The sequence below is a fragment of the Lactuca saligna genome, chromosome 6 (assembly GCF_052625555.1).
Source record: "Lactuca saligna cultivar CGN05327 chromosome 6, ASM5262555v1, whole genome shotgun sequence".
NCBI classification, from domain to species: Eukaryota; Viridiplantae; Streptophyta; class Magnoliopsida; order Asterales; family Asteraceae; genus Lactuca; species Lactuca saligna.
Window position 1 is genome coordinate 27962340 of NC_136422.1, and position 72089 is coordinate 28034428.

At 35.2% G+C, this 72089-nt stretch overlaps 5 protein-coding genes across 6 annotated transcripts in view; 4 read left to right on the forward strand and 1 right to left on the reverse strand.

Annotated features, from left to right (window-relative positions):
* The window catches only part of ACR10 (ACT-like superfamily protein), a 3474-nt gene extending 387 nt beyond the window's left edge, over nucleotides 1-3087 (forward strand). The window contains exons 1-6 of the mRNA XM_078960196.1: nucleotides 1-37; nucleotides 547-765; nucleotides 850-955; nucleotides 1048-1387; nucleotides 2107-2391; nucleotides 2469-3087. The exon at nucleotides 1-37 is cut by the window's left edge and continues 387 nt beyond it. Of these exons, the coding sequence (XP_078816322.1) occupies nucleotides 1-37; nucleotides 547-765; nucleotides 850-955; nucleotides 1048-1387; nucleotides 2107-2391; nucleotides 2469-2606 (1125 nt within the window). The 3' untranslated portion in view covers nucleotides 2607-3087. The remainder of the gene's footprint in view (nucleotides 38-546; nucleotides 766-849; nucleotides 956-1047; nucleotides 1388-2106; nucleotides 2392-2468) is intronic.
* Nucleotides 3088-27741: 24654 nt separating this feature from the next.
* LOC145001897 (uncharacterized) lies at nucleotides 27742-30154 on the reverse strand. Its single transcript, XM_078961229.1, has 4 exons — nucleotides 29491-30154; nucleotides 29155-29273; nucleotides 28228-28290; nucleotides 27742-27992 (listed from the first exon to the last, which is right to left on the reverse strand). Coding segments are annotated over exons 1-4 (321 nt in total). The 5' UTR covers nucleotides 29629-30154; the 3' UTR covers nucleotides 27742-27991.
* A 1238-nt stretch (nucleotides 30155-31392) lies between these two features.
* On the forward strand, nucleotides 31393-33515 carry LOC145000632 (serine/threonine protein phosphatase 2A 57 kDa regulatory subunit B' beta isoform-like). The gene is made up of 2 exons (XM_078959893.1): nucleotides 31393-32920; nucleotides 33003-33515. The coding sequence occupies exons 1-2, from the start codon at nucleotides 31814-31816 to the stop codon at nucleotides 33309-33311; spliced, it is 1416 nt and encodes a 471-aa protein (XP_078816019.1). The 5' UTR covers nucleotides 31393-31813; the 3' UTR covers nucleotides 33312-33515.
* Nucleotides 33516-42889: 9374 nt separating this feature from the next.
* LOC145003482 (uncharacterized) lies at nucleotides 42890-44804 on the forward strand. The gene is made up of 4 exons (XM_078962608.1): nucleotides 42890-43270; nucleotides 43585-43695; nucleotides 44174-44242; nucleotides 44532-44804. Exons 1-4 carry the CDS (start codon nucleotides 43121-43123, stop codon nucleotides 44583-44585), a joined length of 384 nt encoding a protein of 127 aa, XP_078818734.1. The 5' UTR covers nucleotides 42890-43120; the 3' UTR covers nucleotides 44586-44804.
* An 875-nt stretch (nucleotides 44805-45679) lies between these two features.
* LOC145001938 (transcription factor MYB27-like) lies at nucleotides 45680-46926 on the forward strand. Of its 2 annotated transcripts, none has more exons than XM_078961266.1 (4): nucleotides 45680-45923; nucleotides 46007-46136; nucleotides 46218-46315; nucleotides 46464-46926. In XM_078961266.1, exons 1-4 carry the CDS (start codon nucleotides 45800-45802, stop codon nucleotides 46826-46828), a joined length of 717 nt encoding a protein of 238 aa, XP_078817392.1. In that variant the 5' UTR covers nucleotides 45680-45799; the 3' UTR covers nucleotides 46829-46926. The 2 variants fall into 2 exon arrangements, with proteins under 2 accessions (XP_078817392.1, XP_078817393.1); XM_078961267.1 differs by having other exon boundaries at nucleotides 46467-46926.
* The last annotated feature ends 25163 nt before the right edge of the window (nucleotides 46927-72089 follow it).

Here is a 72089-nt window from a genome sequence, read left to right on the forward strand (position 1 = left end):
ATCATCCTCTTCTTCGGGTTGAGCATCGTTCGTGGAGGTACTCACAAATTTTCCAACTTTTTTCTGCTTGCTACTTGAATTGTTTCGTGTTTATATTTTGGGCGCTTTGATTGTTATTCGATTTCTTTTGAAAGTTCCCTAAATCAAACAAACTTGATCGATGAGTTTTTTACAGACATTTGTTCAATTCCTACTCCATTCGTCATCGTCACACAAGTTTCAAGCTTCTAGCTTGATTTCGCCGTCGCCGGCGCTTTAAAACTCCGGATTGTTAAATTTCTGCTTGATAAATGATAACTACCATAGTTTTTGATCTCTAGATCCGTTTTCACGTAAACCTTTTATTCGATTCCATTTTTTATTCCTTCAATTGGATATTCCTTTTGATCAATATTAAAATATATATCAGATTCCTTAAATGCTTTCATCATTTCACGTCAATGATGATCATCATCACATCATGCATGATCAATGGTTCTAAAGAACATAACTTTGAATCAAACAAACTCCTAATTATTAGATTTCTGTGTTCGATGTGATAAACAGATGTATCAACCGACGGAAAATGGTGTTACATAGTGTTTTGGGTGGTCGGAAAACCAAGCACACGGTGGAGTTTATTGAAGAAGAGACTACTTGAAGCTTGCCCCTCTTGTTCTTCAGCCAACACTCTGATATACTATCCACCGGAATTGCTTCCACCAAAGCCTCCAGATGTCTTCCTCCTCAAGTTTTGCTGCCATGATCGTCAAGGACTCTTACATGGTACTTCATACTTGATTATCATGATTTGATCCTTCATATTTGTCGATCTTTTTGATTGTTATATGGAATTCATATTTGAAACAGATGTGACACACGTTCTTTCCGAGCTTGAATTGATCATTCAAAGAGTCAAAGTATCCACCACCCCAGATGGGATGGTGATGGACTTGTTCTTCATCACTGACACCAGGTTCATAAAGATTTAACCTTTTTCCACTTTCAAGAATCTAAAATTGAAAGAAATTACTCGATTTTGAGACTTATTACAAGTTGTGTTTTCAGGGGAGTTTTACATACATCAAAGCGAAAGCAGGATACATACGATCATATAAAAGCTGTGGTAGGGGACACGATGGTGAGCTGTGATATAGAAATGGTGGGACCCGAAATCACTGCGTGTTCTCAGGGCCCACCATTTTTGATTCCCCCTTCAATCACAGAAGATACCTTCAGCTTGGAGATGCTGGATCAATGCCAACGTGTCTCCCAACATTCCAACAGTGTTTCAGTAAACATTGATAACTCTCTTAGCCCTGCTCATACGCTAATCCAAATTGTTTGTCGTGATCACAAAGGACTACTCTATGATATAATGAGAACTTTGAAAGATTACAACATCCAGGTGAGTAATCATTGAGGTCTAATCTGTCATAAGATTGAAGGGTATTTTAGACATTTGAGTAATAATCAATCTTTGGATGTTTTGGCTTGTGGGTCTCAAAGATTTCATCATAATTTTTGTTGGGTATTGTAAAGATTCGATCTTTTTGTGACAGATTTTCATAAGATTGAAGGGTATATTAGACTTTTGACTAATAATCAATTTTTAGATGTTTTTTTTCTCGTGGGTCCGAAAGATTTCATTCAGATTCTTTTTGGAACTGTAAAGATGTGGTTTTTTTTAGCAATGGGTGATCATCATAAGATTGAAGGGTATTTTAGACATTTGACTAATAATCGATCTTTAGATGTTTTTTTTTCTCGTGGGTCCAAAAGTTTTCATCCAAATTTTTGTCGGAACCATAAAGATGTGATTTTTTAGCAACGGATGATCATCATAAGATTGAAGGGTATTTTAGACATTTGACGAGTAATCGATCTTTAATGTTTTTGCTCATGGGTCTGAAAGGTTTCTTCCAAAATCTTGTTGGGAATTGTAAAGATGTGATCTTTCTGTTGCAAATTTCATATGGGTAATTGTCATAAAGAATTAAAGATTGAAGGGTATTTTAGACATTTACCTAATAATCGATCTTTAAATGTTTTTGACTCATGGGTCGGAAATATTTCATCCAAAAGTTTGATGGGATTTGTAAAAATTTAATCTTTTTTGTGTGGCAGATTTCATATGGGCGATTTACAACAAAAGGGAACAAAGACTGTGAGATTGATTTATTTGTTGTACAATCTGATGGAAAGAAAATAATAGACCCAAGCAAACAAAATGCATTATGTTCACGCATTCGAATGGAGTTATTTCGGCCTCTTAGGGTGGCTTTGGTCAACCGTGGTCCTGATACCGAGCTTCTTGTTGCAAACCCCGTGGAGTTATGCGGGAAAGGGCGACCCCTTGTATTTTACGATATTACCCTTGCTCTCAAGATGCTCAATATCGACATTTTCTCGGTATTTCCTTTTCTACCCCTTGCATAATCCCATTGTGTAACAAGTTTTCTTAAATGATTTTGGTAATTTTGTTGCAGGCTGAAATTAGTAGGCACATGATCGGGGGTAGGGAATGGGAAGTTTACCGTGTTTTGCTCGATGAAGAGGAGGGATCCTGTGTGCCAAGGAGCAGGATTGAGGAAGCTGTTTGGAGTATGTTGATGGGTTGGGAATGATGTCATGATGATGATGGTGATGGTGATGGTGATGTCATGATGATGGTACAACTCTTTGAACTTGGAAGAGGTGCATAAGTAGGATGTAGTTTTTGTCATGACTTTTTCGGGAAGTTGACGAAAAGCAAATAGCCACGAGTAGGAGGGGTAAAAATGACATTTCACGGGTGTATAGTATATGAATCATGATGTAGTTTCAAAAAGGAGATGCCATAAGGGGTCTTTCAATGCTCACATAATAGCTTTTGTATATATTAAGTTACAAGAGAGAACGAATATGTTGAAGATGTGAAGCTACTTTGGGTCATGCATGAGTTGCAACAAGAAAATGCATGAAGGTGGATTGTTAATTCTGAAGGTTAATAGAGAAGAAAGGGGTTTGTAGATAATAAATAATGTAGCAAGGTTTATGGAATATGTATTTTTAGGTTGATGTTTGTTGAAGAGATGCTTTTATCAACTTGTTAAGTATGTTCTCACATGTCTCCTTTCTTGAAATCTTTTGTCATTTTCATTAAAGATTTTACAATTGACTACATGCCCAATTATCAACAGGTAACCTGGTCCAACATCTTTCCTTTTTATTAAAAAAAGATTATACACGTTTCTTGACTTATAAAGCAACAGAATTTACAAAAGGTTAGTAAGTTTGAACTCCAATAATTACAAGTATAATAGTTCGATAACAGTGGCGGAGCTAGATGGGACGTTGGGGTACTGCAATACCCCTAAAAAAATATTTTATATATATAAAAAATATTATTTATAAATATTTTTCATGTTATTGTACTCCCAACTAAAGAGATTATAACATGTTTTTTAATGTCCGATATTAGATAACTACATATAATATATATTGACAATGTTTGTCCCACTTACACACATCAAGTGTATGTGTGTGTGTGTATATATATATATATATATATATATATATATATATATATATATATATATATATATATATATATATATATATATATATATGAGAGAGAGAGGTCCGCACATATGTACCACTTACAATGTAGAACGTACCATGTGTCATTGTCGGACTCGGGCCCATGTAAGGAATTTGTATGATGCGGTCCCAATTATATTTATTGGAGATAAATCATGTCCGTAGTTAGTTTATTTGATTACCTAAGTTATTTTCAATTTACCTTGCAGCTCCTGTAATTGTGCGTTGTATTTTTATATTTATACGTGATAAAAAATCAATAATATTCAAGAGGAAAGATTTATCCTACTCTTACATGGTATTAGCCTAATACATTCCTGTAACCACCCAGTTTTCAAAAGAAAATTTTCATTTTTGATTAACCAATATACTTTCCACAAACCATGAAATCTCAAATACAATTGTTTTCAAAATTCATATCAAGTACAATTTTATTTCAAATCATCAGTGTTCCGTAAAAACGCCTATGAGAGAGTGCATGTTGCGCCATCAAGCTTTGCCCTTGCACTTGGGTTCAGATGTACTTGAAACAAATCCACAAATTGTACGCTAATGCTTAGTTAGTTCCTCAGAGCATACCCCACACACAATCCACATAACATATATCACTTTAGCCATAAAAGCTACACAATCACATAAGCCATGCATATAACATATAAGAAAGCCATGGAAACCCTTCAGGGTCTTACATCTAGTGCCGCTGGAACCCTCACATGGTCTTTCTGCCATGAGAACCCCCATATGGTCTTTCTGCCATGGGAACCTCCACATGGTCTTCCTACCAAGAAAATATCATACAACTAATCATGCAAATATACTAGGATGCCCTGGAAACCCTCCAAGGTCTTATACCAAATGCCACGGGAACCCCCCAGGGTCTTTCATACAAATATCATACTAACATAACGCATAATCAATCGACAAACCACGTATTATAAAATGGGCCGGCCTTGGTGCCTTAGACCCATTGGTATGGTGAAAAGACTCACCTCTCGAATGTTGAACTGATAAGCTAAGATCAGGTATATCCCACACACTTCTCCTCCTCAACTGCATATAACCAACATGTGATTAACTTGTCACAATCCCATAAATACTCTCAAAGTCAACCCTGGTCAAAGTCAAGGTCAACAGTCTATGTTGGCCTCAACTCGTCAAGTGCATTCAACAACTCGTCAAGTTACCCGAGTAACTCTTCAACTCGCCGAGTCACCTATGTAACTCATCGAGTTCTTTAATGTCCAGAAGACCGAAAACCCATGCAGACCGAAAACTCTAATCCCTTACCGAAATCACCCTGGATCTCGAAAACGGGAAAACCCTACTCGACTCGTCGAGTCAGCTAAAGGACTCGACGAGTTCCTTCAGCCACTTTCATGTTCAGCCCTTTTTAGTGGGATCTAAGGTCCTAAACTTCAGATCCAACCTCCCCTAATGCAGATACCATGTAAAGTTGCAAACTTTACGTGTATGCAAGGCCCTCCAAGGCTATAACATCAAAACTAAGCTTCCTACAAGGTTTTAGTGCATGGAAAGGGGCTAAGCTAGATAAAGTGAGCAACTTTATGACATTGGGGACCTAGAGAGGTCTAGATATGGGACCATATCCTTGTGATAAGTATAAATCTAAGTTTGACTCCAATTTGCACCAAAAATGGCCATTACTTCCAAGAAAAAGGGATCTAAACAACTAGAGATCAAGGTCACGACTTTATACCTCAAGATGATGCCCAAGACAGTGTAAATGTCGGATCTATTGTTCCTCTCCTTTATCCTTCCTCTTCAAGCTCGAAAATCCTTCACAAAGGCACACGTTTCACTCTCTAAAGCTCACACACACTCAAGGAAGCTCAACTATACGACTAGGGTTTCTTTCTGGGTTGCAAGGATGACGAAGGAGGCTACAAATGAGCCATAAATCTTTTAAATAGGATGCAAACCGCTGAAATTTAGGGTTTCTTTCTACAACGGCTACTCATCGAGTCAGGGTATTCCGACTCGTTCAGTAGCATCCAAATCCTGCATCCTCGTAACAGTCTCTACTCGACAAGTTGGAGCACCCTAACTTGCTGAGTCCATGCACAGAACCCTAAAAATTAGATAAATTAAATAATACTTGGAACACGTGTTACAGTTCCTAAAACCAAAAATCCTAAATTCTTCCTATCTTTTTTTCCGATTGATCCCCTTCCTTACACGATGTCTTCTTTTGATTCTTTCTCCCTCAACACCCTCATTCACATGCTTACAATAAAGTTAACCTCCTCTAACTATCTTCTCCAAAGGAATCAAGTTACTCTATTGCTGCTTCATAAAAAATGGATGAGCCATGTTGATGGCTTTACTGCTGCCCCTTCACCCACAATCCAAACGGATAGCAAAGAGACCACAAATCCAACCTATGTTGCTTGGATTCTTTCTTACACGATGTCTTCTTTTGATTCTTTCTCCCTCATTTACATGCTTAGAATCAAGTTAACCTCTTCTAACTATTTTTTCTAGAAGAATCAAGTTACTCCACTGCTGCTTCATCAAAAAAGGATGAGCCATGTTGATGGCTCTGCTGCTGCCCCTCCACCTACAATCCAAACAGATAGGAAAGAGACCACAAATCCAATCTATGTTGCTTGGATTGAATTGGACCAAAAGGTCCTTCTTATTCTTCAATCTTCTCTGTCTAAAGAAGCAATGGCAGAAGTCTTAGGTTGCTCGTCCTCTCGTGAAGTCTGGAAAGCTCTGGAGGCAGATTATAGCGATGACTCAGTGGAACGCTCTCAAAACCTTAAAGACTCTCCGCATAAATTAAAAAAGGGTGCCCTATCTGTTTCTGAATTTGCTAAGCAGTTTAAGTCTATTTGTGATAATCTTGCAGCAATTAGGCAATCGATCACTGATATTGACAAGAGCCACTAGTTCTTGTGTGGGTTAGGGCCATCTTTTGAAACTTTCTATACTGTCTAACGAGCCACTACTCTACGACCTTCCTTTCATGACCTTGTTGCTCGGGACGAATGTCACGAGTTATTTGTCTCTTCTCTCCATGAACCATCCCATCGATCTCATGTTGCCTTCACTGCTTATTCCTCTCGTGGAAGAGGCAGGTCTGGACGATCCTCTTATCAGGGAAATTCTTCTTCTAGGGGCCATGGACGTCGACCACCATACTGTTAATTATGTCACCATGATGGTCATTATGCTAATTCATGTCCATACTTGAGCAGATTTTCTCAAAAGTCCTCTTACTCCACTGCAAATCTTGCTCAAACATGTAATGTTGATTGTAATATAAATGACTCCACTCTAGACTAGTGTGTGGATACCGACGCAACAGATCACATGGCCCCATCTTTAACCAATTTTGACTCATCTACTCCTTATCATAGAAAGGAAAAAGTTGTGTTTGAAAATGGTAACGTGCTCCCAATTTCTTTCATTGGTACATTATCTCTTATACCACACTTGAAATGACGCGGTGGTCTTATAGTTCCACACATCAGAAAGAAGCTACCATCTGTGAGCAAGTTGACTAATGGTTACCCGGTTGACTTCCTATTTTCTCGGGCTTCTTTTGCTATACAGGACACAATCAACAGAAGAAATATCACAACACGAATGTATAAGGATGGTCTCTACATTTTCAATCCAGTCTCTCAAGCTTTGGCGACATCAGTGATTTCTCCTACAAAAGCTTCTTTTGAATTATGGCATAAAAGACTTAGTCATGTTGCTTATGATATTATTTTTCTTCTTAATAAGCATAGATATTTACATGTTACTTCTATTTTACCAAGTCCTAATCCATGTTCTTCTTGTGAACTTTCAAAGAAACACCGCTTATCTTTTCAACTAAAAAGATCCTTACATGTTCTTGATTTGATCCATTGTGATTTATGGGGACCAGCACCCGTCACTTCTATTAATGGATATTGCTACTATGCTTTGTATATTGATGAATACTCGTGATTCTCTTGGTTTTACCCTCTCAAAACCAAAATTGATTTCTATGATATGTTAGAAAATTTTCTAACATTCACGTAAACATAGTTTTCTTGCAAACTAAAGGCTTTTCAAAGTGTTGGTGGGGGGGGGGGGGGGGGGGGGAATTTCTAAATAATCGAGTACGTAAACTGTTTCTTGATAATGGTACTCACCATTAAATGTTTTGTCCCCTCACTTCACATTGAAATGGACAAGTAGAAAGAAAACATCGTCATTTAATCAAAACGGGACTTGAAATGTTATTTGGTGTCAATGTTCCTGCAACTTTTTGGGTAGATGCATTCTTTTCTACAACTTATGTCATTAGTTTCCTACCCACAAAGTTATTACAAAACAAATACCCTTTTGAAATTCTATTTAATGTAACACCCAACTACAAAAATTTCAAAGCCTTTGGATGTCGGATCTTTCCTTATCTACGACCCTATGCAAAGCACAAACCTGCACCATGAAGCATTGAATGTGTCTTTTTTTTTGGCTATTGTACTCAATACAAAGGGTAAAAATGCTTGGATCCTATCATATCCCGAGTTTTCATTACAAGGTATGCAATCTTTGATGAAAGTTCTTTTCCATTCTCAAGCAAGAAAACTACCCCAAATCTTCTCACCTTATTTCTGAGTTCTTGTTCAGATAATACATCGCCTCTCTTACTCTCCAAGACTACACCAGTACCCTTATCTACATCGTTCGCGCCTCAAAAAACCACACCTTGTTCTTCTCGTTTACAAGAAGAGCATTCACACACCACCACTCTAAACAACGATGCTCCCAAACCTAATAACACCCCACTACATAACCACCACACACCGCCGCCACATCCAGACGCATCTTCGTCACCAACCAATCCACCACACCCGTCGCCATCTCCCGCTCATTGTTAACCTTCCCTACATCCTATGAATACTAAAGGAAAATGGGCACCATCAACCCTTGATAACTTTTTGATTTTCTTGTTACATCTCAAACACCTATTCGCGATACATTATTTGTTGCCAAAGATCCCAAGGGCTTCAAATCGGCAGCTAAACTTAATCATTGTGTCATGCTATAACTGAGGAAATACAATCACTGCGCCACAATAACACCTGGAATCTTGTTCCACTCCCATCCAATGCAAATATGGTCGGGTCTAAGTGGGTGTTTCAAACAAAATACCATGCCGATGACACCATTGATCGGTATAAATCATGTCTTGTTGCACAAGGTTTCACCCAAATTCCCTGGTTTGATTTTTCTCATACCTTCAGCCCTCTTGTTAAAGCAACCACAGTTCACATTTTTCTTTTTCAAGCGGTCACAAATCGGTGGAACCTTCATCAACTACATGTTAAAAACTCATTCTTGAACAATTATATACGTGAAACGGTATACTGTAACCCCCGTAGATCAGGGCTAGTCAATTTAGAGACAATAAGCGTCAAAAAATGACTTTTTGATAGAAGATTATTTAGGATGAATAAACCTAACTAAGTTGTAGTATATGTTACAAGGTTTCCGTGTATATAAAGAACGCCAAAATCCGAGTTATAACGAAGAAGTTATGACTTGTTAAAGTTTCGCGACAGAACCGGCACAACGCTGAATGACGTAAAAAGTGAATTTACGTTAGAGTGATATTTAGCCTTAGCGATCTAAACGAGAATCGAAGATCTCGTTGTTAGTAGCGAAACGACGAAAAGTTAGGCAAGAACGGACGTCGGACGAAGAAATTATGAATTTATAACGAAATTTTCTATCCCGACTTATTAAAAATAAATAATAAAAATAAAAGTCAAAATTAGCCGACGGAGTCTAAACGAAAGTCGAAGAGCATAGTCTCACCTACGCGTAGATATAAAGAACGTCGAAAACGGAGTTCGTATGAAGAAGATATGAATTTTCGAAGTTTATTAATTAATTAATAATTAAATTTAATTATTAAATCCCGGTATTATCCGAAGGCGAGTCATCGGACTCATCCGAAGTACGCCCTGTGTACAGTGAAGCATGACGACCTTCGCACTCGAGTTCTTCGGATGACGCATGCAGTGACGAATTCGGATGCGTACGCCCCCGCGTACTCCGAGGCTCCAGCCTCCTATAAATAGGATGCGAGGGCAGTCGGTTCTTTCGTTCATTTTCTCTCTTCTCTCTCCCGTTTTACATCGATTTGCGTGCCAGAAATACCCCAAAGCCCCGGTATTATTCTCGAGCCCCGAAGCCAGTCCCGAGATCCCGAAGATCCCAAGAAGTGCGGTTCCCGAGCCGAAGCTCTGCCCGCGAGAAGTCTGATTTTTGTGGAGATCTTCCAGATATACCGAAGAATACTACTTCTGCAAGTCGTAGTGTCGTCCGATCATCTTCTGATCAAGTGAGTGTATACTACCTTTCATAAACACGATAATAATACAAGTATGGTTTGAGTGTATTAAGTTTATTGTTGTTTATATGTGTGAGTGTGTAGTTACTTTCTTCTAACACATAAATATGACGTATTTGCTATGAAATATGTGCTATGTGTTTATATGTTATTTGTCTATTTGAGATGGGCATGGAAATTCGAGTTTTATACAGGTGTTAAATGATTTAAACTGTGTAAGTATTTATATCTACAAAATTGTTGGGTAGAACATAGGTAGATGGAATAGTTGGTGACTATGGAGTTAGCGCCTATTGTATAAACCTTGGCGACGATGTGACTTCGTGCCTATTTGATGAACCTTGGCGACTACGGAGTTAGCGCGTGTTGAGTAAGCCTTGGCGACTATGGAGTTAGCGTCAGATAACTATGGATTTAGTACTTGATAAATAAGCTTTGGCAGCAATGGAATTCGTGCCAAATTCCTTACGAATAAATGAATGAAGGATAGTTGGTTCTTAGGGTAAAACCTTAAGAAAATAATGGGGATGGGTAATTGGGTTGATTGTTTGCTGATTACATATAATAATTATATTATTGTGGGTTGAAAACCCTATATGCTCACCAGGCTCCCAAACCTGACCCACTCAGTTTTCTTTTCATTACAGGTAATGGCACAAGGGTATAAGTTGGTGGACTTGACAAGAGATTTTGGATTATAGATCAGTAGTTGAATAACTATTGTAAGGTCTATTTTATATTGTTTATGCTTTTGGTCTGTAACGAACATGACATCCCGAGTTTTTATTATTTAACGAAAATACATTCTTTTCGAGAAATGTTTTGATAAATGGTTATCATATTTTATTTTGGGAACAAATTCCGCAACCGTTTTCTTTAAACGATCACTCTGATTTATAAAAAAAAGCATAAACAAATCGGTCTTTTCTAGCCGTGAAATTGGGGATGTCACATATACATTGAACAACCTCCAGGCCATGTTGATCCACGTCATCCCAATCATGTGTTTCATCTGAAAAAAGCTCCTTATGACTTTCACCAAGCCCCCCGAGCTTGGTTTGAACGACTAAGTTCATTTTTGGTCGCACAAGGATTCAAATGTAGCCAAGTCGATACGTCTCTCTTTGTCTTTCATTGTGGCACTTGCCTTTTATATCTATTAGTATACATAAATGACATTATTCTAATTGGAAATCATGATACCTCCATTACTCATTTCATAAGTCGCTTGAAGAATGAATTTGTCATCAAGGATCAAGGCAAATTAAGCTATTTTCCTGGACTTGAGGTCTCCTATCTTCCAATGGTTTGTTTCTAAACCAAAGCAAGTATGCTCATGATATTCTAATTTAGGAAGGCCTTCTTGATTCTAAACTTGTTGGAACGTCACTTGCCAAAAATGATGTTTTTCCACAAACGATACTCCTTTTCATGACTAAACCCTCTACTGATCCTTTGTTGGAGCTCTTCAGTATTTGACTATCACAGGCCAGACATCTCATACATTGTTGATCAAGCAAGTCAGTTCCTCCACTCATAAAAACATGAGTACTTTACCTTAGTCAAAAGGATAATGCGATACATCAAGGGCACTCTGAATCAAGTTCTTCAATTTTCGTGTCCTACTAAATCTATGCTCATTGGTTACTCAGATATAGATTGGGCGTGTTGTATTGAAACCAGGCGTTCCACTTATGGCTACTCGATCTTCTTTGGTGGAAATATCGTGTCTTGGAGAGCGAAAAAAACAACCTACCATTTCAAGATCCAGTTGTGAATCTGAATACTGGGCCATGGCAAACATTGTTGTCGAGCTCATATGGATTTCTCATCTCTTACGTAACTTAAATGCATTGCCAACTGAACACCCAATATCACTTTGTAACAACTTAAGCACCATTTTCCTAAGTCAAAACCCGATAGCATACAAGAGAGCTAAACATATCGATATTGATCACTATTTCGTTCGAGAACTTGTATTGTCAGAAAACCTGCATACAAAATTTGTTCCTACCAAGCTTCAGGTGACTAACATTTCCATCAAACTATTAACGAGACCGCTCTTCGAAAAGTTTCGAGATCAATTGAGAGTACATCCACCACCCGTACACTTGAGGGAAGAGGGGGGGGGGGGGGTCTTGGAGATAAATCCTATCTATAGTTAGTTTTATTTGATTACCTAAGTTAGTTTTAATTTACCTTGTATACCTCCTTTAATTGTGTTGTATTCTTGTATTTATACATGATCATAAATCAATAATATTCAAGAGGAAAGATTTATCCTACTCTCACAATATAAGTTGGGCCCATTTTTGCTATTGGGTTGGGTGCATAAAAAAACCGGTTTAAGAAACGAATTGGGTGTTTCAAAACCAAATTGGTTTAGGTAGAAACCGATAAGGGTATATATGGGGAGGATTGGTTTGATTTGTAGCTAAAATCGAACCATAACCATTATAAATGGTTAGTGCATTCATTGGGTATTAGTTGATATTGGTTTTAGTTAACGATTTTTGTTGGTTAATGGTTACGGTTAATTATAATGGTCGAAAATGAGATAAAAATAAAAAAAGACTTTTCTATAAAAACTAAACAACATAAAGTACATTGTTATAAAAAAAAGTAACAATTCAATGTTTATAACCTTATTAATATGATAGAAGATTAGAAGATTAGGTATCACATTTAATTCTAAATAATTACCTTTTAAAATTTCAATTCCAAATATAATTACATACCATATATTTCATATTATATTATATTAAAAAAATTTATTAATATTATTGGTTCGATTATGTTTTTAGTGGTTTGATTGTTTGATGAAAACCATAACCGAACCATATGTATTTGGCTCATCAAAAATAGAAACCGCACCACATCTTTTAGTAATGGTTTGGTTAAAATGGTTCAATTATCTCGATTAATTTGGTTGTGGTTCGGTTTTCGGTTAATATGTTCACACATAGAAACAAGTTTCATATAAATTGAATCAGTTTAGGGATCCAATAGGCGGTTTGAATATGTTTGAGTATTTTACTAGTGGAACCGGTTTAGACAGGGGCAGAGCCAGAATTATAGGATGATGGGGGTTTATGATAATAAAAATATTAAAATATTTTTTATATATGAATAATATAATAGAGTCTATATAATTGAATAGGAAGTTGATAAAGAAAAATCATCTAAATGAGAACAACATCAATAGCATAAAATTGGACATCGTTCTCCTGAATCACGAATCAAAGAATCTAATTTTACTTCTCTTAAATTTGACATATCATTTTTGTAGGTTCATAATTAATTGGTTCTTTTATATATACTATATATAATATTCCTTTAAATTGAGTATTATAAACATATATATAAAAAAACCAATTAATTTAAGAAAATGTGAAATTATCAACCATAATAAATTATTAATTATAAGTTATAAAAAGTAAACTATGTAATAAAATTAAAATCTATCTTCTTATTAACTAGTGAAATGAAATCATGTAGTAGAATAATCATAAATAAGTTTTTAATTGAAACCTCGTTAATTAAAAATAAAATAAAAAAACTTAGTGAATATGTGAGTCAATTGGCAATACAAGAGTTATTAATGAACACGAATTAGTAATTCATCTGAACCTAAAATAAATGGGATTAGATAATGAGATTTTTTGATAATATAAACCTCAATTTTTGTCATCATTGCCATAACCCACTTTTTTTTTTTTTTTTTTTTTTTTCTATAATCATATAACAATTGAACTTTTAGAAATGATTGGATGTGGTTGTATAACCGTGAGCTAAATGATTACTCATGTCTATTATATATCTATATTATAATTGATATTTTAAAAGAGATCGGAGGGGGTTGAGCATCCGGCAGCCCTCCTGTTGACTCTGCTCCTATCTCGACATCTCCCTCCAACCCTCAACCACCTCTTCTCCACAAACCCTATCCCGAGTTACAGAAAGTTGCTGTCGGCAAAGAAGTCTTACCAAAAAAAAACTACTGCGCCTGCAATGCCCAACCACTACTTCCTTTAGGTTCTAAGTATGTATTATAAACATTTTTTTAATATCATTACTACGTGATGTAATTTGAGCCACACATTATTATTTATTAAAAAAAATCAATGGTTTTTTTTGACAGCCTATGATTATAAAATGTTAAGTTATCAACCATAATCAAATTATTAATTATAAGTTATAGAAAAAGTAAAATATATAATAAAATTAGAATCTATTTTCTTATTAACTAGTAAAATGAAATCATGTAGTAGAATAATCATAAATAACTATTTAACTGAAACATCGTCTATTAAAAATAAAATAAAAATACCTACCGAATATATGAGTTAATTGGCAATTACAAGAGTTATTCATGAACACAAATCAGTAATTTATCTGAACCTAAAACAAATGGGGTTATGAGTCAGTTAGATAATTTTTTGTTAATATAAACCTCAATTTTTATCATGATTGTCACAGCCTAGTTTTTTTTTTAATATATATATATATATATATATATATATATATATATATATATATATATATAACAGTTAAACTTTTAAAAATGATTGGGAGGGCTGTAATAACCGTGGACTAAATGATTACTCATGCCTATTATATATCTATATATAATTGATATTTTAAAAGAGATCGGAGGGGGCTGAGCATCCGACAACCCTCCTGATGACTTCGTCCTTGGGTTTAGATGAAATCGATTTTCAAACCTATAAAAACAAATTTTCATATGGTTAAAAAGTATGTTTTCATTGATTATTTCTTTAATTTGTTGTTTGTACAAGGTTTTAAAGGTTTCCCAATAGCGATTTTCGTCCCTTGTACTATCCCAATGGTCGGAAAAAACTTTTCCAAAAGTAAAATTTGAAAAACCCAAATTTGAAACCCTTAAACGGTCCCAAATACCCGGAAAATACCTTAGTTCATGGGAAAGCCAGGTTGTTTACTTATTTGCCCTTTTATGATCAACCAAAATTCCAAAGCAAGATTGGTAAAATACAAAATACTAGCAGTATGGATATGTTTGCTGGTTCCATCCAAACCGGTTCCTATAGGTATGGATATGTTTGCTCGGAAAACGGTTTTACCTCACAACCGTTGTGACTTGTTGATTTGAAACGAACCAGTTTGGCAAAAAAATAAAACAATTTGTGCACCTCTTGGTTCACCACTAATTAGGGTTCGAGCCATACAACTACTACTAAGGAGGAAAAATCAGCAATAGGAATCATGTTTGGAAACAAGGTTCGTTTTAAGTTTGTTTCGAAATAAAATCATACTGGGGGGTTGGTTGAGTGTGCTCGGACCTCTCATAAGTGCAATATGTAATATGATCTAGTGATGACTTCAAAAAAAAAAAAAAAAAGTTGCTTCGAGTTAGAATCACAAATGCTTTAACCGTTGGTGGACCCACGGCCCACTTTAAGTTATATGATATATTGAGGTTAGTTAAAAACTTAAAATCATTTATATTAATTGTTGGCAGGCATTCGACCCAAGGCCCAATAGAAAGTTGATTTCATGCTTTTAAGTTTTAACTACTTTGTATGTAAACTTTTTTAAAACAATGTATTATTTTCTTATTAAACTAAGTTTCAGAAATAATATTTGTTATTTCAGATAAGTCAAAATCATTTGTGTTAATTGCTTACATTTTGCAAAGAAAGGTTCGATGGTGTTTTTTTTTTTCAACTTTATAACTGAATATTCGAAATGTGATTATTTACGTAAATTTTTCTGAAATTTTGTAAGTATTTATGTGCGTTTTTTTATAAAGAGAAAATTATAAAATTAGTCCTTATGTTTTACCAAAATATACGGTTTCGAGCCAATTTTTTTTCACAATGGTTCAAAATTGAAAATACCATAGATTTGATCCCTCAAAATTTTGAAGGCACTTGAAAAGAATATTTTACCCTCCTATTTTTCTTTTTTTTTTCTTTTATTTATTTAAATACTTTTATAATTAAAAAAATAAATAAAATAAATAAAACCCTAACAACCTACCCACCGTCCATTTCTATTTTAATATACCAAATACCTCTCTCTCTCTCTCTCTCTCTCTCTCTCTTCTTGGGTGCTAGACCACCACCATCGCCAACAATTACCGTCCATCTCTCACCAGATCTGCCTATGTTTAGATCCACCGTCATCTACCTCTGTCTAGATCCATTATCGTCCTCCTTTGTTACTCCCTTCAGATCCACCACTTTCATCCACCTCCTCCGTCAACTAAATATATAAAAATCATGAACACACTCTTTCTCTTTCAGTAGATGATGATGGTGGGTTAGCTCTTCGATGTACGATCTCGAATAGAGGTGAAAAGTTAGGTTCAAATTAGAGTGGGTGTTTCTTCTCTGGCGAAGTCGGTGTCGGATAATGTTGGGGTTCTGACATTCAACCACTGTTTTCATCAAGTATCAATGTAAGAGTTTTAGATCCAGATCCAGTAATGGCTTGTCAACGTTTAAGAGGTGGCGGTGGTTCCAGATCTGTCAACGACGATGACACTCCTCCTTGATGGCGCCAACGAAGGTTGTTGGAGTAGCTGATAACTTTGGTGGTTTCCGTCGATAGCAGTGGTTCAGGGTGAGAATGATGGTTGTTTCTGAAAGTAGGGTGGCCAACAGTTGCAAGTGGTCGGCGGTAGTCCGAGGTGGTTGTGGTCCAACAGGAAAGAAGAGAAGAGAGAGAGAAAGAAAGATAGAGAGAAGGGGGAGAGAAAGAGAGAGAGAGAGAGAGAATATGACGTTAGTATATTAAAAGAGAAATGTGTGGGTGAGATAGATATTAGGGGTTTTATTTATTTATTTATTTAATAATAAAAATATTTAAGTAAATAAAAGAAAATGAAAAAGAAAATCAAGAGGGTAAAATTGTCCTTTCAAATGCATTCAAAATTTTTAGGGACCAAAAAGGCATGGTATTTTTAACTTTGGACCATCCGTGTGTGGATAAAAATCGTTAGAAATTGCACTTTTGGTAAACACCAGGGACAACTTTTGCAATTTACTCTTTATAAAAGACTTTTTTAATTTGATTTTTTTCATTTTAGACTAAAAAAATATTTATTTTTTCAAAAAAAGACTCGATATTTACCTATTCCTTGTTACTTCAGCGACAAAACCGGTTACTAACATGTAAATTTGGATTATTCAATAAAAACCCATATATTTTGCATTTTTACCGTTTGAACACTATTTTTTCTTAAATAAACTCAACTTTAACATATTCTTTGTTATTTCATTAATGGAATCGATTACTGACATATAACCTTATATCCCATAACTCAAGTGCATCCTAAATATCAACCACCTAAAAGAGTAAACGATTCTAAAACTCTTTGTCATGTTTATGCTTCTGCTTCTTCTTCTTCTTCTTGTACAACGCATTTGGTCCTCAGAAGTAACCTCTTCTTCAAAGCTATTTTCACACGATCTAATGGTATGTTTATTTTAATAGTGTATTGGGACATTTTTGCAAGTAAGATGCTATTGTTTTACCTTTAGGCCCATTTTGTTTAATGTATTTATCAACATTGTACAAAGTGGCTAGATAAATTTATTTTCATGTCTTTTCATTACTTATCAACATTTTACAATGACTACAAAATTTACCTAGGGTTACCATGAGGCCTAAGTGACCAAAGGCACTGTTAGCACCGAAAGACAAATCAAATAGATTGGTTGTTCCATATTGTAACACTCCAAAAATCAAAAAAATTTAAAATTTTCAAAATCAAACTTAACCAATATTGTTTACAAAAGAGTCATTGTTTCAAAAGCATTAGTTTAAAAACAGAGTTTTTCCAAGATCCAGTGACATAAAACAACAAGTTATGCATGATCACGCCTTTGCTTTTCCCACGGTCCTCTAAAGTACCTGAAATCATAAACTAAAATTGTAAGTTAAAACTTAGTGAGTTCTCCCAAAGTACCAACACATACATACATATAAAAACATATATTGGGTCCACAGGTTGAAAAAAAGACTGGATTACCTCTAAGCCCACAAAATGAGTCTGGCATGCCTATCGGATCCTCAACTCATATCTGGATTACTCCTGATCCCACAACATAAGTCTGGCTTGCCCTCGGAGCCCACAACTTATGTCTGGATTGCTCCCAGGTTTGTTATTGTGACATAAACAATTTCATGGCCAGAAAAGACCAATTTTTTTTATGCTTTATTTGAAAATCAGAGTATCTTTTTTTTTTTGAAGAATAATATTGTAGATTTTGTTCCCAGAAAACATGATAATGATATTATCAAAGCATTTCCAAAGAAATGTATTTTATTTATATCAAAACGTTGGGATGTCATCATTAATATAGAAACATAACCATAAACAGACCCTACATTAATTTACACTAATGATCTACATCTCATTGAATCCCTCAGCAAAATGTATCTTTAATATCGCTCCCTGTGATACAATAAACTGAGTGGGTCAGGTTGGGAGACCTAGTGAGTACATAGGGTTTTCAACCTACAATAATATAGTTAATTTGTTTCTCCATATTTTTTTTTATGTCAAACAATAAACCCGATTACCCACACCCATTTTCTTTATTTATTCTTCCCTAAAGATTTATTGTAAGGGTCATCTCCTACATCACATTTACCTCTCGTTGCCTTACATCGCATTTCCTTATATGTGTGTACCTAAGGACTTTTCCTAAGGATCATCGCCTACATCGCATAGACAATACTGATTCGGGGATTACTCCCCCAATACGTGTCCAGTAAGGGTTAGAGTATCATTGCATGAATATGTAATTACTACATCACCTGAACTCATAATTCATCACCTACACGTTATGAGTCTGCCAGTGTTTCCACATGACTTGTTTAGATTACTTTGTGGTCTCTATCTATACTCTGGTAGATGACTACAATGCAACATCGCAGTTCAAGGTTATGGCATCTCCTAATCATCTCTTATCTCGCATCACCTATTCATCATCGCATATCTATCATCACCTTTCTATCATCATTTATCTCTTATCACCTATTGTTACGCAATATATATTTATAAGTATATAATACTTATATGATTAAATCAGTTAAACATCATCTGACACTATCTTATCTAACACATAATATTATCAACATAAATAATAAGCACATAAACATGTATTATCCAGATACTTCATATCTATGTCTAAGATGAAAGTAACTATGTGTTGGATTAGATGTCTAAGCCTATAACTATTATTAGTATATACTCGACCCGAGAGTAGCATGCTCCATTTGGGTTGCATGGCATCAGAACAATTGGATAGACAAGTTAGAAAAAGTTATTTATGATTTATATTAATATATTATAAGTTCTAATATATTAATATGAAATCATATTATTTAATTAGTATTGATCAAGAATTAATTTGGAATTAATTTTGTGATCAAAAGAGACTAATTAAATATATGGGGATTGATTATGTAAATCATTCATTCTTATATATGTGGGCTTATGATCCATTATCCTTCATGTTGGGCTTAACCCATGTTGTAACGACCCGTTCCCGGTACGTTAATTCATTGGTAATAGTTGTAAGTTTTCAAGAGGGACTCGGCGAGTTCTAGCCTGACTCGCCGAGTAGGGTCGCGACTTCGAGCACGCGTGAGCCGGGGACTCGGCGAGTCCATATCCCTGACTCGGCGAGTCCATCCGTCTGGGTGAAACCCTAAATTCCTGGGGTTGCCCACTATTTAAACCACCTTATAGCCCCCATTCTCGCCTCCCTCACCCTGAGAACACTGTGAGAAAGAACCCTAATCCTCCCTTGTGTGAGCTAAGTGTTTTGTGCCATTTTGTGAAGGTTTGAAGAAGGAGAAGAAGAAAGGAGCAAGGAGAAGAGGTGTAGTGCAAAGATCCAAGGGCAAATCTGAGTTATTTGAGGTATTTTCGGATTTCCCCTCTTGTTATATGCTTTAAACCTCCATTAAAGCTCTTCTAAGATCTAGTTGATGCTTGTTCCAAGCCTTATGTTTGCATGAATACCTTAATAGGCCGAGATATCTTTAGATCTGAATGATTGGGTGTTGTAGAGCCTAGATCTACTGCCTTTTTGGAGTTACTTTGCATATTAACCATAGATCTACCCATTTTATGCATCTTTTAGCCTTATTTCCCTTATTCATGAGGTTGTACACGTAAAGTTGGAAACTTTACGTGGTAAATCAGCTTATTGGACCCAGATCTATCAATTGTATGTGTTGGATTCAAACAAAATCGAGTAAAAATCAGTTGCATGGTGGCAACTCGGCGAGTCGGGAAGAACGACTCGGCGAGTTGGGTCGCGAGTTCCCGATTCCTTCATTTTTACCAGTGTCGAGTGAACCCAGTGAGCTAGAGAGTGGACTCAGCGAGTTGAGGGTAAACTCAGTGATGGAGGGACTCGGCGAGTTGTTCATCAACTCGGCGAGTCCAAGGCAATCTCCTTAAGATCAAGAACAACTTGTCGAGTTTGTTCATCCGGCTCGGCGAGTCGGATGAAGATTGTCTGAGTTCTTGGATCAAGAGGGTACTCGTCGAGTCGATGCCAGACTCGACGAGTAGCAGCGAGTAAGAGTGAAAAGTGAGAGTAGGACTCGGCGAGTTGGGTGGCCCAACTCGGCGAGTCAGCCCAAAAGAGAGTTGACTTTGACCGAGGGTAAAAGAGTCATTCTACCCCAAGCGCAGTGTTTAGTATTTGATTGAGTGTGTTTATGGACTTGTAGCCGAGGAGATTCAGGAGCAGCAGCCGTTAGCTTCCCGAGCCACACACTCAGCAGCCAGCTTACGAGGTGAGTTTCCTTCCAGTAGGAACGGGTCTAAGGCCACAATGCTGGCCCGTTCAGTTAGCAGTGGTTTCCGGATTTAGGTCCGATGCAGTAGCTAGTATGTTCGATGCCTTCGTGGCTCGAACAGGATTTGTGTGCTATGTTTTATGCGTTAAGTATTATGTGTTCCGGGCTACGGCCCGATGTAGTATGCCGTATATGTGTTTATGCTAGTTGATATGTTATGCTATGCCATGTTCAGTCAGTCAGTTCCGGACTTCGGTCCGATGCAGTTAGTTCCAGACATTGGTCCGATGCAGTCGGTTCCGTACTTCGGTCCGATGCAGTTAGTTCCGGACATTGGTCCGATGCAGTTAGTTCCGGACTTCGGTCCGATGCAGGGGACAAGGTCCCAGTCAGTTCCGGACTTCGGTCCGATGCAGTTAGTTCCGGACTTCGGTCCGATGCAGGGGACAAGGTCCCGGTCAGTTCCGGACTTCGGTCCGATGCAGTTTCCGGGCTTCGGCCCGATGCAGTGGGCAAGGCCCAATATGTGTTTATATGTTATTGTATGGTATGTGGTAGTTTGGGGGAGCTCACTAAGCTTCGTGCTTACAGTTTCAGTTTTGGTTTCAGGTACTTCCGCAAGCAAAGGGAAGAGCTCGGGGTGACGGCATCGCACACACCACAGCTTTAGCTTTTAGCCTGGGATTGATTTAGTTTGTTTTGATTTGCCATAGTATGATACAGTTTCCGCACAGTGTTTTCTATTATGTTGGAATACATCACGTATGGTTTTATTATATGACACTCTGATTATGGTTTTGATTATATCGAAAAACGAAATTTTTGGGTTGTATTTTTAGGTCGTTTCACATGTGGTAACCCATGAATATTCCATGGAGGTTAAAACCAATGGATCATGAAGGAAATGGAAATTCATGCACATTAGGGATCACATGGTGTAACCCTAATGAGCCACACTATATAAAGGATCCAATGGTTCATGAAATGGCACTAGTGGATACACAAAGAGAGGGCAAGGGTCGATTTTCATAGGGAGAACCAAAGTAACCTTCTTCTCAAGTTATTACATTTGTTGGTGGTGTTGTGTGATTCCATTTGAGGCTTCCACACTATTGGGGCTAAGCTCTTAAAGGTTCAAGACTTCAAGCTCCATCAAAAGGTATGTCATCTAACTAGACTTTTGTAGTATAGTTGCTCCATAATATGCAAGTTAGGATGATGCTTTGGAATTTTTTATATTTGCATGTATAATAGTGAAAACATAGATCCAAGTCACATAGGGTTGCATGCACACCATAGTAGTGTTAGAATTCTCAAAACCCATAAGTGGTATCAGAGCCTAGGCTTGGTTTTTAATTATACTTGTTGCAATGCTGTAAAAATCAAACTTCTGGCTTTCTGGACTGTGGACTCGCCGATTCCACTAGGGGACTCGCCGAGTCCAAGAGTAAATTCACCCAACTCGCCGAGTTTGTTCCTGCACTCGACGAGTTGGAGCTCCTGAGTGTAGATTTTCGATGTTTTAGGCTGGAATTGGACTAGGATCATTACCTTAAGCTATTTTTGAACTTATAAAAATGTTTTTTTATGTGGTAATGATCGTTCTAATCCAATTCAAAATATAATTGTCAAAAGTTTCATGTTTTGTATTAGTTTAATGGTTAGGCTAATTACATGAAAATTGTTTGATTTGAATTGTCTTGTTCATATGAGTTTAATCTAGATCATAGTTTTTCTTGACATGTTTGTTTGTTTATTAGATAATCTAAATGGCCTTTAATGGATTCCAAAAGTTTTTAAATTGTTCAAAACTTGCCCTCAAGTTTTGGAATTTGTAAAGTTACACTTTTGAATACTTTAGTTCTAAACCCTAGAATTTTAAATAGTTTAAAGTTCAACCCTTATACTATTATATATATATATATATATATATATATATATATATATATATATATATATATATATATATATATATATATATATATATATGAGTAAAAATCAATCTTACCGTTAGTAGGCCTCATTCACGAAGTCGGTCTATAAAGGGGTATAAGGTTACTACCTATAAAATGGCAGTTTAATGGGTGTCCACTGTCACCCACCACTTCCTTGACTGATGGAGGGCCGTTAGCCGAATGGGTAGGATAGGACTCTAATTCTCCTTTCATTAAAAGTATAATGATAAATATAAAGTAACTAAACACTTATAAATTCCCAATCTTAGTTACTTTAGGAAAATGTGAATTTGGTGCTAATCCATGAAATTACACTTTGTACCTTACCAAGTCATTAGTGGAGCGTGTGTGGTTAACTGGCACACTAAAATGGACTAGTAAGAGTGGAAAAGGGTAACTTAATGTTTATCATAGATTGGTGGAGCGTGTGTGGTTAACCGACACATCTATTAGGTGATAAAGTTAAGGTACCAAGTTAATTTGCATGGTTATTCACACCTTGTTTGTGATCCTTGACATCTCAATCACAAACTTGAGAGGGAACAATCGAGATTTAAACATGCCATTGAAAAGTTCAATGAATCTCAAAATATCTAGGAGTTTCAATCCAATTAAAACCTAATACCTATTTCGTTTTCATGGTGGAAATTGGTGAATCGTCATTCGCCTACCTTCAAATATTTTATAGCTTGGATTACGGCATCCCTCTTCCAAGTTATAAAATATTGTGTTGGGTCCTAGCCATAATATTTCATATTAGGTGTTATATTAAGGACTTAAATCAACTAACTTGAATTTATCCCATTGTAGATGTCTATATCAGACAACTAAGATCTTCCCAAATCCATTGGAACAAGCTTTCCTAATGAAGATGATGTCCCATGGTTCGATTATGGAAATCATAATTCTCTTCCTCCACCCCCTCCAATTATTCTTCCTGACCCACAAGCTCAAAGACTTGAAAAGTGCAGGATCACTCAAGTCCTATTGGATAGAAAACACAAAGATGGAAGGTCAGTATGAGCACATGTCTTAGAGATGAAGGCACATATTGATAGGCTGAGAATGTTGGGTGTCATTTTCCCAAGGAAGTTGGCTATTGATTGGGTTCTTCATTCACTTCCCGAGTTATATAGTGAGTTCAATAAAGACTACTATGTGACAGATCACGACATGACCCTAATAGATCTTACCAATTTGCTAATTGATGCTGAATCAGCAATGATTTGGCGCAAATGGTCAAACAAATCTGATTGGAAGATCTGCCTCTTAGGCTAACATGGACATCCCATAAATGATTCCTTATTGTAACGGAAAGGAATCTACCATGGTCAAAAGGTTTGATCATAAGAGAAAGGCCAGTACTGAGATTGTTCCAAGTAAGCCTATGTGTTTCTATTGCCAGAAAAAGGGAAATTGGAATCGAAGCTGCCCTGACTACCTGAGAACTTTAGTCAGAATGGATTGTTTTGCTTCAGGTAAGTCCACTATCTAACTCTGTTAAGTTCCTAATTGTTGATTCTTAATATATGATGTGACTAGGTTGTATTTTGATGTTTGGCAAGATCTAGCAAACGGGAAGGAAGCTTAAAAGAAAAGTATGTTGAATCTGATCGTGAAGATGGATTTCAATCGCATGGTTTGAAGATCGGATTTTTGAGCTACTGCTTGGTAGTTATGATAGATTGCTAGTAAATATGTAATAGCATAGTTTTTCACTTGTAATTGCATTGTATGGAAAAGTTTTTTTTTTCGCATTTTATAAATAAATAAAATTTTGTTTTTGTTTTATATCTCCTTGCAATGGCATTTATGAAAAATTGATGCTTGTATGTTTCTAGCAATATTGAAAATATGGATTTGATTCTTTCATTTGTGGTAGTGTCTAAATTTACCAAATAAGGAAAGATTCTCATCACCCAAGTTTCAATTGGACAGAAAATTAGAATCATGCAAGTTGTATTGTATGATGAATGATAATTTTCATCTTTGGAAAATTAAGACTAATTCCTTGTTCACATGTATATGTGAGTCAAGTGAAGGATTAAGGGATCGAGTACACATTCTTGTGCACTGGTTAAGTCCACCACAAAGATCGATAAGACTATTCGTCATGATTTACTAAAGTTTAGTAAATATGGTTATACTTACAAGTTTAAGTATAATTTAGAAACATTGGAAAAGTTTCAATGTATGACAGAATAAATGAAAATAATCAAATTAGACAGAAAGATAAAAGTTTCTCAAATCTACAAAGATGGGAGAGTACATTAGTATCATGTTTTATGATCATCTTAATGATTATAAAACCATATCACAATTGATCCTCTAAGGACATCTTAGTGCATTCTTATGGCTAAGAAGAGGAGTCATGGATTATTGAAGTGGTTAAATCAAGAAGATGAGACATACTTCGTTCCAAAACAATTGTTAGAGTCATAGATTGTAACTTGAGTGACATATCTTAAAGAAGGTTTATAACACTTTTCAAATGTAGAGTAAAATGTTTTTTACTCTTGTACATTTGAAATTGGTAAGTTGTGATGTTTTGGATAAAACAAAGACCAACTAAGGCCAATTGTGTAAAGTTTTTGTCTTGATAAGAATCCGCACTAACTATTGAATATTTGTTCTCAAGTAATGGTATTTGACAAAGAGTAACTTATATGTCAAGAGATCAGTGATACTATTAAAGATCCTGAAAGAGTTTCAAGAACTAATCAAGAACAAAACCTGTAGTTTATCACTAGCACACGATTTAAGGTTTGTAACCTATTGTGCTGACATAATTCTTGTTTCTGTGCCTATTCCAGTAAAATTGACTATGTATGCGAGTTCTATGAGTTCTCAATTGTATGCGTAACAACTTGGAAGCAATGGTAGACACTTGTGCTACCATGTGGCAAGAAATTAAGATTGAACAATTTCAGTCCATATGAGTTTGGATTTGTCACTAACCTTGTCTTGTGATTATGGTTTTGACAATTTCACATGGATAGAAACATATACACCATAAAATCTAAGTGTCATAAGGTTTCTCTTCGATTCATGAAAATGATGGTGAGGAAACGCTTTCACTAAGAAGATTTTAAGGAGATAGCAATTGTGATGTTTGCATTCTCAAATTCGATCATGATTACGACATCCCTCCTCATGGTTTGAATTATGAGAATGGAAAAAGGTCTAAACATTATGATTACGACATCCCTCTTCATAATTGTTTAGACACATATGTGAACTATCTAAGGAAAGGAGTATTATTTTGAGAAGCTTAGATAAAGTTTTATCGAAGCATCTTGTATTAGAAATCTAAACTTTGGTAATGAAAGTCAATGAAGCATCGATTTCTAAAAGTCCAGCTGATTTCTAAGTACGTGTCAGAGCTAGTGGGAGCATAAGTGTTATGATGGTAAGATAATAATTATTATGCTAGTGAGAGCATAATTAATTATTGTAAATATTGCAAGTTAGCAATGTTAATTATAGAAAACAAAATTTTCAATTCGTGAAGTTGCAGGGGTTGAAAAAGTTGTTTTGCTATAATTAAGGGAGAACAAATTATACTTCATTTAAAATCTAAAAGCTTAGATTGTAAGATTTTAATCAAATTTAGTCAAGATTACATTACTTGTGTTCTAAAATTCGATTATGATTACGGTATCCCTTTTCATAATTCGAATTATGAGAACATGGAAAATTATAAGAAATATTGTATAGCAAAAGACCGGTCAAGTATCATGTCTTGATGTGAGACATCATCAATCGTGTCTTGTATGCTTCAGATATAGGATCAATTGCATGTGCTTTAATATTTATCCGTTCTCAATCTTCGAAATGCCTAGGACATTAAGAGGGAAAAAGGAATAGAAACGGATATGACTGAAATGATTAAGCAATTATCGAGGACAATCTAAGGTTTACCTTATATTGGTTTCTCATAGGCAGTTGGAAGTACGGTGTAAAATTTTGGAGGGGGATCATATTGACATATTCTGAAAAGATGTATGTATTTAATATTTAACTTAATGAGGTAATTAATGTTGTTTATATTTGAAAACATGTATTTATTTAGAGGAATTAAATATCCTTCTACATTTTATTCCTACTTATCTTCCTACCCTATAAAATGTTGACATGTGACATATTTAATAACACATTTAATGAAATTGATAATATTTTAATCCACTTATCACCATTTAATGTGGTTAAGAAGATAGTATGAATAAATTGTAGGAGGATATTTAATTTCTCATGTATTTATATATGTATAAACGACAAATTGAAGAAATAACAGATGAAAACACTATTTGGTTAACATATGAAAATAGATTTTTTATAGGTTTGAAAACCAGTTTTTCAAATCGGTTCCAAACCGCTTTCATCAAAAATCCTAAAACTGGTCCAAATCGGTGGATAGATTTTAAACCAAGCACGTTTCATTTTCAAATCGGTTTTGGATTCTAAACCATTTTGAATCATGAACCATTTATTTTGTGCACCTCTATTCCTCTATTCATATAGATAGGCTACATGCCAAACGGTTATTTTTTCTCTTGGTGGTATCAGTTATGTAATAGGTTATGTGAATTTTTATAGTACAATTCCCATTGATACATATTTAGGTATACATATTTTTAGGATTAACCACATATAAACATTAATACACAATTTTAATGATTAATGCAATTTTAATACAAATATATATATATATATATATATATATATATATATATATATATATATATATATTATCATTATGAAATTACACATGCACATTGTGTACAATGGTTCGAAAGTAAACTCTCATTTTGGAATTCAATTTCAAAACTAAAAAAAAAAAAGAAAAAAAAAATTGTCATTTCAGAATTTTATAAAAAACAAAATTGCATTTAGCATTTAGGAGTTGTTTGTATTCCTATCATTGGTTATACATAAAGCATTAAAAGTTTGTAATGTTATAGCATTGTACTTTTAAAACACAATGCTTAAAAATGATGTATTGTAAGAATATGAAAACATGAAAACTAACACAGATGCACATACACACACATAAGCTAAAAAAGATATGTACCATTACTTGATGAAACTGCATAGGCATATTGTGTGCAACGATCCAAAAATACACTGTCATTTTGGAAATTAATTTCAAAACTAAAACTAACAAAAAAATGTCATTCCATGGGAAACAGCATGCAAGAGTTCCTTCATGTACATTTGACTTTCAAGCATTGTGGCTGGACTTTTCTTGCCAAGTGCAAAATAGGCATCAGGTTTTCTTTCACAATATAAATATTATATTCCGATTTCTGTAATTGAAGTTATAAATAAAATTAGTAACGATAAAAAAACTGCCATGGGATAGTAAATGATTCACAAAATGGTAAAAATCAAAATACATATATAATACCTCATTTGCTAGTGTAAAAGAGTTTAAAAATAAAAAAAAATTGTGGAATGATAAAAATTGCAATTTTTTTGTCATTGTCAATTTCCTGCACTATAATCGGGAACTTAAAGCTCCAATTAATGGAAAACAATTACCAATCATATATTGGCATGTTGTTTCTTCTTTGGGTTGAAAATACTTCAAGCTTCCTTTCGTGGCTGTATAAATAATAACAATAGATTAGATCACACATATATACATATTAGATCACACACACATATAAGATGACACATAGATTCTTATGAGATCATACATACATAGACACATATGAATCATATCACACAAACATAAAAAATAGATCTCTCAGAGTCTACTTTTATATTTCATGACATTAATTTAATTTTCAAATAATAAAAAATAAAGGTCACATGATAAATTTTTTAAGCTCTTTTAGTCACAATCGTGGATTCAAATCCCTAAAAATCACAAATGGTACGATCTTAAACGCCATTTTCATATTTATATCAGCATAACGCCACATAAATATTAAAAAAATCATGTAAGTGATAAAGTCATAATAAAGAAAAAATAAAAATTATAATTATTTGGGAAGAGGGAAAGGGAAAACAAAATCCCATATCAACTTCCTGTAGAAAAATTGTAAAACTTGTAATAACTTACTAAACCCAAATCCCATATCCATTTCCAACTTGAAACCAAGTATGCTAAAACATCAATACCAATTAAATACAAGAAAAAACACATTACATAAACATCATAAGGATATCTCCTAATTTGAAGACAAATATTCACTAATTTTTATAAGAACGCCACTATTCACTGCATAAATATAAAAGATATGATATCATTTACAATGAACCAATAATTAAAAGAGGTTTTATACCCGTTATTAGCTAAGAAATATAAAGATAAAAGATATGTTAGCATTTACTATGAACCAACAATTTAAAAGAGGTTTTATACCGGTTATTAGCTAATAAATGAATATGATATCCGATAATCAAAAGAGTTTTTATATCCGATATTAGAGACTACATTTGATTAGAATCTTGATGGCTTACCTCTTTGGCATACATGGAGATCTCGATGTATTTTTCATCCATTTCTTGACAGATGAAAGACCATCTACTTCGTTCACAAGTGTTTCTGCAGATTCACACCTATATTGATTTTCCGCCACCTGGTTAAAAGACCATATAATTATGTGTATAAAGGAATTTCATCGAACAGTTGGTACACAACGGCTAAGCATTCATTTTTTTCCTCAACAACACGCACACACACATACAAAGTATCATATCAGTAAAGGCCTAAGCAATATGTTTGTTGTAAACGAAAACTGATAAACACAAGAAGAAGCAAGTCACTGTATTTTTTTTGCTTGGTTCCGTTTTTACCTTTTTGATCCTCAAAGAAAGTGTGAGAATAGTGAGGTCGACTATGTCTCCAAAAGCAACACTGAAGGTAAATCTCAGAGATAATCGATGCCACATGCAACCCAACACATGTCTTAAAAAATCCTCGTTTGGCTTCATCTCTCAATACCCTCTTATTTAAGGGTCTGTAACACACACACACACACACACACACATATATATATATATATATATATATATATACACACACACACACACACATAAGGTTAAACACACAAACACAGAGACTGTTAGATCAAGCGTATACACACACACACAGAGACCTCGATGGCATGACTATGGTGTAGTTACAGATCTACGATAAAAAGCCTATAAGAAGAAATCAAAAATTGTGATGAGAGAGAGAGGGTTGAAGAGGAGAAGGAGGCAGTAGACTGAAAAGAGATTATGTGCACTTAAAAAGAAACAAAAAAATAACCATTAAGTTTTAGATTTGATCGAAAAAATCAGAAATATAAAAACCCTAAATTTGCTTCGCTTCCAAGTGATAAGGGTTGAAAATTTGTTGTGGTATGCCGGTTGTGTGATGAACATTAGGGGAGAAAGGGGAGTGATGATCTTTTTAGTTGTGGGGGAGAAGAGGAGTGATACTGAACAGTGAGATAGGAGGAAATGTTATATAAAGCGTAGTTGGTTTTGACCGATTCTTTGGCTGAAACCGAGGAATACTAATTCAAAGTCCAGTATCAATTATTGATCGGATAAGTTTTATATTTCTTGCGATGCATAAAAGGTTTGTACATATTACATTATAAATTGTACCTCTTAAAATTCAGTATTTGAGGGTAAATATTTATTAAGGTGTTTGTCTCTCTCTCTCTCTCTCTCTCTATATATATATATATATATATATATATATATATATATATATATATATATATATATATATATATATATATATATATATATATATATATATATATATATGAGGGGTATGTAAAGATTGGATATTGATATTGCTGTCAAATGAACTAATTAAATAACAGAATGTTCGCAATAACCTAGTTACAAAAAAGGTATGTGATATGGAATTGGTGAATTGGGAAATCTATTGAAAGTGATTAAGAAAGTCATAGTGATGACAAGTGTTTGTCTATGTTAAATAGAACGCATGTTTTGAATTCTAAGGAGTGTCATGAAGTAGCAAAAGCTGGAATTAACTCAAGCACAATATCTAAATATGAGTAAAAAGTTTTTTTTTTTTTTTTTTTTTTTTATATGAGATTATGTGTGTGTGCATGTATCGATGTATGTCATGTAAAAAGTAATATAACTTTACATATGTCATTAGAACATGCAATGCTTTTGGAATGGTATTATGGAAAAATACTGGTAAAAACTTGTATCTTCCATGTATAAATGTGTATCGTATATGGACATGAGCTAGTTGATCTATGAATGGCCATTTATGCAAGATGAAAAGGAATCATCGAAATTAGTTGACTTTGATAATAACTCTCTAACAAAGGGAATGATTAGAGTAGTTACATATTATTAGTATTATGATATAAGATGAATGTTACCAAGTGTGTGATGAATGCTTTAAAACCCTTGTATTACTAATTAGTGTAGCATCTGGGTTATTCATATTGAGATTTGATGATGTAATTTGTATGTTTTCCTTAGGTATTAGACGTACGTCACAGCTTTTAAAGATTTTTCATGTACTCTATTATTAAAAAAAAAAAAAAAAAAAAAAAATGAGCTGTTACAACTATCAAACAACCAATTTGACAATAAATATTCTGAATTAAAAGTCTTTAACATAATTTGTATTCATAAATAGTCGGGGGACTATTTATGTAATTCGTATAAGATATTCCACTCTGTTAGGAAAGTATCTTTCCTTTACATGTGTTTCGTTTCCCATTTGGTATCACACATTTCAAATTATCCCAATTTTTGTCAGACACACTATATCTCTTCCAATCATCAAGAGTTTGATCATCTAATCCTGTAGTTTTGATTACCAAAATTCATCTTTTGCGGCTATCGGACCGACACACAGCCACCACTCCTCCGCCGCCGGTCCGTAGTCATCACTTCGCCCACCCCACCACCAGTCCACCACCATCATCCCTCAACGATACCTTCAAAAACCCTTAAACGGTATATATAGATCCATCGTTCTTTTCAGTTGTTTGTTATTTGTTGATGAATTGCCATAAGGGTTTATATATCTTGTCTCCGATTTTGACTGATTGAGACTATTCGGAGGGGTGATCCGAGAAATTAGGGTTAGTCTTGGTATTGAATTGATTTGATTGTATTATACTTGATTAAGATGTTGAATAAATTCATGAAACGTGGGCAACGGAAGCCTTCGAAAACCGATACAGATGTTTATGATCAGCATACTCCTATCGGTAGTCACAGTTCCGCCTCGACTACGGCCGCCGACGGTGATACACCTCCGCCGGCCACATCCGGAGCTCTTGAAACCCTTCCTATGTTTCGAGAAGTTCCGGTCTCCGAACGACAAAAACTGTTCCTCAAAAAGTGTCACGTTTGTCGCTTCCAGTTCGATTTTACAGATACCACGAAAATGGCGATCGAAAAGGAGATCAAGAGACTGAATCTCCTCGAGCTTGTTGACTACGTACAATCAGATTCCGGCAAGATCACTGAAAGTAACCAAGAGGAAATGATCAGAATGATTTCGGTAAACATCTTCCGATGTCTACCACCAGGACCTCACGAAATTACAGGATCTATTCCTCTGGATACCGAAGAAGACGAGCCTTATCTCGACCCTTCATGGCCACATCTCCAACTTATCTACGAGCTTCTCTTAAGATACATCGTCTCATCAGACACAGACACCAAAGTTGCAAAACGATACATCGATCAAACATTTGTGTTGAAATTACTCGACATGTTCAACACAGAAGACCCTCGTGAACGTGAATATCTAAAAACCATTCTACACAGAATCTACGGTAAGTTCATGGTGCATCGACCTTTTATCAGAAGAGCAATCAACAACATTTTCTATCAATTCATCTATGAAACCGAAAGAAACAGTGGGATTGCAGAGTTGTTAGAGATTCTTGGGAGTATAATCAACGGATTCGCATTACCAATGAAGGAAGAACATAAATTGTTCCTTATTCGTGCCCTAATTCCACTTCACAAACCTAAACAGATTGGTTTTTATCATCAACAGCTCTCATACTGCATCACTCAATTCATTGAAAAAGACAACAAATTATCAGACACTGTTATCATGGGTTTGCTTAAGTATTGGCCTGTTACTAATTGTCAAAAAGAGGTTCTTTTTCTTGGAGAACTTGAAGAAGTATTGGAAGCAACACAGAGTCAAGAATTCAAACGTTGCATGGTTCCTCTATTCAGACGAATATCAAAATGTCTTAATAGCCCTCATTTTCAGGTTCATTATCACTATCATTATCAAACAACCCTTATATTTACTATTAAATTTTCATCTGAAATTGTTACAATATTGTTTACAGGTGGCAGAAAGGGCTCTGTTTATGTGGAACAGTGATCATATTGTTGGATTAATCGCTCAAAATAGGACTGTGGTTTTACCGATTATATTTCAGGCATTACATACGAACATTAGGGCTCATTGGAACCCTGCAGTCAACGGGTTGACTGTTAATGTTAGAAAAATGTTGATGGAGATGGATGTGGAGTTTTTTGAGGAGTATCAAAGGGAATTCACAGAGAAACAGGCACTGGTCAAACTTGCAGAAAGTCAACGGGAACAAAAATGGCAAAAGTTGCAAGATACTGCTGATATGGATCAAATAGGGTGAGAGTTTATTTTTATTCTTGAGCCAATTGGATATGTTGAAATTTTGTTTTTCCGTTTTTGCCCCTGTATCTGGTGTAAAGATTGTAGAGATGGGGTTGGGATTTAGAAATGATTATGGGGTTTCTTGTAATTTGATGTTGTGAATTTATTTTTTTTGGGTGAAGAGAAATGTGTAAAAATTTGTGTAGTGAAATTCTTACATTTATTTGGAGTGTATATATAATTATATATTTGTTGGTAATAAGTTGAAATTATAAAATAGGTTAAAATGTTATTGAGTTGGGTGGGATTGACACAATATTAGATATTAAGAGGGTGTGTGGATTTCATTTTGAAGTTAAAAATGATTTTTATCCAAAATGACTTAATAACTTTGGGAAAAAGAGCTTTTTAAAAAACTGTCTGAGTTAATTTTTAGTGATAAAAATCAATAAGTCAATAAAATAAAAAAAAAAAATTGTTTAAAATTGTTTTTGTTTGTTTTTTAATCATATTAAGTTATAAGTTATTTCAAAAGGTTACAAATTATTATGTTTTAAAAACTCATTTTCAAAGGGTAAACAAAAAGTTGATTTAAAAGTCTTTATTAGATATCCAAACAATTTCTTTTAACCAATTAGTTTGTAGTTTCAAAAAAAAAAAAAAAAAAAAAAAAAACTAGTTGATTTAAAAAAAAAAGTCATTTTCAGATAAACACACAAAAACCTTTTTTTTTTTTTTTTTTTTGTCATCTAGAGATGGCAATGATACGGGTGAGAACGGATATTGTTGATCTAAGACGTATACCTGATTACAAAACTGTATCTCAAATTTGGTCATGTCTTGTCGAGTATCTGGTTATTAAATAACAAGGTTCTAAATGGTGTGAGGCGTGACGTGACGGTAAGGTCAAGTCTCAAGTTTAACGAACCATGGTGAGTTATGGCGTTTTTCAAGGCGTGATGTAAGGCGGCGATTTTGTATTAATTTATAATTATATTACCACATAAATATAAATTTATATTAAGTATAACTACTTTTTAGAAGTGTTATATCATAAACTAATAACAAAAAGTTAACAAAAAACAAATATTTGTATCTCTGATTAGAAAAGATATAACAAAAAGCAAAAAAAGTGTCTTATACGAAAAAACACACGCCATAACACGTCATAATGCGCCTTGACACGCCATATCACGTTTTGCTACGTGCCATGTCTAACAGCAACGTTACAAAACTTTTCGTAACGGCGAAGTCACGCCTCACGCCATGGCACGCCTTGGCGCGCGCCATGACGCACCTTTTAGAACACTGTTAAATAATCGTCTTGGCGCGCACCATGGCGCGCCTTTTAGAACACTGTTAAATAATAACGGCAGACATCGAGTTTTCATTTATAATGATGATATGTTAAAAATTACTTTTTCCATTTATGATGATGATAGGTTAAAAATTACTTTTTGAAGTTTTGGTAGCAAAAATATGATTACAATCTCATCCAACAACGTCAATAACAAGTTTAATATATAATAAATTGTAAATAAATAAAATCATCAACATACAAAATTAAAAAAAAAAAAAAAATCTAAGTTTCATGATAAATCAATTTGAATCATAACAAGAATAATTAAAACAATAACATTAATTTCTATTTAGAATTGAGTAGTATTCACAACAATTTAACAATTCGTATATAAATAAAATCATCAAGATACAAAATTTAACAAATCTAAATTTCATGATAAATTAATCCAAATCATTCTATTTAGGATTAAGTAGTAATATACGTAAGAAACATTATACTATAATACTATAATATATTTTTATAATAATAATAATAATAATAATAATAATAATAATAATTATTATTATTATTATTATTATTATTATTATTATTATTATTATTATTATTATTATAAAAATATAATAATTTGAGGTCAAGTAAATGAGATTAGGCATAAGATCGGATAATAGGGAAGGGATTATATTAATATCATAACTATCTCAAACCCCTAAATTTTTTAGAACAAATCATATACCCGGTCTTATAACCATGTATTCGGCCCAAAAAGTTTCAGGTTCAGTTTTTCCCATCTGATTCAAGTATTTTTGTCTAGGAGCCATCAATATCAATATATAAAATTGGGTTAATTTATACAGTACATGTGTGACGAAGTATTTGTTTTTGTTCAAAACACGGTTGTTTAGCATATTTTTATTAGGAAGTAAAAAAATTGTAACTTTGTGTTCAAAATACTATTATGATTTTTTTTTATTTAAATAATGGTGTTTTATTTAAAAAACAAATAATTTGTTAAATATTTATGATATTAACACTACAAAATATAAAGGTAATTGTTGTAAAAAAATCTTGATGGATGTTGGATGACCTTTAGTTTGTTTGACTTGCTTCTTTGTTAATTTTGCCTATTGTGTCTTTTATTGATCGAGTATCATAGAAATTGACCAATTTGCATATAAGTTTTCAATATAAAATCGATTTGTGCATTTCCAAACAAAAGATGTCTCGAGTAAGTGAAAGATCTTTGGATTTATTTGATTATGTTTTTTCATAATCAAAAAGGATATTTACAAAATACATATCAAAATGTGGATTGATTCGAGATTATATGGTTTAACGAAAGAAACACCAAAAGGGCCATTTATGGTCAAATATCTTTGTGAATACTTTTAAAATGGTGTTCAGATTATACATAAGGAAAACTGTTGGTGAACTTGAACTAACATATGGATTTTTGAACTGGAAGTGAAAAAAACGTTTTAAGATTTTTATTTGAAACAACATATCATTTATGCACCACATATCGAACTAAATGATGAAAAAAATCAATAGAGACATACGACCACTCATAGAAACAAAATACAAAATTCATTAAAATACAAGCATAATGATGATTGATGTATAAAAATAATATTAAATTATGTTTCTAAACAATTTTAAGTTGGTATAAGTTCAAAATAGAACTAAATTATTTAAACAAATTAAGAAACTTCGTCGTTTTATATAAAAAAAATCAATAGTTCCGATTAATGAAACTTATAGATGTCATGCACCTATAAATCTTTGATGAATTTCATCAATGGTACATATTAAGTTTCGGTGGATTGCTTGTGTAATTTGGTTTTGTTTTGAATCCATCGTTTGGTATAATAATAATAATAATAATTCTCTCTCACACGTACATTTACGAACCTAACGATTCTCTTGAAAACAAAATTTACATAGACTCATCAATACTTCCTTACTTTAAATGGAATCCATGTGTTACATTATGCCAAAGTGAAGTTTCTATCCACTCATTAAACATTTAGAGTGATTCACTCGATACAAATATGTGCTTGAACCTTGAAATGGAGATGTATTGTATGGTTAGTTCATGTTGATACTGGAATAACTTTTCCCCACACTTAAAAATAAACACAAAGAAGAGGTTATTAATCATCCTTAACCATTTAATATTTTTAGTATTCTATTAGATATGTAGATATCTCTGTTGTATTTATCTCATTATAGTTTTTATGATATATTTGCGTTCTTTAGTTAGTTATCCTATGTACTCTACTTATACGAGAATTGATATATTGATATATGAGATGATCAAGTAATTTCATGAAGGATGAACAAGAATTTATAAGCTTATTTTATTCGATGTATATTGTATTTGGTACTAATGGAGATATAATTCATCCATTGTGATACATATAGATGTTTCTTGCAAAGTAGCTAACAAGATTTATAATAATTGTAACATATGGTTTTGAAAAAAATTCCATCGTTGATTCTTATATTGAGGTGTATTGCGTTTTGGTTCCTAAGTTCAAGAAAGTATGCAAAAGGAGCCCTAGTGGCATTGTTGTAATATTGGGGCTTTAGAGTACACCATTCGTATGTGGTGTACGTTAGGGGTACATCAGTGTATGCTAGGCGTACTTGCTAAATGAGGAAACCCTATTTTTTTTAGGGTTTGGCTGGTATTTAAGCACTTTTATGGCCTCATTTCACCAACCTTAGCTGCATCCATCCTCTCATATGTTTGTGCAACCCTAGAACCACCTTGAAGAGCCTTTTCAAGCTTAGAAGTATGTTTTTGGTGCCTTAGAAAAAGAATGAAGGAAGTCAAACTCATCTTGAAGGAATTGAACGCTTGGATTTGGGATTTCTACTTCATTTGCAAACATTATGTTGGTTGGAGCTGAGATTCGGAGTCGGGACCTCATCAGCCATGGATCAGATCGAGAGGTGAGTTTTCCTCACTGTACTTTTAGGCCGAAGGCATCAAGGACGACCCATTGGATTGTTATCCTGGTTTATCGTATGTTGGTATGCTTAGTCATCAGTTAGATATGTATCCTAGTATATAATATGATGATATGCTTAGTGATCTGTAAGATCTATCTGATTGTCTGTTGACTAGTTATATGTTGGTTGGGTTGAGACTGTACTGCTTTATGTTGCCAGTCAACAAACTCAGTAATGTTTATATCGATACGTTATTATGTTATGGTATGTGTGGATATGTGTTGGGAGGTGGACCGATTGGGACTGAAGGCCAAGAGACCTAGGATGTCCCGGATAGAGTGCAGGCCCAAGGGGCGTACCAGTTAGCTAAAAGGCCCAGAGAACGCTCCAGAGAGGTTGAAGGTCTGGTGAGGCATTCCAGTCATGTTGAAGGTTACGTGAGCATTTCAGATAGTCTGTAGGCCCGATGAGGCGCTTCCAGTCATGTTGAAGGCTCTGTGAGCATTCCAGATAGTCTGTAGGCCGGTGCGGCGTTCCAGTCAGGCTAAAGGCTCTGTTTGCATGTCGTTGTTTGTATATGTTATCTGTTTGTGTGGTTGTATTTTGGGGGAACCCACTAAGCGTTTACAGTTTTTGTGAAAATATACAAAGAACCACTAAAGTTTACAGTATTTGAGTTTTTTTCATTGTAATGGTTACATTGGTGTAAAACAATCCATTACTTTTGGTAGAAAAACAAATAAAATGATACAGTTCGGTCTTTTTACACTTACATAAATATCATATATGTTTTATATTGCAGTTATAAATATATTTTTAGGTTAATTATTCTATGTAACAAATTTTATGTTTCTTCCAAAATATGTAGCAAAGTTGATTATTGTAGTAATATTTTAGTTTATAAATAAACAAAATATCAATTTATGTATGGATAAATTGATATAAAAAGTTATTTGGTTTTGGTTTTTTTTTTAAAGAGTTCACTTTATTAAGTTAAAATGATATCTCTTTCGAAAAAAAAAGTAAACTGAGATATTGTCGAGAAAACCTCATGTTGATTTTGGTTATTCTGTATTTTTCAATAAACTCTTTTTAAGAAAAATTAAAATCTTTGAAAACACAATTGGTTTGATAATTTTTCTAAGAATATTTCAAGATACATTTCTAAAAATTTTCCAAGAAAAACTTACACACACCTATCACCATCCCTACCCACACTCTCATACTTGTCCAACGTTACCACCTATCAGTCCCCATTTACAACCTACATATATCCACCCCACCCAACACATACATCCACTCCTACCCTACCTCACCTAACACATACTCTAATTTCTACCCCACCCATGTATGCTTACCCATACTTATATATCTCTTCACCACCCACCCACCTTACATCTAACCTACAAAACATCTACCCTTAACCCACTATACCTATGTTAGGGTTTTCAACATCTAAACACACAATTATGCCCAACGGAAATAAACAATAATTCATATGTGTTCATACAGCATAGAGGATCTAAGTTTCATGATATTATTGTTACTACTATAAGAAATTGAAGAACAATACATACCTCTTTTGCAACTAAAGATTTTTGGGTTTGTGATCTTATTCTAATCACCTTGCTTGGATGAAAAGATCCAAATCATAATCTTTCTAATGGTTCACATCCAAGAATACCAAAGAGAGAATAAAAAGAAAAATAGGAGATATGATCGAATTCTACAAACCCTATAGAAGGTTAAGAATTTAGTCTAATAGGATGAAGAATGGGAAATACCTAAAAACACAAGCCTTAAAATGAGCCTTAAGATCTTTGCCGGGGCTTCGGCCTCTTTCCCAAAAAAAATAAAATGAGCCTTAAGGTTTGATCCCTAACACACTATTTATAAGCTATATATAATTACTTAGTCCCAAAGCAACTCCGGACTCATGTGAGTTCAACCTATAATTTTTCCACCTCAATACCACTTAAAGTTTTTGGAATATCCCAAATAACTAACTTTTAATTAATTAGTATTCTACCTCTTAAACCAATTAATTCTTAATTAACTCAAAATTAGTTTCTAATTAATTTATCAAATCATGACAAATTAATAAACTTATTTCTCCAATAGACATTTTTTTGATTTCTCAAATGGATACGACTCATTAGGACAAACAAAAAAAAATCTTACTATTATTAAAAATATTATCAATAGTTAATGATCTTGGATATTTTTCCAACAACCTAGCCATACACCACCCTCCCATATATACCCTACATACCCACCCATCCTACTTATTCCACCTTACTCCTAACCTAACCACATTTACTACACTGTCCCCAAACCACTCACCCTCCTTCAACCCACCCCATACACCTATCCCACATATCTCTACCTATTCTACCTACCTACTGTTGGATTAGTGTCTAAGTCCATAACTATTTTGGTATGTACTTGACCCGATGGTACATGGTCCTTTTGGGTTGCCTTCACCAAAGCAACTTGATAGGATTAATTATGGAGAGAAAGGATTAAATATGATTTATTAATATATTATGGGAATAATATATTAAAGGAGAAATCATATTGTTTAATTAATATTAGTCAAGAATTAATTGATAATTAATTTTGTGGCTAAAAGAGATTAATTAAACTTAAGGGACTGGAATTGTAATTATAAGATAATTGCAATTGGGCTATGGATTACCTTATTATATAAGGTTGGACGAATTCTATGGGGAAACCCATAAGAAATCATCCAAGGCCTTTAAGAAAGGAATCCATGGGTTGCTTAGGGCTTAAGCATCCAAATTAAGGTTTCCTTGTTAGATAACCCTAATAGCCTCACTGTATATAGAACCCTTATGCCCCAAAAACGTGAACAAGCTTCCTTCTAGGGTTTTGGATGGTTTTGGACAGCCTCCTTCTCTTCTCCTCTTCATCCTCTTGCTCTTGGTGTTTTTGAACCATTAGAGGAGTGACACTTGTGACTCTAAGCTTTCTAAAGTCATTACAAGAAGGAATTGTGATTGTTATTGCTACATAACAATCAAGGTAATATCTTAAACCCATCATCATGTTAATGTCGATTATCATATGCTAGAATTAGGGTTTATAGTCTTGGATAAATTGCATGTACAATAGAGAAACCTAGATCCAAGCATTAGGGTTTGTATGAGCACATAGGATGTTCTTATGACTAAAACCCATCACTTAAACCCATACTACCTATCCTTGTCCTTAGAGATGAGCATAGGTGGTATCCACCCTAATTATCTAGAACTGGAACTGGTGGTTCATAAAATGATGGAACCGGAACCGAAACCAACGGGCAACAGTTCCAATAGCGGTAACCCAGTTCGTTAAAATTTGTTGAATTTTTAAAACTTATAAAAGTATATCTATTGTAACTTACAATGAGTTATCGATAACATCAATATGTAATTCGTACATATTAAAAATGATGATTAGAAAATAACAATAGCTTGAATAACATGATGAAAAAAATGTGTGCATGTTTATTAAAACTTTTAAATGTTTAAAACAAATCACTCAAAATTCTAGAATTTTAAATGATGTTATTTAATTGAGAAAATGATAAATATTGATAATGAAGGAATCATTCTCAGCCAATCATTTATTTTTGCCGCAAAACACTCCGGCGTACCGGGCCAACGGAGGATGAGTAGTATTCATATATTAATATCAATATAAGTGTATTCATATATGAATACACCAACTCCCATCTCCCACCAACCACCACCACCATCCCCACCAACAACCACCGCCACCACCACCACCTCCTCCACAACTAACCACAACAAACAACCGCCACCACTCAACGCTGCCATATTCATATATGAACAATCACTTCCGCTATACTTATTCATATATGAATATACGTATTCATATATGAATACACTTATTTATATGTATTCATAAATGAATATGATTTGTTATGCCGACCCATTATACTGGAGCGCTTAAGCGACATATTCGAAATGTGTGGCACAGATTGGTTCCGACGGGTATGTAGCGGGTAGTAGTTTCCTAAAAATAAGAACTGGAACCCAAATCGCTTAAGACAGTTCCGATTCCAGAACCGACGGTTCCAAAACAGTTTCGGTTCTGAAAACGGGTACCCATTTTAGTTGCTCATCCATACATGTCCCAACCACCCACATATATTCGTAACAAAATATAAAATTTTGACAAATTTTGTAATAAAATTTAAATATAAGACCAAAAAATGTAAAATTAGAATGTGACATGTATAGAAACAAAAATTCATGTTCTTTACTTTTTAAGACTTTTTTATTTTTATTTTTATTATTATTATTTTATGTTTGTTGGCAACTTAAATTTCAATAGTTTATTTTCCACAATACAATTTAAACCATATATATATATATATATATATATATATATATATATATATATATATATATATATATATATATATATATATATATATATATATATATATATATATATATATATATATCGAAACCTGAAACTCTATCTTTTTTTTCAAGAAAAATAAAAGCAATTTTTTACGATCAAAGATAATCTTATGTTTGCAACTTTTTAACTGTTTTATTTTTTGTTTTTTTATTCAGTTTTACCCTATAATTTATATATATATATATATATATATATATATATATATATATATATATATATATATATATATATATATCAAAATTTGATAATGAAAATTCTATCTTTTTTTTCAAGAAAAATAAAAACAATTTTCTACGATCAAAGATAAACTTATGTTTGCAACTTTTTAACTATTTATTTTTGTTTTTTTATTCAATTTTACCCTATAATTTTCATTTCAACTTTCTAGTTTTACAATATTTACTATATATCATCGGTTTCCGGGTTCTTTAGAGCGAAACAATAAATCTTAATGAATACCATAAGATAAATTCCGAAATAAAACTTAAATAATAAAAGGGTTTTATTGTTGAAAAATCTCAATATTTTGTGAAAAGTTTGATAAAATCTTAAATCTTTTTTTAAAAGAAAAATTATAATTATTAACATTTTATCCAAATTAATGAAAAAAATCATTTTTTTATCAGAAAATAACAGATTATATTATTTTACCAAAATAATGAAACTTTTCCTTTCAAAATTTTTTAGAACTTTATTAAATTTTTTTCTAAAATAAAAAGATGTTTCTGCATAAAACTTATACTAAACCTTTAAAAAAGTTACAAACTTATGGAGTTTTTGTGCAATAAAAATAAATAATTCAAAAAAGGAACATGAAAATTATTCGAACCCAAAAGGGTCGGGTATAGGAGTCATTTAAGGTGGCAAGGGCCTAGGCGGATGACCCAATTGCTTCATATCACAAAAGCCTTTTCTTAAACTCGATTAACAGCGACCAAAAATTCGAAATCCAAAACCTCCGGCCATTACACCATCTTCAATCTTCATCCATCCATTAACATCACCTCCTTAATCTTTATCTTACTGGTTGCAATTACACCAACTTCCAATCCCCCTTCATTCCTTCATCCTTCCTAGTCCTCCCTCACTCTTCAACAACAACAAATAACCAATTAATGTCAAAGAAAGGAGGAGCTGTGTTACAGAAGGATGCACCATGGAGGGCACCCTCTACAGGCGTCAAACCCCTCCCCAAAATCCACCATTCCCCCGTTCTTTGCATCGCTCAAAACCCCTACACCGACTATGCCGTCTCCCTCATGAAGGTACGTTCGAATTTTTATCTCTGTTTGCTTAAATTTAGTTAATTATGAGTGTGTGAGTTCCATATCTGTTCATCGAACATGGGTGTTCCTCTGTTTAAATAATAAATTGAAGTTCAGGATAAATTGAGGTCTTTCAAAATCTTTCTTCGCCGAAAGGGGATTGAGTGATTGTAGCTGTAAACTGTTCATCAATTGTGTTTGTGACTACATAAAGGTTCCAAATTAGGGTGATTGTATCTGTAAACTGTTGTATAATCTGTTGTGGCTTTTCGTTCCTTTTTGAATCTTTTGGTTTTTGAATCGGAATTCTGCAGCACCCGGATCCAATTGGACATGGATTAGGAACAGAAGCGATAGTGGAAGCAGCAGGGCCAGAATGCATCGTTCCCGGACAGGCTACACCCATTAAACTTCTTGGATTAAAGGTTAGATCTTCTATGCCTCCATTCATCTAAAAGTAAAGTCCAGATTACCTTATGATGTTTTTGTTTTAAATTAGTCGATCATTACATAAAACTATAGAACGAAGAAATTTGAATCTACAAGCTGAAAAATAGAACATATCAGTATTTACAAAACCAGAAGTTAATTTCTTTATATGTCTGTTTGGAAGCTAAAAGTTTCATGGAGAAGTTCATTCTCAATGCTAATTTGATCTATAACATATCATCAATAACTATCAGCATTTCAAGATTCTATTCACTTTCACATTGTATAGACTATAGAGCAATCTTAATTCCATTAAAATGAGCCACACCCTGCTTAAATTGGCTCAATCTTGTTGTAACACATTCAAAGATCATAAATGACTACTGGTTATTACTTATTACTACATAATTTCATTAGATGATTATTGTTATAAATTTATCATCAAATCTGTTTGTATTTGACATGTGTATGCAGGTTTGGCCTGTTGATGTTGACTTGAAATTTTTGGAACCTGTTGGGAAAGAACTCAAGAACATTGGAAAGGTATATTCCATTTCTTTTTTTTTAAAAATTACATCTTTGCCCTTTTATCATCTTTACAAACAATTGAAATGGAATTTATTTGGACCTGAAGTGTACTTACTAAAGTGGAAAGCAAGCTACTTTGGTTGGTTGTTAACTCATTGTTTACTTTTAAGTGAAACAATGACTTCAAAGATAGAAAATACTTTTTTACAATTGTGCATATCTATGTGTTCTTCAGCGTCTAATTTCTACTATAAAAATGTCGATTTAAAGTTTTTGTTTTTTTTTTTTTGTATATGTGGTGCAGTTTATGGATTCAGCAGTTGAGCTCATGAACAAATCATTCATGGATGAACGTTAGGAGTTGAAGGTTTATATTATGCGGATGTTACATTTATGAGTAGTAGTTTAATGATTTAATCCAATGAAAAGTGTTTGTAATACCTTTTGTTAATGATTTCTCATCATTGTTTATGCTTTTATTAAGATGAAGAATGGTGTGTTGAAAGAAGAACACGTGTTATACATACAAGAATTTATGAAAGCTTAATTTGACTTTTGAGGTCAAACCTTTTGCTTATTTCAAGCTCAATATGTATATGGATTATTTTGTTATATGTTAATCGTTATCATTTTTGTTTTTGAATGTATGTAGCACTTAAAACTAGGAACAAAAATTTCTTGAAAGTTTATAGTATTAGCATTAATTTTGATTTTGGATCTTAGTTTGTTTGACCGAAAAAGTCAACTTAATCAACCTACTCTTTGAATGAATGAAGTATTGTTGTGAATAACGTGCACTAGGAAATATTTCCTTTTGTGTAAAAGTCACCTTGGAAAATGACTACAATACCCTTACGTATCTTTAGTTGAAACCCAAATAGTTTCATAGCCAACATGGGAATGATAAATCACAATGCCTACATGGCAAAATATATATAATGACCAGAATACCCTTATGGCAAAATGACCAGAATATCCTTATGTATCTTTAGTTGAAACCAAATAGTTTCATAACCAACATGGAAATGATAAATCAAAATGACTAGAATATCCTTATGTATCTTTAGTTGAAACCAAATAGTTTCATAACCAACGATAAATCACAATGCCTACATAGCAAAATATATATAATGAATATGGTTGAAGATAGATATTATTTATCTATTTTAATGCTAAAGAAGCATGGACATGTGTATATTCTCATCTATATATGAACAACAAGCACGTGGACATGTTACTTTTTGCAAAAAAGACAACTCTTTAGGAAATAACGATAATACCCTTATATATCTTTAGTTAAAAAAAGGGAATGAGAAGTTGTAATCACCATAAAGAAGAAGCATAAACCGAAGTTTGTGACGCAAACTCCCATACAAACCAATAGAAAACACCTTACAATCGTAAAGAAAAGACATGGTGGAGCTTCCACAATCACTAGCCTTACACATTGCTTTCCACCTACAGTCCCGATCCAAAATTTCCATTCTTTAAAGTCTTCCTATAAATTCAAACAGTTAATCACATAAAGAACAAACCCATAAACCCTAATTCAAACCATAAGTTTTGATTTTCATGTCGATTCATGATCCAATAAACTTGCGTAGAGGGCCTTGGCTTGATGAAGAAGATGATAGATTGACTATCACTGTTGAAGCATTAGGTGAAAAACATTGGGATGCTTTGGCTAAACAATCAGGTATATATATAAGTTATAACATACGTTTTATTTTGATTAATTTTTTAAACTAATCATTATGAGATAATGATTGGGACGCTAAGGTTTGAGGAGAAGTGGAAAAAGTTGTCGGCTTAGGTGGATGAACTATCTTCGACCCAATTTAAAGCATGGTGAGATCACAGATGAAGAAGAACACATAATACTTAATCTTCATAAACAATGGGGTAACAAGTAAGCATTAATTTGTACAATTGTACTACAATATTTTGTGACGAATTTCAATATATGAGATATAATTAATTACATATATAGGTGGTCAAGAATCGCTAAAAGATTGCCTGGAAGAACAGATAACGAGATCAAGAATTACTGGAGAAGTCATTTAAAAAAGAAAGCCGAAGCCCAACTAGGTTTATAAATATATATATATATATATATATATATATATATATATATATATATATATATATATATATATATATATATATGTACTCTTATTATGTATTCATCGATCAAGATTATTCACGATCATGTTCATGTTCTAATGAAATTCTAAAGCAGAATGCTTCGAGGGCATAAAAGAAGATGTGAAACAAGATTTCTTGACAACAAAATGCGACAGAAGCTTTGATCATGTTGGCGAAAGCAGCATGAATGATAAAGAGGATATTTTTGGAATTTCATCCATGGAAACACCTGAATCTTGTAACATGGATATTGCATTCGAAAGTGGTTCACCATATGAAAGTAGGATGTCGGATTTGATATCTTCGTGTTGTTGGGAAGGTGATCAAGAAGTAAAACATCATGAAGATTGCATGGGAACGTTTCCATGTTTCTGCAGTGAAGTTGGATCGAGTTCTGAAGAAAGTACGACACATGGTGTGTGGGATCTTTGGAGTCCCATTTGGGAAACGGGTTAAATTAGTTAATTCGTGGTGTTCTTCATGTTTTTTTTTGAAGAGTAAATAAATAATATTGAATTAAAGATATACGATGCTTTCTAGCTTTTCGGTTATTATCTTAATGGTGTTCGAATTACGTACTTGTCTACTGAAATATGCGAGATGACGTTAACAGAAATGACAGTTTTTATAAAAAGTTTTACATACAAGTATATATTTATAATAATTTGCACGCGTACTAAAAAAATCGAATAAAGAAAAAATATTTCTTTGACTCTTCATTGAAGAGGTCGTTTATAGCACAAGTCACATTTTGGAAATCCTCAATTTCTCCATTTGTTCAATAGGTTCTACGCTAATTAACATCTCATCACCCTCTAAACTTGGTGATCCACCACCAAACAAGAGTTTAAACGATCTAAGTGGAATGATTAATATATGAAACCCAAAGGAAATAGAACCATCGGAGCATAGAACCATCTCCGACATAATTGGTCATTAATGAATTATAAAAGCTTATGTTGGGTTTGGAAGTACCAATGCACATGTGAAATAACTTCCTGAAAAAACTAAGGGCTTTGGTCGATTTTCCGTTCTCTAACACCGTCTACCACATTTATTAGGCTTGAGTATCGGTCGATTTGGTCAGTTTCGATTTGGTTTTCGAATGAGTTTAGTTTGGGTTTCGTGGGTTGCTTTATGGGTTCAATCCATGAGTTGATGTGTTATGAGTTTAAACTTGTGGGTTTGGTGTTTTAACTAATTTTCCATCAATTTTAAATAAAATGAAACATGTCCCAATGAAGAAATCAACACAACCAATCCATATAAATAAAAGAATTTAGGGGTTATATAAGCTTAATCGAAAAAAACAATCACAAAATGTTAGCTGAAAATTAAACCCAATATTAGATTAAAGGGTTCTAGAGAGAAGTCGAGAAGTTGAGAAAGTGAGATGTAATAATTATGTGAGGCTGAAAGAGTGAGATGAGATGAGCGTTAGGTGCCGTTTGTTTTTTTCAAAGCGAAAATGCATGAAGTATGTGGACCACCTGTGCAACCCTCTGTAGCAGAAGAGAGTGATCAAACGGCTGCAACATGTAATAAAAAATCTGTTTGTTTTTTAACCTTTGTTGACTGCTGCAATAAGTTAAAATAAGGTGTGAAGATGTTTGAAGCAGATGGTCAAGTGTTGTGCCACGCAACACACACAATAGTTTTTAAGTCAGAAGTTTTCTAAAAAACAAATAGCTGCAAATGGCTAAGTATTGCGCATGCGCTGCGTGACACAACAATATTTCAGTAGACAAGTACGTAACAATAGGATGAGGGTTTTTGAAACTTTTTAACATTATTTTTTTAATAAACCATATAACATTTATTAAAAATATATTAAATAATTAATAATATGTATATTGGGTCGGTTTCTTGGGTTTGGGTCGGTTCCTTTCAGATTAATTCTGATCAATAATCAACTAATTCCAACTATTTCTAATTAATTCATAATTAATTATTAACTATTTCTAATTAATATATTAATCATATAATATATTAAGGGATAATGACTTGAGAGGTAACATACTTTAGCTTTTGGTCAATAATTTGTTTTTCGTGATTTATTAACCATTGAACTTGTTGAAACGTGTAAGTGTTATCCATATGAACGCTTTTAGCCGGTTTCACAGGTTTGTATTTTAATACATATAAAAGAAGTATTAAGTGGAAATGACTTGGATTTCCCCCTTATTAAAATATAGGTCGAAATCACATTTGGTTCGTAAACTAGATTAGGGCACCAATTTTTCATCTCCTTCCATCAACTTTGAAGAATGGAATCATCATCAACTCAAAGTGGTCGAAACTTCATTGTAGTGGATTTGTAACGGCAGTTTCAAGGTATTTGCATTGTTGGCCTTGCTTTGTATTAACTTTTCATTTTGGTCCCAAACATCAGGTGTCGGGAATGGAACGCTAGGCATTGGAACGCCAGACGTAAGTTTGTGGACGATAGGGGTTCGCACACAGAGGACAAACCCTAATTTTTAGGGTTTGCACCCTATTTAAAGGCCATTATAGCCTCTAAATGTTTCTTATCTCCAACCTTCGTCCCTTATAGCCCTCATTTCGAAACCCTAAGTGCGTGTGAGTGTTTTGAAGCCTTGGAGTAACGTTTTGATATCATTTTAGTGTTCTTGGTGGAGAAGGAAATTCTTTGGAGTGTTGGTGTTGCTTTCTAGACTTTGGATTTGGACTCTTGGCATCTTGGAGCACCTTTTGGAGGTATAAAGTTTAGATCTTGATGACTTCTTTATTAGATCTTGCGTAAGTGTAGTTTTATGTTCTTTTTGGTCCCATAAACTTCAATTTTTTGAGTTCGGAATGCTCCAGAGGGTTGGGCTGTCCCTTCAAGCATTTTGGAGGGTTTAGAATCATAACAATGCAAGCTTGGACATTGATACTCTTCCATGCAAGAGTTTTGAAACTTTAGAGTATGATTTAAGTTAGATTTTGGTGTTGGGGTCTTTGTAGCCATGCAAAGTCATAAAGGTTGCAACTTTATGGCTTTAGATGTTATTTTAGCATTGGATATGAAGTTTGAACATTAGTTCTTAAGCTATTAAGACATTGGTTAAGGATTTGGGATTCTGTGGTTATGCAGGCATTTGGGTTAGAACGTTGGGCGTTCGGACGCCATATGTCATTGAGCGGATGCCAGGTGTTCTCTCAGAAGCCCATTGGTTTGATTTTGGGCCTTGGGCCATTTAGGGTTTTGGGCTTGGATTAGTTGGGTCTTGTAGGGATATGGGCAAAATGGTCTTTTGCCCTTAATATGATGAAGGATGAGTGGACTATTGGTATAGGATAAAACCCTAGTTATTGATTGGAGTCGTTTCTGGATAATGTTTAGTGTGAGGAGCAGTGTTTACAGCAGATCGAGTGTTGATTTGGCTATCTTCTGTTAGAGGTGAGTCTCCTCTTAGTGTTTAGCGGATCGAAGAAACCAATGCCGACCCATGATTTATTATGATTATGATGCTAGTTGTCTGTATGACTCTTGCATGTGTAATATGTGATATATATACCGGGTGGGGCCCGAAGCCTGGCGGGGCATGATAAGTGTATTGTATGCTAGTTGTCTTAGTGATTCTTGCATATGTTTTATGTATCTATATGTATACCAGGTTGGGCCCGATGGTAGGCGGGGACTAATGAATGTGATGAGCAGGGCCCATCTCATATTATTGAAAGATTTGTTCCGAGTAGGGCTCGATGCCGGGCGGGGCCCGATGATTGTTGGGCATGGCCCATTGTATGTTTGATATGTATGCCATGAGGAATTTTAGGGAGCTCACTAATCCGCATGCTTATGATTTTCAGTTTATGTTTCAGGTACTTCCGGATCGAAGGGGAAGGGCTTAAGATGGTCGCATCGCACATACCACGTTGTTCCGTATTTTGTGATTCGATGTACTTGGATGATTATTGACATACTCTTATTTTCTTTTATGGTTTTACAAACACATTTTGAATGATGGTTTTACTATTATTAAAGTAAAATTCTTGGTCTTAATATTTTGAGACGTTACAAGTTGGTATCAGAGCCTTGGTTTGAGAGATTCAACTATACTCTTTGGTGCGTCTGAACTCAAACTGAGGGTTTAGTAGATTTTTATAAACTAAATAGTTTTATAAAAGGATTTTCGAATAAAATAAAGGGATGTGGTGCATGCAATCGACCGAGCTCAAGTAAGTTTTCCCACAATACCCATGCATGTTTTATGATTATGCTTTGAATTGTGAATTTGAGATCTAAATGCTAGATTAGGGCTAAGGATCTGCTCAAGATTTCATGATTAGGGGAGATGCCTTTGTCTGCATGTTATTTGAGCTTTAGAATTGCATGCTAGTATGAATTTTCAGATGATTGGATAGAATGGCTTGATTAGCTGGTATGCTGGTTAGACTTTCCTATACTCGAATGTTGCTTGCTTCGTGCTTTGTGGGAATGAAAATGATGTGAGCTAATTATTTCATGAATATGTTAAGTTGCATGCTGCATGTGTCAGATAATCTTAGACTGGTTGATTGGCCTTATGGCACAACTTTCATACGAGTCTAACCGTTGTAGGGTTGAGTCTTTTAGTTGAAGAATTATCTAAGTTTTGTTGCATGCAATTGTATTCATGAATTAGTTAACTGACATTAGTATGGGACCTTCAACAACGGATGGTAGGTTGGGGTGAGGAATCCTTGGAGAACCTAGGAAGTATGATAGTACAACGAAGACATTGGTAACCAGTGAGCTTGAGAATTCCTTTTATTAGTCTATGGCTTGGAGTGTTACTGCATGAATGTTACTTGATTTGTGCCTTGTGAGACTCTTGATGGTGCGAGTTAACTGTTGAGTGAATATGTTAAGTCACATGTGGCAAAGGTTAAATAATCTCAAAGTGATAGATTTAACTCTATTGCGCAACTCTCGTCTGAGTCTAATCGTGATAGGCATGAGTCTTTTACTCGAAGGATTATCTAAGATTTGTTGCATGTGATTGTATTCATGAAGTAGTTAATTGACATTATTGGGACTTTGGAGTTCTTCAACAACTTCTCCTCTCTTGGAATTTTCCATACAAAAATGATTTAGCACCTTTTCCAAGTATGTACTCTGACTAAATCCAATTAGTCTTTTACTCTTGTCTATCAATATTCTTAATCCTAGAATATAAGTAGCCTCTCCCAGATCCTTCATATCAATACACCTTCCAAGCCAAGACTTAACCTCTTGCAAAGTTGGAATGTCGTTTCCTATAAGAAGTATGTCATCAACATATAATACCAGAAAGATTACTATACTCCCACTAGCTTTCACATATACACAAGACTCATATTCACTTCTGGAGAAGCCAAACTCCTTGACCTTCTCGTCAAAGCAAAGATTCCATCTGCTAGAAGCCTGTTTCAATCCATAGATTGATTTCTCAAGCTTACACACTGTATCGGGAAACTTTGCATCAACAAAACCCTTTGACTGACTCATGTAAATATCATCAGCCAATTTCCCATTAAGGAAATCGATTTTGAAATCCATTTGCCAAATTTCATAGTCATGAAATGCAGCTATGCCGATCATTATGGTAATAGATTTTATCTTAGCCACTGGTGAGAAGGTCTCATCATAGTCAACCCCTAGGGTTTGAGTAAAACCCTTCGCAACTAGTCGAGCCTTGAAAGTGTGTGCTTTTCCATCCATGTCGGTCTTCTTCTAGAAGATCCAATTATTGGATTAGGTGTCTAAGCTCATAAATATAATTGGTAAATACTTGAATTGATAGTAGCACAATCCTTTTGGGTTGCCTTCAAACCTAGAAATTGGACATGATGATTTTGGAGAGAGATAAGTTGATTTATTATTTGAGTAATAAATTGAAATAATTGATTTATTAATACATTATGAAGATAATATATTAATTAGAAGTCATATTATTGAATTAATTGTTAATCAGAAATTTATTGGAATTTATTGGATTAATTAAAAGTATAGGGACAGTTTGGTTATTTATTGAAAGTTGAGGAAAGAACCCCAAGGACCTCATTGGATGAGGTGGAAAAAAATCACTTGGGCAAGTCCAAGGAGTTTTCGTCCAAGCCCCTTGAACGAGGGGAATGGGTTGCTTGGTCACCAAGAAAGGGCTTTAGGGTTTTCCCCTTAAACCCTAGCTTTGGCACCAAGCTACCTCAGCTATATAAAGTACCATATCCCTTTACAAATTTGACACTCCTTCCCTTGAGAAGTTCTGGATGAAATTCTCACCACCCTCCTCCTCTCTCCTCAACATCCTTCTTGCTAGCTTGGGTGTGAACCACTAGAGGCATAACACTCGTGGTGCTTGCTCCCAAAGCTTCAAAAACATAAGGATCATTGTTATTTGCTACACTAACAATCAAGGTATGTATTTCATTTTTTTTTTTAATAATTGTTAGTTTATCTGATTAAAGGGGATAATTATGAAATTGGATAAATCCTATACCAATTTTTCAATAAATATAAGGGTAAGGATTAAGATTAAATTACTTGATAAATTTAATTAGATAATCCTTGTGTGATTGAATATAATTAATATATAAATAATAAATCATTTTATTTATTTTAAATTTAAATTAATTACTTAATTTTCCAAATTTAATTATAAATCTAGTATTTTGAAAAAAGTTTTAAAATACACCTTATACTATATGTAAAATTAAAAGTTTAATTATTACTATATGTATAACACTAAGCCAGTCGAACCGCTAATACGCCTCATTCATGAAGCTAGTCTATAAGGGGATATAAATAAACTACCTATAAAATGTTAGTTTAATGGGTTTCCCCTCTCACTCACCGCTTCCTTGATTAGTGGAGGGTCGTTAGCCGAACGGGTTTGATAGGACGAATTAATACTCATTAAAAGTATAATTATATTAAAAAGTAACAAAACCCTTTTATTCCAATCTTAGTTACTTTAGGAAAATGTGAATTTGTATGCTAACCCATGAAATTGCACATTATACTTCATAGTAGTTAGTGGCGCGTGTGTAGTACACCGACACACTAATAGTGACTATAAAGAGTAATAATGGGCATAACAAAAACTATCATTGATTAATGGAGTGTGTGTGGTTGACCGACACATTAAAATGAGATGACAAATGACATAAAGAGTGACAAACTAATTTGCATGGTTATTCACATCTTGTTTGTGATCCTCGGTATCCCAGTCACAAATGGAAGAGCATAATCTGAGGTTAAACATGCCATTTAAAAGTTTCAATGAGTCTCAAAAGATCTAGGAATTTCACTTAAATAAATTGTGCTCAATTTTTTTTTAATGGTGGAATTGGTAAATCGTCATTTACCTACCTTTATAAAATTTACAATTAGATTACATCATACATTTTCTAAGTTGTGAGTTTTATAGTTGGATCCTAGCCTCAATATTTCATTTTGGGTTGTTATATTAAAGATTATTTTTATCTGACTAGAACAACCTTTCTTTTACAAATGTCTACTCTAGATGATGCTTCTGGTTCCTCTTCCTCTAATCATAACTTTTAGTTGCTTTACATCTGCTCAAAGGTGTCATTGGATAGCACCAACTATTATGACTGGATGCACAACATCATAATGATGATTTGTTTCAAGGACAAGAAGTATGTCCTTGAGAGACCATTAGATGAAATTGATGAAGAGAAAGCCACTCTTGGAGAAATGGTTGCCTACAAGAAACACTATAATGATGCGACAAAATTTGCTTGCATCATGGTGGCCACAATGATTCCTAAATTGCAGAGATACTGTAAGGATTACTGGTCGTACAAGATGAAAAAGGACCTTATGGAGAAATAACACAAGCAAGCTCGTCAAGAAAAGTACGAGGTGGTAAAGTCCATCATAGGAACAAAGATGCAAGAGGGAGAATCTATTAGCAGCCACATGCAAAGAATGCCATGCTACATGGACCGGTTTATCAAGCTCAATGTGAATTTTGACGAGGAGTTAGTTATCGACATAGTCTTGAACTCCTTGCCAAGCTATTATGATCAATTCATCTTTACTTATCATTTGAACAATAATGATACCACTTTGTCTCAACTTCATAACGTCCTGCGAACAATTGAAGCAGGGATGAAGGGAAAATGTGTTTCCTCTACTCCTGCTAATGCTCCCATTCTGTCTATTGGTCAAGGAAAGGGAAAGAAGAGGAAAGCTCCTCCAAAACAGAACCGGTAAGGAAAGTCTCAAGTTGGGTCGTCAAGTAATGGAACCAAAGGAAAGTCCAGTTCTGATACTCTTGTTGTCTTTAGTCCCAAAGAGGCCACTTGCTTATATTGCAATGATAAAGGGCATTGGAAACAAAGCTGCCCAAAATATCTACAAGATATTAGAGATAGCAAAGTGAAGCCGACTTCTATAGGTATATACACTATCTTATATAAAAACTCATCATATTCTCGTTCTTGGGTCTTTGATACAAAACGTGGATTTCACATTTGTTCTGATTTGCAAGGGCTAAGAAGAAGTGAGGATGTGGAGCAAGGAAGAATAAACTTGATCATGGTGAATAGGCGATCTTCAACTATCACCAAGAATGGAGTTTGTAGTCGTGTGCTTAGTAATGATGTTAGTTTAGATTTGTTGAATTGTTGCTACTCGTCAAAATTGACACGAAACATTATTTCCTTTCATGCAGTGTTTAAACAAAGTTTTAGATAATCTTTTAATGATGAGAATGGTTCTATTTATTCTTTTAAAAATGGTATTTTTTTATTTTGAAGCAATTTAGGTAATAGTATATTCCAAATTGATTCGTCTAATGGTATAGACAAAGCGTGCTTGTAGCATTGTCGTCTAGGACACATTAACAAGAAACGCATCGCCCAAATCCAAAAGGATGGAGAGTTGGAATCATTTAACCTAAGGTCAGACAATGAATGCGAATCTTGTTTATTGGGTAAGATGACAAAATCACCTTTCACTGATTCTTGTGAAAGAGGCGAAGTTTTGTTGGAACTCATACACACAGATGTGTGTGGGCCCTTCAAATCCACCACAAGGGATTCTAATCGATTATATGTGAAATTTACTGATGATTATAGAAGATATGGTTATATCTACTTAATCAAGCATAAGTTAGAAACCTTTGAAAAGTTTAAAGAGTTTAAACATGAAGTCAAGAATCAATTGGGAAGGAAGATAAAGATTCTTAGATCCGATAGAGGCGGTGAGTATCTTAATATCGAATTCCACGACTACCTCAAGGAATGTGGAATATTTTCACAATTGACACCTCCTAGGACACCACAACTTAATGGTGTGGCTGAGAGGCACAATCGAATGTTATTAGACATGGTTCGTTCCATGATGAGTCGAGCTTTTCTTCCGCTTTCGTTCTAGGGGTATGTCATTGAGACTGCTACCCACATTCTTATTTTTGTCCCAAATAAAACACCTCACACAATGTGGACAGGGAATGTTCCCTCGTTAGCACATATCAAGGTTTGTGTTGTAAAGCTTTCATTAGACGAGAGACTCACGACAAGCTTGAACCTCGAAGTGAGAGATGTGTTTTCATCGGCTATCCATAGAAGTCCTTTGGATATTTGTTCTAGAGACCTAGTGAGAATGTGGTTTTTGTAGCACGAAGAGGAGTCTTTCGCTAGATAGAGCTTATATTCAAAGAGGAATGTGGCAGTACCATTGGTCTTGAAGAGCTTTAAGAGTCAAACAAGGAAGGAACATTTGAAGATGCTAGGGTTCAACCTAAGGAAGAGATTCCAGTTGAACTAGTTTACAAGTCATTACCTCTTAGGCGTTCCAGTAGAGTTAGAAATCCACATAAGTTCTATGGTTTCCATATTACTACAGATGGTGATATGTTTATCAGTGACGGTACACTGGTAAATTTGGATGAACCGATTAACTACAAGGAATCCATTACGGACCCCTAGGCAGCCAAATGGCAAGAGGAAATGGACAGTGATATCAAGTCTATATATGACAAACAAGTTTGGAATTTGGTTGATAATGTACCAGGTCGTAAGACGGTTGGGTGCAAATGGTGATGGGTTTTATGCAAAATAAAAACAACTTAAAACTCGTAAGTGTGCATGCAACCCTAATAAAGTTCTGTGTTTTCTCTAAACTATAACTATGAAAATCAAAAGGGAACCCTAAGAACACTAGGCTATTTTCGAAAATACCAAATTAAGGTTATGAAATACATACCTTGATTGTTATTGTAGAAAATAACAATGATCCTTATGTTTTTGAAGCTTTGGGAGCAAGCACCACAAGTGTCATGACTCTAGTGGTTCACACCCAAGCTAGCAAGAAGGATGTTGAGGAGAGAGGAGGAGGAAGGTGAGAATTTCGTTCAGAGCTTCTCAAGGGAAGGAGTGTTCAATTGTGAAAACCCATGGTGCTAAAGCTAGGGTATAAAGGGAAATCCCTAAAGCCCTTTTCTTGGTGACCAAGCAGCCCATTCCCCTCATTCAAGGGGTTTGGACGAAAACTCCTTAGGCTTGCCCAAGTGATTTTCGTCCACCTCATCCAATGAGGTCCTTGGGCTTCTTTCCTCAACTTTCAATAAATAACCAAATAATCTTTGCACTTTTAATTAATCCAATTAATCCTAAAATTAATTCAAATTAATTTTTGATTAACTATTAATTAAAGAATATGTCTTCTAATTATTATATTATCTTCATAATATATTAATAAATCAATTATTTAAACTATTACTTAAATAATAACTCAACCTCTCTCTCTCTCTCTCTCTCTCCAAAATCATCATGTCCAGTTGCTAGGTTTGAGGGCAACCAAAAAGAACTGTGCTACTATAACTTCTAAACTGATTAGCAAATTGTAGCTTCCAAAAGCCAATGTGGAACTCTGAACCAGTTAGCTACGTTTCCTAAGATAAGTGATCATATAATCCTTTCTTCTACATGTTTGGATATGAGACATGGAACAAAATCATTTTTTTTTTGTCTAATCCTTTGTTTCATGTAGGGGTGCAAATGAGCCAAGCTACTCGCGAGCTACTCGGGATCGGATTGTTAAAAGCTCGACTCGAAATCGATTTTAAACGAGCCCGAGCCGAGCTCGAGCTTAATATTAAGCTCGTTTATTAAACGAGCCCGAGCTCGAGCCTATGTCATTAAGCTCGATTAGGCTCGCGAGCCTAAACGAGCCTTTACATAATATAATTTATTATTATTTATATATATTAAAATAAAAATATATTAGAGGAATTATGGATTTAGGGTATTAGTAAACGAGCTTCTTAACGAGCTCGAGCCGAGCTTAAGCTTATTTAGGCACGTCAGATAAAAAACGAGTCGATCCCGAGCCCGAGCCGAGCTTGGATAATTCTTTACGAGCTCGATCCGAGCTTAGTACAAGAAAGCTCGAATCGAGCCGAGCTCGAGCCTCATATAACTTAAACGAGCCCGAGCCGAGCCTGGCCAGGCTCGGGCTCAGCTCTGCTCGTTTGCACCCCTAGTTTCATGGTTTCTGATTTGTAATGACATAGAACTTCCAATTGAACACATCAATTTAATCCTGGCCAGGCCCGACACTATAGGTCAACACCAAATCACCGATGAGCCTACATATATCGCTTGTCCTGTTAGGGAAAAAGGAAATAATAAACTTTAACTTACATGCTTGCACCATTTACTCATCAAATCATGCACAACAAGATGTTTTATAACATCAAGTTACTGATGTGTTTACATATCATCAATGCACAAACGTCTTGTAAACTACAACTCATATATCTCCGTTTCAATATTATACGATGTTATCGTCTTAAAATTACTTGTGAAAGTTTTTAATTCTCTGAGTATGGGTTAATCCAATACTTAAATCTACATTTCAAAGTATTCATGAACATTGTAGCAATACCATTTCTATATATAATTAAACTCTTGAGACAATCTACAATTCAATTCATGACAGTCTTAGTTCACTACTTCTAAAAGTATGAGCGAATGTGGAGTTTTGAATAATTGAATTATTCGGGAAGTTTAACATGCAAAAGGAAACACAATAATAACCAATTAACAAAAGGTAGTAAACAAACTCATAAATAATTATGTATTGTTTAATCACCAAAAGTCAATTACATTTACTTTGTTACAAGTTTCAAAACAACTATCTAACTACTAAAACTAATATCATCTTTCAGACCAATGCCCATAGCATGTTGAACGTATGTGACCCTACTCAGACCCTCTATGAGTGGATTTACAGGATTCTCTTCAAATGATGCCATCTTCACTACGAGGTCACCTTCTTCTACTCTATGTATGATGAAATGGTATTTTCTATCGATTTGTCTTGATTTGCCATGATCTCTTGGTTCCTTTGTCAAGGCAACCGCTCCGTCATTATCACAGAAAATTTCCATTGGCTCCTTGACGGTTGGGAAACTCCAAGGTATCTGATGAATTTCTTCAACCAAATAGCACCCTTTGATGTTTCGCTCGCCGCTATGTAGTCTGATTCACAGGTAGAATCAGTCACTGTCTCTTCAACTTTTCTAGGTTACCGCTCCTCCATTTAAGGTAAACACCCAACATGATTGAGAACAGAAGTTGTCTATGTTCGTTTGAAAGCTGGTCGACTATACCTAGTTACTCTCAATGTATCACTGCCACCAAGTACATGGACCCAGTCCTTAGTTCTTCACAGATACTTGAGAATATTCTTAACTGCTATCCAAAGACCTCTAACTGGATTTCCCTAATAACGACTGGCCATGATCAAAGCAAAATCCAAATCAGGGTGAGTACATGTCATAGCATACATGATCGATCCAATGGCAAAAGCATATGGAATTCGATTCATTTATGCTATTTCTGCATCAGTACTTGGACTTTGAGTCTTACTTAGTTTGGTATTGCTCGGGATAGGCAGTTCTCCTTTCTTGGAATTCTACATACTAAAATAATTTAGCACATTTTACAAGTATGTACTTTGACTAAGTCCAATTGGTCTTCTACTCCTGTCTCTCAGAATCCGTATCCCCATAATGTAAGCAACCTCTCCTAGATCCTTCATAGCGAAAAACTTTCCAATCCATGACTTAACATCTTGCAAAGTTGGAATGTCGTTTCCTATGAGAAGTATGTCATCAACATACAATACCAGAAATGTTAGTGTACTCCCCCTAGCCTTGAGATATACACAGGACTCATCTTCACTTCTTGAAAATCCAAAATCCTTGATCTTCTCGTCAAAGCAAAGATTCCATCTACAAGAAGCTTGTTTCAATTCATAGATTGATTTCTCAAGATTACAAACTCTATTGGGAAACTTCGCATCAACAAAACCCTATGGATGACTCATGTAAACATCCGCAATCGGCTTCCCATCAAGGAAAGCGGTTTTGAAATCCATCTTTCGAATTTCATAGTCATGAAATGCAACTATGGAGAGCATTATCCTAATAGATTTTATCTTAGCCACTGTTGAGAAAGTAATAACATAGTAAATCCATGGTGTTTGAATAAATTCCTTCGCAACCAGTCTAGCCTTGAAAGTGTGTACCTTTCCATCCATGTCGGTCTTCTTCTTGAAGATCCATTTGCACCCAACTTTCTTACGACCTGGTACATTATCAACCAAATTCCAAACTTGGTTGTCATATATGGATTTAATCTCGTTGTCCATTTCCTTTATCATTTGGGTGTCTCAGGGCCAACAATGGCTTCCTTGTAGTTAGCCAGTTGATCCAAATATATCAGTATACTATCACTGATAAATGTATAACCATCTGTAGTAATATGGAAACCACATAACTCAGGTGACATTCTAGCTATACTTGAACGCCTAAGAGGTAATGACTCTTAAACTGGTTCAACTGGAATCTCTTCCTCAGGTTGAAACCTAGCGTCTCTTTCATTGTTTGACTCTTGAATCTCTTCAAGATCAATGGTACTCCCACTGTCCTCTTTGCATATGAGCTCTCTCTCATGAAAAACTCCTCTTCGTGCTACAAAAACCACATATTCACTAGGTCTGCAGAACAAATATCCAAAGGATTTTTGTGTATATTTGATGAAAATACATCTCTCACTTTGAGTTTCAAGCTTGTTGTGAGTCTCTCGTCTAACAAAAGCTTCACAACCCAAAACCTTGAAATGTGCTAATGAGGGAACTTTCCATGTCCACATTTCGTAAGGTGTTTTGGCAACCTTCTTAATTTGGACAAGATTAAGAATATGGGTGGCACTCTCTAAGGCATACCCCCATAACAAAATCGAAAAAGAAGCTCGACTCATCATGGAATGAACCATGTCTAATAAGGTTTTATTGCACCTCTCAGCCACACCATTAAGTTATGGTGTCCTAGGAGGTGTTAGCTGTGAAACTATTCCACATTCCTTGAAGTAGTCATGGAACTCGGTATTAAGATATTCACCGCCTCTATCGAATCTATGCATGTTTATCTTCCTGCCCAATTGATTCTCGACTTCATGTTTAAACTAATTGAACTTTTCAAAGGTTACTGACTTATGCTTGATTAAGTAGATCTAACCATATGTGTTATCATCATCAGTAAAAGTCACATCGAATCAATTAACATCCCTTGTGGTGGATTTGAAGGGCCCACAGACATGTGTGTATGAGGTCCAACAAACCTTCACCTCTTTCACAAGAACCAGTGAAAGGTGATTTTGTCATCCTACCCAATAAACGAGATTCACATTCATCATCTGACCGTATGTCAAATGATTCCAACACTCCATCCTTTTGGATTTGGGCGATGGGTTTCGTGTTAATGTATCCAAGCCGATAATGCCACAAGCACACTTTGTCTATACCATTAGACAAATCAATTTGAAATACAATATTGTCTAAATTGTCTACACACATCACAATTTCATACACACCATCACAAGGTAAAGCTTCAAAATAAAAAATACCATTTTTATAAGCAAAAATAGAGAAATTCTCATCATTAAAAGAATATCTAAATCCTTGTTTAAATAATGCATGAAAGATGAGTAACAACAATTTAATAAATCTAAACTTACTCCATCACTAAGCACTAGACTATAAACTCTAATCTTGGTGACGGGTGACGATCACCTTTGCCCCATGATCAAGTTATTCTACCATGCTCCATGTCGTCACTTCTTCTTAGCCCCTGCAAATTAAAACAAATATGAAATCCACATCCTGTATCAAGGTCCCAAGAACGAGAAGATGATAAGTTATTAGGTAAGATTGTGTATATACCTGAAGAAGTCAGCTTCACTTTTCCATATTTAATGTATTTCATATACTTTGGGCAGCTTCATTTGCAATGCGCTTTGTCGTTGCAGTAAAAGTAAATGGCATCTTTGGGGATCAAAGATAGGGGGAACATCAGAAATGGATTTACCTTTGGGTCCATTGCTTGATAACCCAGCTCAAGACTTTCCCTTCCAGTTTTTCTTTGGAGAACCTTTCCTCTTTTTCCCTTTTCCTTGACCAGTGGCCAGAACAGGAGCACTAGCAGGGGTGGAGGCAACACTTTTTCCCTTTATCATTGCTTCAGCTGTTCGCAGGAGGTTGTGCAATTGAGACAAAGTGGTCTCATTGTTATTCAAATGATAGGTCAAGATTAACTAATCATAACAACTTGGTAAGAGTTCAAGACTATGTCGATAGCCAACTCCACATCAAAATTTACATTAAGCTTGACAAGCTAATCCACATATTGTTTCATTCTTTGCACGTGGCTGCTAACAAATTCTCCCTCTTTCTTCTTGCTTGATATTAGGGAATTTACCACCTCGTACTTTTCCTGAAGAGCTTGCTTATGGTGCTTTTCCATAAGGTCCTTGTTCATCTCGTACGGCTAGTAATCCTCTTAGTATCTTTGCAATTCAGGAGTCATCGTGGCCACCATGATGCAAGCAACTTTTGTTGCATTATTGTCCTCTAAATGAAGGACAATAGTAGCTTTCTCTTCTTCAATCTCATCTAATGGTTTCTCAAGGGCATACTCCTTGTCCTCGAAATGAAGGGCCATTTTGATGTTGCACATCCAATCATTCTAGTTGGTGCCATCCAATGTCACACTTGAGTAGATGGTTAACAACGAGAAGTTTTGATTGGGGGAGAAGGAGGAAACAGAAGCATCATTAGGAGTAGACATATGTAAAAGAAATGTATTTTTACTTAGATAAGAAGAATCCTTATTATAACAACTTAAAATGAAATATTAAGGCTAGGATCCAACTAAAAAATTCACAACATAGAAAACGGATGCCGTAATATAATTGTAAATTTTATAAAGCTAGGTAAATGACGATTTACCAATTCCACCATCGAAAAATGAAATTTGAAGGAAATTATGTTAAGTGAAACTCCTAGATCTTTTGAGACTCATTGAAACTATTCAATGACATGTTTAATCTTAGATTATGCTCTTCCATTTGTGACTGAGATACTGAGGATCACAAAAAAGATGTGAATAACCTTACAAATTAGCTTGACACTCTTGATGTTATTTATCATCTCATTTTAATGTGTCAGTTAACCACACGTGCTCCATTAATCAACAATAATTTTTGAGATGCTCATTATTACTCTTTATAGTCACTATTAGTGTGTCGATTAACCACACGCGCTCCACTAACTACTATAAAGTATAATGTGCAATACAATGGGTTAGGATACAGATTCACATTTTTTTCCTAAATTAACTAAGATTGGGATTTAATAGTTTAGTTAGTTTTAATCGTATTATACTTATTAATGAGAATTAATTGTCCTATCAAACTCGTTCGGCTAACGACCCTCCACCATACAAGAGTGTGGTGGGTAAGAGTGGATACCCAACGATGGTCATTTTATAGGTCAATTCCTTAAACTCCCCTTATAGTATGACTTCATGAATGAGGTGTAATAGCGGCTCGACTAACTTAGTTTTATACATATAGTAATTAGTAAACATTTAATTTTACATATAGTATAAGGTGTATTTTAAAACCTTTTCAAAATACTAGGTTTATAATAAATTTCGAAAATTATATAATTTTAAATTTAATATAAACCAAATAATATTAGACATTAATTATTAGGATTAATTAATATCTAAATCATTAAACCGAGAGCGTGCATAAAAAGAACGCCCAAATCTGACTTCGTATGAGGAAGTTATGATTTTTCGAAGTTTCGACTTAGCAGTATGCAGCCTGAATACTCAATTTGAGATCGAGCGGTTTTTAGCCGAAACAATCTAAATGAGAATCGAAGGTCTCGTTAATAGTAGTAAAACGATAAAAAGATAGGCAAAAACGGACGTCGGATGAAGAAGTTATGAATTTATAACGGAGTTTTCCTGTCCCGGCCTACTAAAAATAAATAATAAAAATAAAGTCAAAATTAGCCGATAGAGTCTAAACGAAAGTTCTAGATCGTAGTCTCACCTACGCGTGGATATAAAGAACGTCGAAAACGGAGTTCGTATAAGGAAGATATGAATTTTTGAAGTTTATTAAATATTTTCGATATTTAATTTAAATATAAATTATCCGATATTATCCAAGGGGGGAGTCAGCGAGCTGCTCCTCATTACGCCCAGCGTAATTTCAGATTACGCCCAACGTAATTCGAAGTTCCAACCCCTATAAAAGGATGTCGAGGGCAGCCGAGTTCTTTGCTCATTTCTTCCCTTTCTCTCGCGTTTTTGCATCGTTTTTCGTGCAAGAATTATCCCGAAGTCTCGGTATCATTCCCGAGCCCCGAAGCAAGTCCCGAGAAATGCAATTCCCGAGCCGAAGCTCTGCCCGCGAGGAGTCTGGTTTTTGTGAAGATCTTCCAGATCTACCAAAGAATACTACTTCTATAAGCCGTAGTGCTGTCCGATCATCTTCTGATCAAGTGAGTGTGTGGTTACTTTCTTCTAACGCATAATTATGAAGTATTTTATAGGAAATACGTGTTATGTGTATATTTTGTTGTTATATGCGTGAATGTATATTCACTTTCTTCTATCTCATAGATATGATTTATTCTCTATGAAATACGTGTTATGTGTATTTGTCTCATCTGTTGTTTGGAATATGTATTGAATGAGAATGCTATACAAGTTTTAAAATATGTATAAAAATATATATTTTTATCTACTAATATGTCGGGTAGAACATGGAAAGATAGTTGTGTGATAAACAGATGAGAGGCCTCGATGTTGTTTTTGATTCAGTCATCTAGCGGAGTTTAGATGATGACCACAGACTTTTCTAGACAGTCCTGTGGACCGCTAGCAGGTTCGCCACCTGTAGGTGTTAATGAAGTTGGATGTTCATTCGCTGTACTCTATCCCCCTCATGGTTGCCTTATTTGACATATATTGCCGGGAAACCCCCGAATGCATGTGTTGTCGCCCCGATGAAATATTCTAAGACTAGGTCCCTTGTGTTAGTTGTTTTAGGGACGTAAAGTGAGAATAACGGGAATGGGTAATTGGGTTATTGTGGTTGGTGGAATTAAATATAATTATTTATTGTGGGTTGAAAACCCGATATGCTCACCAGGATCCCAAGCCTGACCCACTCAGTTTATTTGTATTACAGGAAGTGGCGCAAGGGCATAAGATGGATGAACCATCAAGTTGTTTTGTTTACAAGTCTGTATATGTATATATTTGTTGAATGACTTGTAATGTTATCGTTTAGGCTTTATGGTCTGTATCGGAACATGACATCCCGAGTTTTGAATATATAATGAAAATACATATTTTTTATGAAATGTTTTGGTATATATTATTTTATCACGTTTTGTTTTTGGGAACAAATTCCGCAACTCTTTCAAATCAAAAGGATTTACTCTGAAATTATTTTAAAAACATAAATGAAAATCGGTCTTTTCTGGCCGAGATTTTGGGGATGTCACAGGTTAGCCCCTTTATATAGTGCAACAATGAAACCCTATCTTTCAAATCAAAAGGATTTACTCTGAAATTATTTTAAAAACATAAATGAAAATCGGTCTTTTCTGGCCGAGATTTTGGGGATGTCACAGGTTAGCCCCTTTATATAGTGCAACAATGAAACCCTAGATAAGCTTAAAACCAATATAACTATATTATCTTGAATGGGGTAATTATCCAGCTTCCTAATTATCTGCCAAGGATAATTCAAGAACCCTAAAACCCACCTCAAAACTATGCAAGGGTTCAAGGAGGTTCTTGAATGCCTCTTCTTCAACTATTGAACAATTACACTTTAGTCCATGCACTTTCAATTAATTCTTTTAATCACAAAACTAATTCCAATTAATTTCTTGTTAAATATTAATTTTAATATTACTATTTGTAATTAAGATATTATTTCCATAACATATTAACAAATTATTTATTTCAATTTATTAATCAAATAACAAATCAACCTCTCCCTCCTAAACATCCTGTCTAATTGTTAGGTTTGAGGCAACCCAAAAGGACTATGCTAACATCAATTCAAGTTTACACCAATTATAGTTATGGGCTTAGACACCTAATCCAACAAAATGTTGGGTATGAGACTTAATTAAGGAAGTTGGGGTGACTCTTGAGGAAAGTATGGATATGTGTGGAAGGTAGTATTGGGTCGGTACTACTGAAAGCACAAGATTCGTACTTGAGTCAAGGGAATTCACAAGGATACTATGGAACTCGCTAGGTGTAAGATTCTTTGAGTGTTTTTTGATTATTTGTATTGTTTTCTTTCAGCATCGTGGTCACTTGATATGGTCCAGGTCCTAGTGACGGATCTGGTTCGGGCTCTGGAGCCTGATCCTTGGATGATCAGATACGAAAGTTCATTTCATCTGAGATTACCTACATATTTCTGGAGAAAACTATTGTGACCTTTGGTTCGATCAAGGAGGGAATTATGGACTTGATAAATGAGTGTTTGGGTGCATTTCATACCGAGATGGTGGCTATGGTAGGTGCATGCTCTTTGATTTTTTCAGAGTTTCTTGCATATGGGGCTCATGAGTTATTCGAGAAAGAAGGATCCCATTGCTAGCAAATGGTGGTTGGTGGACATCGGGAATGCCTTCCGGTATAGCCTCTGTCCCGAGGAGGCAAAGATCAGACTTGCATCATGTCTTTTGAAAGATAGATCTCGAGACTGGTGGGAGGCGGTAGCTCATGCTTTAGGAGGTGAGGTTGTTGAGGCGAGGACGTGGGATGACTTTGTTACGATGTTCAGAGCTGATTTTACACTAGTGATCAAGGTCTTGCAGTTGGAGAGGGATTTCTAGGACCTTCACCACACTACTGAGTCAATGGTGGAGATTACTGCCATGTTCAAGGATAGACCCTTACTAGTTCCACAATATGTGGCAGACGAGGAGATGAAGAAGGCCATGTACCATGATATGTTGAAATAAGAGATATGGGAGTTTGTAAGCATGTCTAGGTGCAAGACATTGGAGGATATGATAGCTCGGGCTCGTGACAGTAAGGAAGAGGAAGTCAGTTTAGGCTCAGGTATCAGATAGCTCGGGAAAGAAGCCTAAGGTTATTGATTCACGATCGAGAGGCCAACAGGGTCGGGGCCGCTATGGAAAGTAAGACAAGGTACATGACATAGTTTGTAGGATGGGTGGGTCCAGCTGCTACAAATGCGGAAAGACCGATCACTTTATCAGGGATTGCCCCACCACCCATGCGTCTAATTTAATTTGCTTTCATTACAATCATAGAGGTCGCAAGAAAGCCCATTATCCGATTTTGGCGGGGGGAGTGGTGGTATAACCTGCTCTAGCTACATTGAGGATCATCGATGGTCGCCAGGGCAAGTCGGATGCGCCAGTTGTGAGAGGCCAAGCTTTGCAGTTCCCAGCTAAGGAGGCACGCGCATCGCCAGATGTGGTTATGATTATGTATTTTCTCCCTATATAATTGACTATTTTATCATTATTCTTATTGTGTGTGTGTGTGTGTGTGTGTATATATATATATATATGTATATGTATATATATATATATATATATATAAATGATGTTATATAAGGAAGCTCCTAGTGAACGGTGTTCCAGATTTAGTTCTATTTGAGTCGTGCACTACCCAATCGTTTGTATTGCTTGCGCTTAGCATGAGATTTGATGACGCTCTAGGGGAGCTTGATTATCCATTAGAGGTAGAGATTGCCGATGATCGTCCAATACAGGTATCGAGGGTACATCGGGGTTGTGTTTTGGAGTTATTTAGCGAGCGGTATCTGATTAATTTGGTTCCTATTCCTTTGTGCGAGAGCAAGGTGATCGTGGGAATGAATTAGTTGAGTCCTAATGGGGTGATGATAGATTGTGAGCACAAGTTAGTTTAGGTTCGAACCCTAAGTGGGGGAGAACTAGTTATTCATGGCGAGGGTGCTCAGTGTGGACCGACTCGTTGTTCAGCTGCGAGGGCTAGAAGATATCTATAGTAGGGATGTTTGGGTTTTATGGATTATGTGGTGGACACCAGAAAGGAGAAAAATAGGATGATAGATGATGTGTCGGTTGTTCGAAAGTACTCAGATGTGTTCCCAAAGGACTTTATTGGAGTGCCTCTGGAGAGGCAGGTTGAGTTCCATATTGATTTGGTCCTAGGTGAGGCTTTGATAGCCAAGGTACGTTACAACTTGGCACCGCCAAGGATGCAGGAGTTGTCTACACAGCTGCAGGATTTATTAGACAAGGGGTTTATCATACCAAGTAGTTCACCCTAGGGAGCGTCGATTTTGTTTGTGAAGAAGAAGGATGGCTCCGACAGGATGTGCATCGATTATCAATAGCTGAACAAGTCGAAAGTAAATAACCATTATCCGCTTCCGAGGATTGATGATTTGTTCGACCAGCTTCAGGGTGAGTCTTGGTTCTCCTAGATTGATTTGCATTCATGATATCATCTGATGAGGGTTTGAGATGAGGATGTTCAAAAGATGGCCTTCGGGACTCGTTATGGTCATTACGAATTCGTGGTGATGCCTTTTGGGATCAACAATGCACTCGCAGTGTTCATGGATGTCATGAACCGGGTTCACAGACCAAGGTTGGATCGGTCAATCATTGTATTTATTGATGATATCTTGGTATATTGAAGGTTGCATAAAACGTTAGACGTTAGCTAGTCGGTGGACTGGGGTCTAGGGATTAATCGGCTACGCGGTGATTAATCGGAGGATTAATCGGGAACCATTAATTATTATGAAAATTATTCAAAAATTTATAAATCTAACTTTAATCGTAAGAATATAAATAAATAAGCATAAAAGTTTAATAATAAGTTTAACAAGCACAACAATTTATCATCCAATTAATAAGAAAAGTTATTTAAATTTTAATATATCTTAAGAAAAATAAATTTGGGTATTTGTATATTTCAAAACATAGAAATTTTGAAAAATTTGGAGAAAAACTTAAAAAAAATTTTATATATTAGTTGAACATTGAAATACTATGAACTTTTGAAATTTTAAAAATTTTTGTTTAATATTTAAAATTTTGAAATTTTGAAATTTTGGCCGATTAGGCCGCCTAGGACCGATTAGAACCGTCTAGCTCCGACTTTGACCCCCTTTGACCAAAACCAATTAAGCCGACCGATTAGACTTAATCCTATTCGGTCGCAGACCGCCTAGCGATTAATCCCCGATTAATCTGCCGCCTAGACCGATTTTTACAACACTACTATATTCTAAGACTTAGGAGCAGAATAAGGATCATCTGCGAGAGGTTCTGGAGACTATGAGGAGGGAGAGGCTATATGCCAAATTCTCTAAGTGCGAGTTTTGGTTGTATGAGGTGCAGTTTCTGGGGCACCTTGTCAATCAGAACGGTATTTTGGTTGATCTGGCCAAGATCAAGGTCGTGATGTAGTGGGAAGTTCCAAGATCTCCATCCGATAATTGGAGTTTCCTTCGTTTGATTGGGTATTTCTGGAGGCTTATTGAGAATTTATCTAGGATTACAGTTATGTTGACCAGGTTGACGAAGAAGTCAGCTACTTTCCGTTGGGGGCCTGAGCAGCAAGTGATATTTGAGACTTTGAGATAGAAGTAATGTGAGGCTTCGATATTGACCGTTCCAGAGAGTGTGGATAATTTTTTGGTGTATTGTGATGCGTCGATTTTGGGAGTGGGTGCAGTTTTGATACAGAGGGGTCGTATGATAGCTTATTATCCCAATCATGATTTGGAGTTGGGGGCGGTGGTATTCGCCCTAAAGATTTGGTGTTATTACTTGTATGAAGTTCTTTGTATTATTTACACAGACCAAAACAGTTTGAGGTATTTGATGGATCAGCCAAAGGTGAACATGAGGTAACGCATGTGGCTTAATGTGGTAAAGTATTATGATTCTGAGATCCTTTATCGCCCAGGGAAAGCCAACATGTTGGCCGATGCTCTTAGCCACAAGGCTGCTGGTACTTCTATCAGTGATTTATATTTGAGGTTGATAATGATCACCCTACTCTTGGAGTAGATCCGCAAGGCTCAAATGGAGACAGTGAAACAGGAGCACCAGAAGAGTGAGCATATTGTGGGCCAGGTGTCCTCTTTTGGATATGATAGTCGGGGATTATTAACCCCTCATCGGAGAGTTTAGGTCCCATATTTTGGGGGTACGCAACAGATTTTGATGGATGAGGCCCATAAGTTGAGGTTTTCTATTTATTCAGGAGTAAAAAGATGTATAGAGACCTCCGACTTGATTATTGGTGGCCTTGCATGAAGCATGATGTGGCTTGGTATGTGGAGAGGTGATTAACTTGTTGGAAAGTCAAGGCCGACCATCAGCCGACCTCATCGCAAGATGGAGCTGTTGGGTGTTCCCGTTTGGAAATGGGAAGAGATTATGATGGATTTCATGACAAAGATACTGTGGACCGCATGAGGAAAGATTCGATTTGGGTCATCTTGTATCAATTGAGAGTGCACATTTCATTCCTATTCAGGAGAGCATCTCTGTAGAGAATTTGGCGGATGTATACATCCAATAGGTTGTGTCACGACATGGGGTCCTAATTTTAGTGGTTTCTAATCGGGATGTTCGGTTAACTTCCAAGTTATGGAAGATATTTCATGAGGAGTTGGGTATGTTACTGCACTTTAGCACGGCTTTTCATCTACATACAGATGGTCAGAGTGAGAGGACTATCCAGACCATGGAGGATATGCTTCGTGCATGTGTGTTGGATTTTGGTGGTAGTTGGGATATGTATCTCCCATTGGCTGAGTTTTCTTACAACAACAACTACCATGCCAATATTGATCGACCTTCTTTTAAGATTCTCTATGGGAGAAAGTGTCGAACCCCGATTTGTTGGGGTAAGGTCGTTCAATGAGTTATAGGTAGCATAGAGGTGGTGCTTTGGACTACCGAGATGATCCAGCAGGTGCATAGGAGATCGCAGACCATACAAATCCGACATAAGAGTTATATTGATAGACATCGGTCAGAATTGGATTTCTAAGTTGGGGATATGGTACTCCTGAAGGTTTCCTCCTAGAAAGGTTTCATCCAGTTTAGGAAGCGGGGGAAGTTGGGCCTCAGGTGTATCGGTCTTTTCAGGGTTATTGCCCGAGTGGGTAGGGTTACATATCATTTGGAGCTACCCAAGGAGCTCAATTAGACATGAAACACTTTTCGTGTGTCTCGGCTGTGGAAGTGCTTGGTCGATGATTCCGCAGTGGTCCTTGTAACATCCCAAAAATCACAACTAAAATTTTCTTTTTAAAACTTTACCAAAACCATATTCATAAAAAGCATATCATAAATCATAACATAATTTCATAGCATTAATTCGAAATACAAACTTATTATCAGAGTAAAACATCCCAGGCTAGCTGACTATGGTGTGTGCACTGCAATCTTTCCGAGCTCCTCTTTTGAAAACTAAGTACCTGAAACCAAAAACTAAAACTGTAAGCACGAAGCTTAGTGAGCTCCCCCAAACTACCACATACCATACAATAACAAATAAAGCACATACTGGGCCTTGCCCACTGCATCGGACTGAGGTCCGGACTAACTGGGGCCTTGCCCCCTGCATCAGACCGAAGTCCGGAAACTGACTGGGACCTTGTCCCCTGCATTAGACCGAAGTCCGGACTAACTGACTGGGACCTTGTCCCCTGCATTGGACCGAAGTCCGGACTAACTGACTGGGACCTTGTCCCCTGCATCGGACCGAAGTTCGGACTAACTGGGGCCTTGCCCCCTGCATCGGACCGAAGTCCGGAAACTAACTGAACATAGCATAGCATAACATATCAACTAGTATGAACACATATCCTGCATACTGCATCGGGTCGTAGCCTGGAACACATAACACATAACACATAACACATAAATCCTGTCTGAGCCACGAAGGCATCAAACATACTAAAATATGCGTCGGACCGAAGTCTGGAAACTACTACTAGCTAAACGGGCCGGCATTGTGGCCTTAGACCCGTTCCTACTGAAAGGAAACTCACTTGAACTGCTGAATTCTGCTGGTAACTCTCGGACTGCTAACCAACCACCGTCTGGAACGCTGCTCCTCTAACTCTCCGAGCTACCAATAACAAAGCGACACTTAGCCTAACAGTCCTCTAAAAGTCAACTAACTCAACTCCGATCAAAGTCAAAGTCATGGCCAAAGTCAACCTTCCATGTTGACCCTACTCGCCGAGTCAGTCTACTGACTCACCGAGTTCACTGATTTCCGAGTTCTGTCCTGTCCAACTCACTGAGTCCCCACTCAACTCACTAATC

Excerpts from the sequence above, each read along its gene's own strand:
- LOC145001897 (XM_078961229.1), bottom strand. The coding sequence starts at position 29,628 with ATGAAGCCAAACGAGGATTTTTTAAGACATGTGTTGGGTTGCATGTGG. Across the intron at positions 29,274-29,490 it reads TTTCTTTGAGGATCAAAAAG|GTGGCGGAAAATCAATATAG; the intron begins GTAAAAACGGAA and ends TCTTTTAACCAG. Across the intron at positions 28,291-29,154 it reads TCTCCATGTATGCCAAAGAG|CCACGAAAGGAAGCTTGAAG; the intron begins GTAAGCCATCAA and ends TTATTTATACAG.
- LOC145000632 (XM_078959893.1), top strand. The coding sequence starts at position 31,814 with ATGTTGAATAAATTCATGAAACGTGGGCAACGGAAGCCTTCGAAAACC. Across the intron at positions 32,921-33,002 it reads TTAATAGCCCTCATTTTCAG|GTGGCAGAAAGGGCTCTGTT; the intron begins GTTCATTATCAC and ends TATTGTTTACAG.
- LOC145003482 (XM_078962608.1), top strand. The coding sequence starts at position 43,121 with ATGTCAAAGAAAGGAGGAGCTGTGTTACAGAAGGATGCACCATGGAGG. Across the intron at positions 43,696-44,173 it reads TTAAACTTCTTGGATTAAAG|GTTTGGCCTGTTGATGTTGA; the intron begins GTTAGATCTTCT and ends ATGTGTATGCAG. Across the intron at positions 44,243-44,531 it reads AACTCAAGAACATTGGAAAG|TTTATGGATTCAGCAGTTGA; the intron begins GTATATTCCATT and ends TATGTGGTGCAG.
- LOC145001938 (XM_078961266.1), top strand. The coding sequence starts at position 45,800 with ATGTCGATTCATGATCCAATAAACTTGCGTAGAGGGCCTTGGCTTGAT. Across the intron at positions 45,924-46,006 it reads TGCTTTGGCTAAACAATCAG|GTTTGAGGAGAAGTGGAAAA; the intron begins GTATATATATAA and ends TGGGACGCTAAG. Across the intron at positions 46,137-46,217 it reads CATAAACAATGGGGTAACAA|GTGGTCAAGAATCGCTAAAA; the intron begins GTAAGCATTAAT and ends TTACATATATAG.